Source organism: Mytilus galloprovincialis, chromosome 5 (assembly GCF_965363235.1).
Source record: "Mytilus galloprovincialis chromosome 5, xbMytGall1.hap1.1, whole genome shotgun sequence".
Classification (NCBI taxonomy): domain Eukaryota; kingdom Metazoa; phylum Mollusca; class Bivalvia; order Mytilida; family Mytilidae; genus Mytilus; species Mytilus galloprovincialis.
Genome location: NC_134842.1, coordinates 38252692 through 38324780, shown reverse-complemented (window position 1 = coordinate 38324780; position 72089 = coordinate 38252692). Strand labels below are relative to the sequence as shown.

The window sequence follows — 72089 nt, the reverse complement described above, 5'->3', positions numbered from 1 at the left end:
TACCCGTCTTTTGCTATCATATGACCCAAATGATCCCTCTGGAAACTGGACAGGAAAAGACATCGCCTCATTGCCTTTCTCTTGCATCATGCTTACAGGTGTACTGCCTTCACCTGGAGCAACACAAAAAATATCATCAAAGTGTTGATCTAGCATCTCTTGTCCTATATCTGCAGGCTGCAGGCATGTGTCTGATGGAAAACCCCTGTCTTTAATATTCTGATCTTCTTCGTCGTGTTGTTCTTTTTCACTCTGTTGCGCTGAGATATCCTGTTCATTCAATATTGCAGGATTATCTTTTTCATCTTCTTCTATTGTTATATCTGCAAAATCCTGAGAAAATTCATCTTGCCATGCATGATTAAATGATGTATCCTTGTAGTATGGGTTGCATTCTTTTAGGCATTCAAGAGCTTTGCGTATTTTATTAGTACTGACAAATCCATACTGACTGTAACCTATGTACGATTGCTTCCTTTTCAGTTTACATCGGACAAGTTGTGTTTCATCATCAGAACGAGGCAGAATATTAACTGTTTTTTGAATATCTGTTGGTATTGACACACATGGGCCGATGATGCCACGCTGGTTTCCTTTTGGTAGCTGCACAAGTTTCATAAATGGTATTCGTATAGATATTAACTGTTTCTCTAATATATTCAAACATTTCAGTGCTTCGGGAATTGTTGAAAGCTGTAGACCATTTGCATCTGCATCTGCTGGAATCTGGCCCGTTAGAAGATGACGATGGCAAGTATAGCATATCCATGATTTGTGATTTATAATTTCACATTTGATTGTACAATCAGTTGTACAAGCAGATTTGAATTGAGATGTTATACACTGATTTGCCAAGGTTGTACTCTTTGTTCCCTTCTTTAAATATTTTCCTTCGTCTAACTCAACAACCTGCTTTCTGAACTTAATTTTGATGCAAACTGAGCAAATGTATCTTGGACAATCTCTTATTTGCTGTCTGAACCATTGTGAAATATTGGTAACACCCTTTGAGCGTCTTTTTTGTACCAATAAAATCTTCTTTTCCCTATACCGTAGGTCACGTCTGTATAAAACAAGCTGCTTTTTCTTGCACCTCTCTCTAACCAGGACATTGTCTCTATATCTGAGAAGGTTTAATGTTTTTACTTTCAGTTGAAATCGACTATTTGACTTGTATTTTTTGTTAATGTACTCCCTATGTGCCTGTTGAAATGCAATGTCTGACTTGTACTTGTTCTTAATGTACTCCCTGTGTTCTTGTTTAAATAATATGTTAGACTTGTACTTGTTTTTGATGTAATCTCTCTGTGTTCGTTTAAATTGAATATCTGCCTTGTATTTGTTCTTAATGTAATCTTTACGTGCTTGTTTGAATTCTAAGTTTGATTTATATTTCTCCTTCATTGAATGTTTCTTTGCTATTTGAAATTCAACATTACTTTTGTACTTTTCCGTACTGTATGCCTTTTTACGCTCCCTGTAACTTTCATTTCTTTTATATAATGACTGCATTTGTATATCACATTTTTTCTGAACATCCTGTCCGAGTTGTTCATTTTTCAGAAGTGCCCTTTGCTCCCTCTTCCGCTCTTTATCTTTAATCCTTTGTGCTCTACTATTTGTTTTATGTTTTTTAGTTTTAGCTGGTAATTTAGTATCTTGTGAGAGAAAGGTTGATGGTAGATTGAAATCACGAATAAAAGAGCACTGATATCGTGTTTCATCCAGAAGACTAGCAACAGCCCTTTTCAACATATTATTACTCTCTAGTTGTTCAACTGAATGCACAATTGATTGAAAAATGGAATTTTCATACGCATACAAAATCATATAACCCGGATTTTCAATCTATCAATTGTATGTAGTTCAAGATTTGTGTAAACATTTATTTACATGTTATTTAGTCCTACACTTCAAGTGTAAAATACTTCATACAGGTTAACGACAAGAACATAAAATAAATACAATAGAAAGGGTTTGCGGGATATATGAACTTCGGTAAAAAGCACTAGTATCGAGATGGATAGGGGCTAACAAAATGTGTTTGGGTACAGGGTACTACTTTCTGTCCCCTTTTTCAGTTGCACAACAGTTGTTTTAATTGTTCATTAATGTGAATAGAGCCGATTACGGTCTCAACTCGAGGCAAGGGATTGAAATAAAAAAAGTAAAGAGTTGCTTATAATTACATAGGAACAATAGAGTTCTTAGTTGTCTAGACGAGGCTGCGTATCTTTACATCCCTCCTGTCAAAACAAGCCCAATTTTGACCAGGTCTTAAAATTAATTGATTGATAGCTGGTTGCTATTCAACATCCCAATATGACGTTATTACTCAAAAGTAGGTAAAAGGAAGTTAAGATTGCAACAGAAAACATCAGAAGGTTGCAGCTTGTGTTTTTCTTCGTTAAGAGGGCTGGGCAATTTATCAACTCGGGGTATCACTCCCCAATTCTGACAAGATGAGACTGAGAATTAATGCATCTGTACTGCCCACACAGACGCCAATCTTAAACCTTTTTGAAAGCGATTGCTTGATCGTTGGTTGCCTATATGTCGTCCCAACGTAACAATACATGTAACAGAAAGGGTCAGCAGAAGGAATTGACAGAGTTAGGGTAAAGAAAACAAAGCCCGCGAATGGAGATAATGTTAAGACTGAGACTGCTAGACAATTGTATACAGGATTCTTCGACATGAAGCTATCCTTGCAATTGGAGGTAACGCTCCCTCATTTTAACCAGACGAGGCTGTGTATTTATACATCCCGACTGTCAAAAACAGACGTCCCATTTTCAAATGGTGTTTGATTTATTTTATTTGTAGTTGTTTGGTATTTAACATTTTTAACACATGCAGTTGACATAGTTGGCAGAATGGATTATGAGGTATAGGAAGTAAACACTGCAACTGGGAACAATGGTAAGTTGGGGAGGGGCAGCAAGTTATTGCAGGGTTTTTTTCCGCACAAAGAGATCCTGGTAATGCCATGACTGGTATGATGGCTTCTCTATTTAAATTAGTCGAGACTGCGTATTTTTAAAGCCCTACTGCAATAACAATAATATATACTATTTGAAGGGATCAATACATTACAGGTACAGGAAGTAAAGACGCAATAGAGGACAATGATATGAAGAAGAGGAACAGACAGTTTTTGCAGGGATCCTTACACATTTAGAGAACTCATAAATGTATCACCTGGAGGTTTATTCACCGATTCTGACCAGATGAGCCTGCGTATTTATGCATCCCTAAGTACTACCAAACAGAAGCCTAACTCTGACCATGTCTTAAAATGTACTTGATTGACAGGGTCAGTAGAAGTGATGCAAACAAATAAGGTTAAAGAAGTTATGACTGCAAAAGAAAACAGTTATTATTGCAAAAGAAAACATGGTTATGACCGCAAAAGAAAACAACAGAAAGAAGGGGTTCTTCTACATGTAAATAGCTTGCCAGTTTATCAACTGGATGAATGACTCCCCAATTGTGTCCAGATGAGTATGTATGCTTCAATAATTCTAAACATACAATAAACACAGACCGGGTTCTGAAATCGATTGATTGATTGTTGATGGCCTTTATATCGTTCCAACGTGACATACATACACAAAAAAGGGTATGACGAAGGAATTTTTAGAGATAAAGTGCAAGCAACTAAGACTGCTATAGGGAATAATGGTAAGTATGAGAGGGCCAGAAAATTGTATACAAGCTACTTCGACGTGAAGCTATCCTAGCAATGTGATAACTGCTGGAGTGAGGGCTCCCCAACTTCAATCAGACGAGGCTGCGTATTTATACATCCCGCCTAAAAAACAGACGTGCTACTTTGAACAGGTCTTTAAATTGATTGATTTATAGTTGCTTGGTATTTAACATTTAAGATTTACAATACATGCAGTTGACAGGGTCAGCAGAATTAAGGAATCCATCCACATCAGGTACAAGAAGTAAATACTGCAACAGGGAATAATGGTAAGTTGGGGAGGAGCAGCAAGTTATTGCAGGGGTTTTCTGAAATATCAAGAGCTCCAGGCAATTAACTGGTGTCATGGCTTCACTATTTTAATCATGGGAGGATGTGTTTTAATACATTCCTACTGCTATAACAGTCGCCCTGTTTTGACTGCCATACAGACGCCAATCTTAAACCTTTTTGAAAGCGATTGCTTGATCGTTGGTTGTCTATATGTCGTCCCAACGTAGCAATACATGCAATAGAAAGGGTCAGCAGAAGGAATTGACAGAGTAAGGGTAAAGAGAACAAAGACCGCGAATGGACATAATGTTAAGACTGAGACGGCTGGAACAATTGTATACAGGCTTCTTCGACATAAAGCTATCCTTGGAATTGGGACGGCTAGACAATTGTATACAGGCTTCTTCGAAACAAAGCTATCCTTGCAATTGGGACGGCTAGACAATTGTATACAGGCTTCTTCGACATAAAGCTATCCTTGCAATTGGAGGTAGCGCTTCCCCATTTGAAGCTGTCGAGGCTGCGTATTTATACATCCCGACTGTCAAAAGCAGACGTGCCATTTTCAAATGGCCTTTAATTTAATTTATTTTAAGTTGCTTGGTATTTAACATTTTTATTTACAACACATGCAGTTGACATAGTTGGAAGAATGGATTCATTCATATGAGGTATAGGAAGTAAAGACGCTATAGGGAACAATGGTAAGTTCGAGAAGGGCAGCAAATTATAGCCATGCTTTCTCTGTCACGAAATAGAAGTTCCTTCATTATATAAGTTCCAAAAAGAAAAAGATATTCTGGAATTTTATTTCCACAGGAATAAATATTACAGTATATGTTCCTAACGGAATAAATAATATAGAATATGTGTTCCAACAGGAATAGATATTATGACAATGTTTATAACAAAGTTTCCATTGGAACTTCTGTTAGGTGGAACAAATATACCTTGACATCTCCACGTGATGAAATCGTTATTGTAGTTCTGTTGAAAACCGGAGTAAGCCCCCCCCCCCACACCATTTTAACCATGCGAGGCTGCGTATGTATACATCATTACTGTCAAACAGAGGACTATTTTAGTTCAAGTTTTCTAGGAACAAAAGTGTTCCTATTTTGACAACACCAGGCTGCGTATTTGGAAATCCCTACTGTCAAATTTCAAATCAGCACATGCCAATTACCAATGTTGGTCCATTCTATTCCAGGAACTGCCGTGGACAAATTTTACCAGTTTGCTGTTTGCATGGTAACGGCAGCCATTTTGAAATTTTCGAATGTCAAACTTCAAATCAGCACATGCCAATTACCAATGTTGGTCCATTCTATTCCGAGAACTGCCGTCGACAGATTTTACCAAGTTTGCTGTTTCCATGGAAACGGCAGCCATTTTGAAATTTCCGAATGTCAAATTTCAAATCAGCACATGCCAATTACCAATGTTGGTCCATACTATTCCGAGAACTGGCGGGGACAAATATTAACAAGTTTGCTGTTTCCATGGTAACGGCAGCCATTTTGAAATTTTCGAAAGTCAAACTTCACATCAGCACATGCCAATTACCAATGTTGGTCCATTCTATTCAGAGAACTGCCGTGGACAAATTTTACCAAGTTTGCTGTTTCCATGGTAACGGCAGCCATTTTGAAAATTCCGAAGTCAAACTGTAAATCAGCACATGCCAGCTACCATTCCTGTGAAGTTTCTTCCACTTTGGAACACTTTGATTTTTTAGTTCAAGTTTTCTAGGAACAAAAGTGTTCCTATTTTGACAACACCAGGCTGCGTATTTGGAAATCCCTACTGTCAAATTTCAAATCAGCACATGCCAATTACCAATGTTGGTCCATTCTATTCCAGGAACTGCCGTGGACAAATTTTACCAGTTTGCTGTTTGCATGGTAACGGCAGCCATTTTGAAATTTTCGAATGTCAAACTTCAAATCAGCACATGCCAATTACCAATGTTGGTCCATTCTATTCCGAGAACTGCCGTCGACAGATTTTACCAAGTTTGCTGTTTCCATGGAAACGGCAGCCATTTTGAAATTTCCGAATGTCAAATTTCAAATCAGCACATGCCAATTACCAATGTTGGTCCATACTATTCCGAGAACTGGCGGGGACAAATATTAACAAGTTTGCTGTTTCCATGGTAACGGCAGCCATTTTGAAATTTTCGAAAGTCAAACTTCACATCAGCACATGCCAATTACCAATGTTGGTCCATTCTATTCAGAGAACTGCCGTGGACAAATTTTACCAAGTTTGCTGTTTCCATGGTAACGGCAGCCATTTTGAAAATTCCGAAGTCAAACTGTAAATCAGCACATGCCAGCTACCATTCCTGTGAAGTTTCTTCCACTTTGGAACACTTTGATTTTTTTCGCATTTTTGCTGTTTCCATGGTAACGGTGGCCATCTTGGCCGTTCCAAAGTCAGAGGGACAACTTTGCATGATGGTCAACATGATACCATAGTTTCATCAACTTTGGTCCATTGTATTTCGAGAACTGCTCCGGACAAAAATAGTGGAAGAAAAAAAAGAATAACAATGTCACCCCAAACAAGCAATAACGGATGGCACCCTTCCCAAATTGCCAGGCGAGCGGCAGCCATTTAGAAAATTCCAAAGTCAAAGAGAGAATCTACAGATACAAATTATTATTTTTGTAAAGTTTTATTAAGTTTGGAGCATTTTGAAATTTGGGACATTTTTGTTGTTTCCTTGGTAACGGCGGCCATTTTGATAATTCCAACTTCAAAAAACATTTTTGCTCATGCAAGATATCATTTCTGTAAAGTTTCATCCAGTTTGCAGCATTTTTATTTTTTTGGAAATTTTTGACATTTATGCTGCAACCATGGTTACAGTAGATAATTCCAAAATTCTAAAAGCAGACATCTCATTGTCACATGTCATGTTATATAGCAATACAGTTTTATTTACTTTGCTGCACTATTCTCTGAGAAAATGCTGATTTTACGCATTTTTCCATAGGGTCAATGCGAAACTTGGCCCTAGTTTCCATGACAACGGCGGCCATTTTGAACTATCCAAATATTGTTTTGACATCTTGGCATACTGGGTCACATTTTCATAAAGTTTCATCCAGCTGGATGTTATAATGAAAGAGTTAGAATTTTTGATATTTGAGCTGTTTCCATGGTAACGGCGGCCATTTTGAAAATTCCGAAGTCAAACTGTAAATCAGCACATGCCAGTTACCATTCCTGTGAAGTTTCTTCAACTTTGGAACATTTTGATTTTTTTCGCATTTTTGCTGTTTCCATGGTAACGGTGGCCATCTTGACCATTCCAAAGTCAGAGGGACAACTTCGCATGGTGGTCAACATTATACCATAGTTCCATCGATTTCGGTCCATTCTATTCTGAGAACTGCTCCGGACAAAAATAGTGGAAGAAAAATAATAATAAAAAAAAGAAACGTAGAATAACAATATGTCACCCCAACTCCGTTGAGGGTGCCATAACTAGAATTGCCATTGCAAGCAATAGCGGATGTCACCCTGGTCCACCAATTGCCACTAAGCGGCAGCCATTTCGAAATGTTAACATTAAATTAACTAATTTACTTTACAATGCATCAGTTTGCAAATTTTTAGAAAGTTTAAAGCATTTTTAAAATTTTGTTGTTTTTACTTTTTCTATGGCAACGGCGGCCATTTTGAAAATTTCAAAGTCATACTTCTGCTTCATATTGTACTCCCCATAATATTTTACAATCATATAACATTTAATAGCTGTACAACACTAATGTTCTGGAATGTTCCATCACATTTTCTCATTTTGATGTTTTTGCCTTGTTTCCATGGTAACGGCAGCCATTTTGGAAATTCCAAAGTTGAATGCAACATCTAGATTTGCCAGGCAACATTTCTGTAAAAGTTTTATATATTTTTAAAGAATTTCCAAATTTTTGATATTTTTGATCAGTTCCTATGGCAACATGGTAGTTCCAATGAATCTCAAAATCATCCACATCATGTATATAGAGGACAGCTACATTGTATAAAAATATGATGATTAAATGTTTTGTTATAGTTAAATTATTCACCAAAAACTAAAACTTCATTTTTTCACTCTTTTTCTGTTTCCATGGTAACAGTAGACATCCTGGAAGTGCCAACCTCGACTGCACTTCTGACAATGGTCATTAACATTCTGGTATAGTTCCATTACAATTGGTCCATACGATTCCAAGAAATAGTATGGACAAAATGTGTGGAATAATAATAATAAGAATAAAAAAAAGAATCGTACAATAACAATATGTCACCCGACCTCCGTCAGGGTGACATAAAAAAAGAATCGTACAATAACAATATGTCACCCGACCTCCGTCAGGGTGACATAACTAGATTTGCCATTGCAAGCAATAGCGGATGGCACCCTTCCCCCATTGCCAGGCGAGCGGCAGCCATTTTGAAAATTCCAAAATCATAGAGTGCATCTACTCATGCCAATTGTCAATTTTGTAAAGTTTCATTAAGTTTGGAGAACTTTGAAATTTTTGAAATTTTTGCTGTTCCCATGGTAACGGCGGCCATTTTGAATATTCCAAAGTCAAACCCCCGCTGCAATTTTTTCCCTCCATAATCATATATACCATCATATACCATTTGATGTCTCTAGAATACATTTAACATTGATGTTCTGGAATGTTCTGTGAAAATTCAAAGTTTTGACCTTTTTGCATTGTTTCCATGGTACCTACAGATATTTTGGAAATTCCAACGCCAAATTCCACATCTTCCAATGTTGCTCATCGTTACTGTGAAGTTTTATGAAGTTTTGAGCATTTTGATATTTTTGTAATTTTTGGTATAGTTTCCATGGCAACATAGTAGTTCCAATGAGTGCCAAAATCATCTTACACCTGTATATGGCCGGCACCTACATTGTATCAAAATATAATGCTTCTGAGATTAAGCATATCAAAACAGTTCACCAAAACAAAAAACAGGATTTTTTTCACATTTGTTTCGTTTCCATGGCAACGGCAGCCATCTTGATGGTGCCATACCCCACTGCACTATAGAATGTGGTGGTCTACATTATGGTATAGTTCCATCAATATTGTTCAAGCCAATTCCGAGAAATAGAATGGACAAAAAAGTGTGGAAGAATAAAAATAATAACTAGATTTGCCATTGCAAGCAATAGCGGATGGCACCCTTCCCCTGTTGCCAGGCGAGCGGTAGCCATGGTAACGGCGGCCATTTTGGAAATTCCAAACCCAAAAGTCAAGTCTATATTAGCTGAGCAACATTTGTTATAAGTTTCAATAAATTTGAAGCATTTTGAAGTTTTTTGTATTTTTGCTGTTTCCATGGTAACGGCAGCCATTTTGGAAATTCCAAACTCAAAAGTCAAGTCTACATTAGCTGAGCAACATGTGTTGTAAGTTTCAGAAAATTTGAAGCATTTTGAAGTTTTTTGTATTTTTACTGTTTCCATGGTAACCGCGGCCATTTTGAATATTCCAAAGTCAAACCCCCGCTGCAATTTTTTCCCTCCTTAATCATATACAATCATATACCATTTAATGTCTCTACAATAAATTAAACATTTATGTTCTAGAATTTTCTGTGAAAATTCAAAGTTTTGACCTTTTTGCATTGTTTCCATGGTAACAACAGCGATTTTGGAAATTCCAACGCCAAATTCCACATCTACCAATGTTGCTCATCGTTACTGTGAAGTTTCATTAAGTTTGGAACATTTTGAGATTTTTGAATTTTTTGGAGTAGTTTCCATGGCAACATAGTAGTTCCAATGAGTGCCAAAATCATCAAACACCTGTATATAGTGGGCACCTATATTGTATTAAAAAATAATGGTTCTGAGTTAAAGCATAACCAAACAGTTCACCGAAACTAAAAACTGGATTTTTTCACATTTGTTCTGTTTCCATGGTAACAGCGGCCATTTTTTACCATTCCAATGTCTCTTGCACAACTCAACATGGCGGTTCATATTATGGTACAGTTCCATCAACATTGGTTTGACCAATTCTGAGAAATAGTATGGACAAAATGTGTGGAAGAATAAAAATAATAATAATAAAAAGAAAAAAAAGAAACGTAGAATAACAATATGTCACCCCAACTCCGTTGAGGGTGCCATAATAATAATAATAAGACTAGATTTGTAATTGCTAGCAATAACGGATGGCACCCTTCCCCCATTGCCAGGTGAGCGGCAGCCAGTTTGAAAATTCCAAAGTCAAATAGTGCATCTACAGATGTCAAGTAACATTTTTGCAAAGTTTCATTAAGTTTGAAGCATTTTGAAATTTTGGATATTTTTGCTGTTTCCATGGTAACGGCGGCCATTTTGAATATTCCAAAGTCAAACCCCTGCTGCAATTTTTTCCGTTCATAATCATATACAATTTAATGTCTCTAGAATTAATTTAACATTGATGTTCTGGAATGTTCTGTGAAAATCCAAAGTTTTGACCTTTTTGCATTGTTTCCAAGGTAACAACAGATATTTTGGAAATTCCAAAGCCAAATTCCACATCTTCCAATGTTGCTCATCGTTACTGTGAAGTTTCCTGAAGTTTGGAGCATTTTGAGAATTTTGAAATTTTTGGTGTAGTTTCCATGGCAACATAGTAGTTCCAATGATCACCAAAATCATCCAACACCTGTATATAGTGGGCACCTACATTGTATTAAAATATAATGATTCTGAGATAAAGCATATCCAAACAGTTCACCAAAACAAAAAACTGGATTTTTTCACATTTGTTCTGTTTCCATGGAAACGGTAGCCATCTTGAACCATTCCATGCTTCCTGCAACTCTGCAACTGGGGGTCCTTACTATAGTAGAGTTCCATCAACATTGGTCCATTGGATTTCGAGAAATCACCTGGACAAAATTTGTTGCAAGAAAAAAAATAATAATAACTAGATTTGCCATTGCAAGCAATAGCGGATGGCACCCTTCCCCCATTGCCAGGTGAGCGGCAGCCATTCTGAAAATTCCAAAGTCAAAGATTGCATCTACAGATGTGTATTAACATTGTTGTAACGTTTCATTAATTTTGGAGCATTTTGAAATTTTTGAAATTTTTGCTATTTCCATGGTAACGGATACCATTTCTAAAATTCCAAAGACAGGTGCCACTTTGGGACATGCCATGTTACATATCTATAAAGTTGCATTGGGATTGATGCTATATTCTTCAAGAAAATGCATCTTTAATGTATTTTCCCATAGGGCCAATGTTAAACTTTCGCCCTGTTTCCATGACAATGGCGGCCATTTTGGAATTTTCTTATATTGTCACAACATCTAGGCATACCAAGGAACATTACCACTAAGTTTCATCCAGGTAGGTCTTATAATGAAAGATTTAAAATTTGCATTTTTTTTCACATTTGATCAGTTTCCATGGCAACGGTGGCCATTTTTTACCATTCCAATGTCTCTTGCACAACTTAACATGGCGGTTCATATTATGGTATAGTTCCATCAACATTGGTCTGACCAATTCTGAGAAATAGTATGGACAAAATGTGTGGAAGAATAAAAATAATAATAATAATAATAACTAGATTTGCCATTGCAAGCAATAGCGGATGGCACCCTTTCCCCATTGCCAGGCCAGCGGCAGCCATTTAGAAAATTTTTGCTGTTTCCATGGCAACGACGGCCATTTTGAAAATTCGAAAGTCAAAAATTAAGTCTACATAAGCTAGGCAAAATTTGTTATAAGTTTCATTAAATTTAAAACATTTTAAAGTTTTTCATAATTTTGCTGTTCCCATGGTAACGGCGGCCATTTTGAATATTCCAAAGTCAAACCCCCGCTGCAATTTTTTCCCTCCATAATCATATAGACCATTTAATGTCTCTAGAGTAAATTTAACACTGATGTTCTGGAATGTTCTGTGAAAATTTAAAGTTTTGACCTTTTTGCATTGTTTCCATGGTAACTACAGATATTTTGGAAATTCCAACGCCAAATGCCACATCTTTCAATGTTGCTCATCGTTACTGTGAAGTTTCATGAAGTTTGGAGCATTTTGATATTTTTGAAATTTTTGGTGTAGTTTCCATGGCAACATAGTAGGTCCAATGAGTGCCAAAATCATCCAACACCTGTATATAGTGGGCACCTACATTGTATTAAAATATGATGATTCTGAGTGTAAGCATATTCAAACAGTTCACCAAAACAAAAAACAGAAATTTTTCACATTTGTTTCGTTTCCATGGCAACGGCAGCTATGTTGATGATGCCATACCCCACTGCACTATATAATGTGGTGGTCAACATTATGTTATAGTTCCATCATTATTGTTCAAGCCAATTCTGAGAAATAGTATGGACAAAAAAGTGTGGAAGAATAAATATAATAATAATAAGACAAAAAGAAACGAACAATAACAATATGTCACCCCAACTCCGTTGAGGGTGCCATAAAAAGAAAAAAAAGAAACGAACAATAACAAGATGTCACCCCAACTCCGTTGAGGGTGCCATAATAATAATAGTGAAAAAGAAACAGAGGAATAGCAATATGTCACCCGACATTGTCGATCGGGTGACATAATAAGAAAAAAAAGAAACGTAGAATAACAATATGTCACCCCAACTCCGTTGAGGGTGCCATAAAAAAAAGAAACGAACAATAACAATATGTCACCCCAACTCCGTTGAGGGTGCCATAATAAGAAAAAAAGAAACGTAGAATAACAATATGTCACCCCAACTCCGTTGAGGGTGCCATAACTAGATTTGCCATTGCAAGCAATAGCGGATGGCACCCTTCCCCCATTGCCAGGCCAGCGGCAGCCATTTACAAAATTTTTGCTGTTTCCATGGCAACGGCGGCCATTTTGAAAATTCCAAACTCAAAAGTCAAGTCAACATAAGCTAGGCAACATTTATTATAAGTTTCATTAAATTTAAAGCATTTTCAAGTTTTTCATATTTTTGCTGTTCCCATGGTAACGGTGGCCATTTTGAATATTCCAAAGTCAAACCGCCGCTGCAATTTTTTCCCTCCATTATCATGTACCATTTAATGTCTTTAGAATAAATTTAACATTGATGTTCTGGAATGTTCTATGAAAATTCAAAGTTTTGACCTTTTTGCATTGTTTCCATGGTAACAACAGATATTTTGGAAATTCCAACGCCAAATTCAACATCTTCCAATGTTGCTCATCGTTACTGTGAAGTTTCATTAAGTTTTGAGCATTTTGATATTTTGGAAATTTTTGATGTAGTTTCCATGGCAACATAGCAGTTCCAATGAGTGTCAAAATCATCCAATACCTGTATATAGTGGGCACCTACATTGTATTAAAAAATAATGATTCTGAGTTAAAGCATAACCAAACAGTTCACCAAAACAAAAAACTGGATTTTTTCACATTTGTTCAGTTTCCATGGTAACGGCGGCCATTTTTTACCATTCCAATGTCTCTTGCACAACTCAACATGGCGGTTCATATTATGGTACAGTTCCATCAACATTGGTCTGACCAATTCTGAGAAATAGCATGGACAAAATGTGTGGAAGAATAAAAATAATAATAACTAGATTTGTAATTGCTAGCAATAACGAATGGCACCCTTCCCCCATTGCCAGGTGAGCGGCAGCCATTTTGAAAATTCCAAAGTCAAAGATAACATATACACATGCCAATTAACATTTTTGTAAAGTTTCGTCAATTTTGGAGCATTTTGAAATTTTTGAAATTTTTGCTGTTTCCATGGTTACGGCGGCCATTTTGAAAATTCAAACTTCAAAAGTCAACTCTGCTGATGCCATTGACCATTCCTGTAAAGTTTTATCCAGTTTGCAGCATTTTTATTTTTTTTGAAATTTTTGACCTTTTAGCATTGTTTCCATGGTAACAACAGATATTTTGGAAATTCCAACTCCAAATGCCACATCTTCCAATGTTGCTCATCGTTACTGTGAAGTTTCCTGAGGTTTGGAGCATTTTGAGAATTTTGAAATTTTTGGAGTGGTTTCCATGGCAACATAGTAGTTCCAATGAGTGCCAAAATTATCCAACACCTGTATATAGTGGGCACCTACATTGTATCAAAATATGATGATTCTGAGATAAAGCATATCCAAACAGTTCACTAAAACCAAAAACTGGATTTTTTAACATTTGTTCTGTTTCCATGGTAACGGTAGCCATCTTGAACCATTCCATGTTTCCTGCAACTTTGCACATGGGGGTCCTTAATATAGAAAAGTACCATCAACTTTGGTCCTATAGATTTTGAGAAATCGCCTGGACAAAATGTGTGGAAGAAAAATAATAAAAATAACTAGAATTGCCATTGCAAGCAATAGCGGATGTCACCCTGGTCCACCAATTGCCACTAAGCGGCAGCCATTTCGAAATTTTAACATTAAATTAACTAATTTACTTTACAATGCATCCGTTTGAAATTTTTTAGAAAGTTTAAAACATTTTTAAAATTTTGATGTTTTTACTGTTTCTATGGCAACGGCGGCCATTTTGAAAATTCCAAAGTCATACTTCTGCTTCATATTGTACTCCCCATAATATTTTACAATCATATAAAATTTAATAGCTGTACAACACTAATGTTCTGGAATGTTCCATCACATTTTCTCATTTTTGATGTTTTTGCCTTGTTTCCATGGTAACGGCAGCCATTTTGGAAATTCCAAAGTTGAATGCCATATCTAGATTTGTCAGGCAACATTTCTGTAAAAGTTTATATTTTTAAAGAATTTTCAAATTTTTGATATTTTTGATCAGTTTCTATGGGAACATCGTAGTTCCAATGGATCTTAAAAACATCCACAGCGTGTATATAGAGGACAGCTACATTGTATAAAAATATGATGATTAAATGTTTTGTCATAGTCAAATTATTCACCAAAAACTAAAACTTCATTTTTTCACTCTTTTTCTGTTTCCATGGTAACAGCAGACATCCTGGAAGTGCCAATCTCGACTGCACTTCGGACAATGGTTATTAACATTCTGGTATAGTTCCATTACAATTGGTCCATACGTTTTCAAGAAATAGTCTGGACAAAAAAGTGTGGAATAATAATAATAAAAAAAAGAATCGTACAATAACAATATGTCACCCGACCTCCGTCAGGGTGACATAATAATAATAAGAAAAAAAAGAAACGTAGAATAACAATACGTCACCCCAACTCCGTTGAGGGTGCCATAATAACTAGATTTGCCATTGCAAGCAATAGCGGATGGCACCCTTCTCAAATTGCCAGGCGAGCAGCAGAAAACTAGAAGATTCCAAAGTCAAAGAGTGCATCTTCACATTCAAATTATCATTTTTGTAAAATTTAATGAAGTTTGGAGCATTTTGAAATTTTGGACATTTTTAATGTTTCCATGGTTACGGCGGCCATTTTTAAAATTCCAACTTCAAAAGTCAGCTCTGCTTATGCCAGTGACCATTTTTGTTAAGTTTCATCCAGTTTGCAGGATTTTTATTCATTTTTTAATGTTTTGATCTTTTCGCATTGTTTCCATGGTAACTACAGACATTTTGGAAATTCCAACTCCAAACGGCACATCTTCCAATGTTGCTCATCGTTACTGTGAAGTTTCATGAAGCTTGGAGCATTTTGAGTTTTTTGAAATTTTTGGTGTAGTTTCCATGGCAACATAGTAGTTCCAATGAATGCCAAAATCATCCAACACCTGTACATAGTGGGCACCTACATTGTATTAAAATATACTGATTCTGAGTTAAAGCATAACGTATTAATTCACCAAAACCAAAATCTAGATTTTTTCATAATTGTGCAGTTTCCATGGAAACGGCGGCCATATTTTACCATTCCATAGCAAGGTGCACAACTTCACATGGGGGTCTTCATTATAGTAGAGTTCCATCAACATTGGTCCATTGGATTCCAAGAACTCGCGCGGACAAAATTTTGTTGCAAGAAAAAAAAATAAAAATAATAATAAGAAAAAAAAGAAACGTAGAATAACAATACGTCACCCCAACTCCGTTGAGGGTGCCATAAAGGGTGCCATAATAAAAAGAAAAAAAAGAAACGTAGAATAACAATATGTCACCCCAACTCCGTTGAGGGTGCCATAACTAGATTTGTAATTGCTAGCAATAACGGATGGCACCCTTCCCCCACTGCCAGGTGAGCGGCAGCCAGCTTGAAAATTCCAAAGTCAAATAGTGCATCTACAGATGTCTAGTAACATTTTTGCAAAGTTTGAAGCATTTTGAAATTTTGGATATTTTTGCTGTTTCCATGGTAACGGCGGCCATTTTGAATATTCCAAAGTCAAACCCCTGCTGCAATTTTTTCCGTTCATAATCATATACAATTTAATGTCTCTAGAATTAATTTAACATTGATGTTCTGGAATGTTCTGTGAAAATCCAAAGTTTTGACCTTTTTGCATTGTTTCCAAGGTAACAACAGATATTTTGGAAATTCCAAAGCCAAATTCCACATCTTCCAATGTTGCTCATCGTTACTGTGAAGTTTCCTGAAGTTTGGAGCATTTTGAGAATTTTGAAATTTTTGGTGTAGTTTCCATGGCAACATAGTAGTTCCAATGATCACCAAAATCATCCAACACCTGTATATAGTGGGCACCTACATTGTATTAAAATATAATGATTCTGAGATAAAGCATATCCAAACAGTTCACCAAAACAAAAAACTGGATTTTTTCACATTTGTTCTGTTTCCATGGAAACGGTAGCCATCTTGAACCATTCCATGCTTCCTGCAACTCTGCAACTGGGGGTCCTTACTATAGTAGAGTTCCATCAACATTGGTCCATTGGATTTCGAGAAATCACCTGGACAAAATTTGTTGCAAGAAAAAAAATAATAATAACTAGATTTGCCATTGCAAGCAATAGCGGATGGCACCCTTTCCCCATTGCCTGGCCAGCGGCAGCCATTTAGAAATTTTTTGCTGTTTCCATGGCAACGGCGGCCATTTTGAAAATTCGAAACTCAAAAGTTAAGTCTATATTAGCTAGGCAACATTTGTTATAAGTTTCATTAAATTTAAAGCATTTTAAAGTTTTTCATAATGTTGCTGTTCCCATGGTAACGGCGGCCATTTTGAATATTCCAAAGTCAAACCCCCGCTGCAATTTTTGCCCTCCATAATCATATACCATTTAATGTCTCTAGAATAAATTTAACATTGATGTTCTGGAATGTTCTGTGAAAATTCAAAGTTTTGACCTTTTTGCATTGTTTCCATGGTAACAACAGATATCTTGGAAATTCCAACGCCAAATTCCACATCTTCTGATGTTGCTCATCGTTACTGTGAAGTTTCATTAAGTTTTGAGCATTTTGATATTTTGGAAATTTTTGGTGTAGTTTCCATGGCAACATAGTAGGTCCAATGTGTGCAAAAAATCATCAAACACCTGTATATAGTGGGCACCTACATTGTATTAAAATATGATGATTCTGAGTGTAAGCATATTCAAACAGTTCACCAAAACAAAAAACAGAAATTTTTCACATTTGTTTCGTTTCCATGGCAACGGCAGCCATCTTGATGATGCCATTCCTCACTGCACTATAGAATGTGGTGGTCAACATTATGGTATAGTTCCATCAATATTGTTCAAGCCAATTCTGAGAAATAGTATGGACAAAAAAGTGTGGAAGAATAAATATAAAAATAATAAGACAAAAAGAAACGAACAATAACAATATGTCACCCCAACTCCGTTGAGGGTGCCATAATAACTAGAATTGCCATTGCAAGCAATAGCGGATGTCACCCTTCCCCCAATGGCCACTAAGCGGCAGCCATTTCAAAATTGTTTAACAGTGAATGCACATATATATATGCATTGCAGTACATCTTTCTGTAAATTTTCAGTACATCGAGAGCATTTTAGAAAATTTCACATTTTTGCTGTTTCCATGGCAACGGCAGCCATTTTGAAAATTCCAAAGTCAAAAGTCTCATCTATACATGCCAGTTAACAATAATATTAAGTTTCATAAAGTTTGGAGCATTTTGAAAATATTTGACATTTCTGCAGTTTCCATGGCAACGGTGGCCATTTTGGAAATTCCAACTTCAAAAGTCTCATTCAGACTTGTCAGTGTACAATCCTATTAAGTTTCATCAATTTTGGAGCATTTTGAAATTTTTGAAATTTTTGACATTTGGGATGGTTCCTATGGCAACAGAGACCGTTCCCAAAATTGAATGGCATATACCACATTGGTACATGGGAGGGACCATACCATCAAAGTTTCAATCAATTTGACCTACCATTTTAAGAAAGTAAATGCCACTTAAAGGTTTTTGGACCATTTTGACCTGTTTTGCATTGTTTCCATGGTAACGGCAGACATTTTCGAAATTGCAACACCAAATTCCACCTCTACCAATGTTGCTCATCATAACTGTGAAGTTTTATAAAATTTGGAGCATTTCCATATTTTTGAAATTTTTGGTGTAGTATCCATGGCAACATAGCAGTTCCAATGATTGCCAAAATCATCCAAAACCAGTATATGCCCGGCACCTACATTGTATCAAAATATAATGATTCTAAGTTAAAGCATTTCCAAATAATTCATCAAAACCAAAAACTGGAATTTTCCATTATTTTTCGGTTTCCATGGTGATGGCAGCCATTTTTTAGTTCCAAAGTTGCACTGCAACTGGAAAGTCAGGGTTCCTTGTTATAGTGCACCATCATTCAGATTGGTTCCTTTGGCTCTGAGAAAACTGCCGGACAAAATTAGGTGGAAGAATAATAATAATAATAATAATAGTGAAAAAGAAACAGAGGAATAGCAATATGTCACCCGACATTGTCGATCGGGTGACATAATAAGAAAAAAAAGAAACGTAGAATAACAATATGTCACCCCAACTCCGTTGAGGGTGCCATAAAAAAAAGAAACGAACAATAACAATATGTCACCCCAACTCCGTTGAGGGTGCCATAATAAGAAAAAAAGAAACGTAGAATAACAATATGTCACCCCAACTCCGTTGAGGGTGCCATAACTAGATTTGCCATTGCAAGCAATAGCGGATGGCACCCTTCCCCCATTGCCAGGCCAGCGGCAGCCATTTACAAAATTTTTGCTGTTTCCATGGCAACGGCGGCCATTTTGAAAATTCCAAACTCAAAAGTCAAGTCAACATAAGCTAGGCAACATTTATTATAAGTTTCATTAAATTTAAAGCATTTTCAAGTTTTTCATATTTTTGCTGTTCCCATGGTAACGGTGGCCATTTTGAATATTCCAAAGTCAAACCGCCGCTGCAATTTTTTCCCTCCATTATCATGTACCATTTAATGTCTTTAGAATAAATTTAACATTGATGTTCTGGAATGTTCTATGAAAATTCAAAGTTTTGACCTTTTTGCATTGTTTCCATGGTAACAACAGATATTTTGGAAATTCCAACGCCAAATTCAACATCTTCCAATGTTGCTCATCGTTACTGTGAAGTTTCATTAAGTTTTGAGCATTTTGATATTTTGGAAATTTTTGATGTAGTTTCCATGGCAACATAGCAGTTCCAATGAGTGTCAAAATCATCCAATACCTGTATATAGTGGGCACCTACATTGTATTAAAAAATAATGATTCTGAGTTAAAGCATAACCAAACAGTTCACCAAAACAAAAAACTGGATTTTTTCACATTTGTTCAGTTTCCATGGTAACGGCGGCCATTTTTTACCATTCCAATGTCTCTTGCACAACTCAACATGGCGGTTCATATTATGGTACAGTTCCATCAACATTGGTCTGACCAATTCTGAGAAATAGCATGGACAAAATGTGTGGAAGAATAAAAATAATAATAATAACTAGATTTGCCATTGCAAGCAATAGCGGATGGCACCCTTCTCAAATTGCCAGGCGAGCAGCAGAAAACTAGAAGATTCCAAAGTCAAAGAGTGCATCTTCACATTCAAATTATCATTTTTGTAAAATTTAATGAAGTTTGGAGCATTTTGAAATTTTGGACATTTTTAATGTTTCCATGGTTACGGCGGCCATTTTTAAAATTCCAACTTCAAAAGTCAGCTCTGCTTATGCCAGTGACCATTTTTGTTAAGTTTCTTCCAGTTTGCAGGATTTTTATTCATTTTTTAATGTTTTGATCTTTTCGCATTGTTTCCATGGTAACTACAGACATTTTGGAAATTCCAACTCCAAACGGCACATCTTCCAATGTTGCTCATCGTTACTGTGAAGTTTCATGAAGCTTGGAGCATTTTGAGATTTTTGAAATTTTTGGTGTAGTTTCCATGGCAACATAGTAGTTCCAATGAATGCCAAAATCATCCAACACCTGTACATAGTGGGCACCTACATTGTATTAAAATATACTGATTCTGAGTTAAAGCATAACGTATTAATTCACCAAAACCAAAATCTAGATTTTTTCATAATTGTGCAGTTTCCATGGAAACGGCGGCCATATTTTACCATTCCATAGCAAGGTGCACAACTTCACATGGGGGTCTTCATTATAGTAGAGTTCCATCAACATTGGTCCATTGGATTCCAAGAACTCGCGCGGACAAAATTTTGTTGCAAGAAAAAAAAATAAAAATAATAATAAGAAAAAAAAGAAACGTAGAATAACAATACGTCACCCCAACTCCGTTGAGGGTGCCATAAAGGGTGCCATAATAAAAAGAAAAAAAAGAAACGTAGAATAACAATATGTCACCCCAACTCCGTTGAGGGTGCCATAACTAGATTTGTAATTGCTAGCAATAACGGATGGCACCCTTCCCCCATTGCCAGGTGAGCGGCAGCCAGCTTGAAAATTCCAAAGTCAAATAGTGCATCTACAGATGTCTAGTAACATTTTTGCAAAGTTTGAAGCATTTTGAAATTTTGGATATTTTTGCTGTTTCCATGGTAACGGCGGCCATTTTTAATATTCCAAAGTCAAACCCCCGCTGCAATTTTTTCCCTCCACAATCATATACCATTTAATGTCTCTAGAATAAATTTAACATTGATGTTCTGGAATGTTCTGTGAAAATTCAAAGTTTTGACCTTTTTGCATTGTTTCCAAGGTAACAACAGATATTTTGAAAATTCCAACGCCAAATTCCACATCTTCCAATGTTGCTCATCGTTACTGTGAAGTTTCATTAAGTTTTGAGCATTTTGATATTTTTGAAATTTATGGTGTAGTTTCCATGGCAACATAGTAGTTCCAATGAGTGTCAAAATCATCCAACACCTGTATATAGTGGGCACCTACATTGTATTAAAATATAATGTTTCTGAGTTAAAGCATATCCAAACAGTTCACCAAAACAAAAAACTGGATTTTTCCACATTTGTTCCGTTTCCATGGTAACGGCAGCCATCTTAAACCATTCCATGCTTCGTGCACAACTTGACATGGGGGTCCTCACTATAGTAGAGTTCCATCAACATTGGTCCATTGGATTTCGAGAAATCACCTGGACAAAAAGTGTTGCAAGAAAAATAATAATAACTAGATTTGCGATTGCAAGCAATAGCGGATGGCACCCTTCCCCTATTGCCAGGTGAGCGGTAGCCATGGCAACGGCGGCCATTTTGGAAATTTCAAACTCAAAAGTCAAGTCTACATAAGCTGAGCAACATTTGTTATAAGTTTCAATAAATTTGAAGCATTTTGACATAAAAAGAAACGTAGAATAACAATACGTCACCCCAACTCCGTTGAGGGTGCCATAATAATACGGAAAAAGAAACAGAGGAAAAGCAATATGTCACCCGACATTGTCGATCGGGTGACATAACTAGATTTGCCATTGCAAGCAATAGCGGATGGCACCCTTCCCCCATTGCCAGGCGAGCGGCAGCCATTTTGAAAATTCCAATGTCAAAGAATGAATCTACACATGTAAATTATCATTTTTGTAAAGTTTAATTAAGTTTGGAGTATTTTGAAATTTTGGACATTTTTGCAGTTTCCATGGTTACGGCGGCCATTTTGAAATTTCCAACTTCAAAAGTCAAGTCTGCTTATGCCAGTGACCATTTCTGTTAAGTTTCATCCAGTTTGCAGAATTTTTATTTATTTTTTAATTTTTTGACCTTTTTACATTGTTTCCATGGTAACTACAGACATTTTGGAAATTCCAACTCCAAATGCCACATCTTCCAATGTTGCTCATCGTTACTGTGAAGTTTCATGAAGTTTGGAGCATTTTGAGATTTTTGAAATTTTTGGTGTAGTTTCCATGGCAACATAGTATTTCCAATGAGTGCCAAAATCATCCAACACCTGTATATAGTGGGCACCTACATTGTATTAAAATATAATGATTCTGAGTTAAAGCATAACGTATTAATTCACCAAAACCGAAATCTAGATTTTTTCATAATTGTGCAGTTTCCATAGAAACGGCGGCCATATTTTACCATTCCATAGCAAGGTGCACAACTTCAGATGGGGGTCTTCATTATAGTAAAGTTCCATCAACATTGGTCCGTTGGATTCCAAGAACTCGCGCGGACAAAATTTTGTTGCAAGAAAAAAAATAAAAACTAGATTTGCCATTGCAAGCAATAGCGGAGGATGTCACCCCGTTCTTGACATTGTCACAGTAGCAGCAACCAGTTTGAGTGTATCAAAGTCACATGGCACGTCTAGTATACATGCCTTTGACCCCCCCTTTTTTTCTTCTCGTAGACCAAGAGTGATGTTTATTTATAGTTGGGGAACTCTTTAAAATCTTAAATTAGACACACGCTTGAGGAAGAAAGGTGCTGTCACGTGATAGTGAAGTATATTATCGTGGAGTTAGTACATTACTATTCTTTTTAGAGGGGACCTTGGACAGAGAACATGCGTATATATTGACGGAGCGGCATACTAACTGTTCATTTTATTCTTCAATATCTCGCGTATCACACGATACAAGTATTGTATCTTGTACAATTTAATTACACGCTTATCGATTGATTTCAGCTAATGTGTATATTTTTGCAGGTGTTCGATTAACGGATGTGTACTTTAATGCAAGTGCAGAAATGTCAATTATGTGTACTCTTCATGTTTCTCTCTCTCTCTCTCTCTCTCAGTGGCGATTTTCTCTTCAGAGCACGATTTTTGTATAGAATAGAAAGAAGCACGTTAAATTATATATTCGTTTTCTTCTAGCATATTCTAGAAGATGTTTTGCACATGGTCTTCATCACAGAATTTTGTCTCAAATTTTCGATTTTTTTTTTGTTTTTTTTTTAAAGGCTGTTTCCATGGCAACGGCGGCCATTTTGAAAATTTCGAAGACAGATGACAATACAATAGCATTTAAACGGGAATGAGCTTAAAATTTGTACGAAAATGTTACTTTGACGTTTTTTTCCATATGGGTCCAATGTGCACTTTTAGCGTTATCTCCATGGTAACAGCAGCTATCTTAAAAATTCCAACGGCAATGAATTCTACAGTTTATACTGCTGTTTTCTACTTACGGTTTTTTTTTGCCGTATCTGTAGCGGTTTATTTTCGTTTTTTTTCACGTTTGGACCGTTTCCATGACAACGGTAGCCATTTTAAAGTTCTTAAGATGGATGTCACGCCTTCTAACGATGAGTTATTAGTTCTGAAAGTTTCATTAAATTTGGACCATTTTTCGGTTTTTTACATTTTTGCCGTTTCCATGGAAACGGCGGCCATCTTGAACCATTCCATGCTTACTGCAACTTTGCACATGGGGATTGTCATTATGGTGCAGTTTTATAAATATATGTCAAGGCATCTCCGAGAAATCGGCTGGACAAAAAGTGTGGAAGAAAAAATTCGTAGAATAACAATATATCCCCCCCTTTTTCAAAGGGGTGACATAACTAGATTTGTAATTGCTAGCAATAACGGATGGCACCCTTCCCCTATTGCCAGGTGAGCGGCAGCCATTTTGAAAATTCCAAAGTCAAAGAGTGTATCTACAAATGTTTATCAACATTGTTGTAAAATTTCATAAAGTTTGGAGCAATTTGAAACTTTTGAAATTTTTGCTGTTTCCATGGTAACGGTTACCAATTCCAAAATTCCAAAGACAGGTGCCACTTTGAAACATGCCATGTTACATATCCATGTAGTTTCATTGAGTTTGACCTTTCTTGTTAACGGAGTAGATGCTACTTTAAGGTTTTCCCATAGGGTTTAATGCTAAAATGTATTTAGTTTCCATGGCAATATAGTAGTTCCAAAGCTTCTCAAAATCCCCTAAAACTTGTATATAGTGGACACTAATAATATATAAAAATTAGATGATTCCATGTTCATGCATATTCAAATTATTCACCAAAAACAAAAATTTTATTTTTCACATTTGTTCTGTTTCCATGGTAACGGTGGCCATCTTGAAAATCCCATACCCCGATTGCAAATCTGCACATGCTGGTTAACATTATGGTATAGTTCCATAACATTTGGTTCATCCAATTCCAAGATATAAGCTGGACAAAAAAAGTGGAAGAAAAACTAGATTTGTAATTGCTAGCAATAACGGATGGCACCCTCGTTCCCCCATTGCCAGGCGATTGGCAGCCATTTTGGAAATTCCAAAGTCAAAGAGTGCATCTACACCTGCAAGTTATCATTTTTGCGAAATTTCATTAAGTTTGAAGCATTTTGAAATTTTGGACAATTTTGCTGTTTCCATGGTTACGGCGGCCATTTTGGAAATTCCAACTTCAAAATGCAACTCTGCACATGGCAGTTACTATTCCTATAAAGTTTCATCCAGTTTGCAGCACTTAATTTTTTTTTGAAATTTTGAACATTTGTGCTGCAACCATGGTTACAGTAGATAATTCCAAAATTCTAAAAGCAGACATCTCATTGTCACATGTCATGTTATATACCAATACAGTTTCATTTACTTTGGTGCACTACTCTCTGAGAAAATGCTGATTTTATGCATTTTTCCATAGGGTCAATGCAAAACTTGGCCCCAGTTTCCATGACAACGGCGGCCATTTTGAATATTCCAAAGTCAAACCCCCGCTACAATTTTTGCCCTCCATAATCATATATCATTTAATGTCTCTAGGATAAATTTAACATTGATGTCCTGGAATGTTCTGTGAAAATTCAAAGTTTTGACCTTTTTGCATTGTTTCCATGGTAACAACAGATATTTTGGAAATTCCAACGCCAAATTCCACATCTTCCAATGTTGCTCATCGTTACTGTGAAGTTTCATGAAGTTTGGAGCATTTTGATATTTTTGAAATTTTTGGTGTAGTTTCCATGGCAACATAGTAGTTCCAATGAGTGCGAAAATCATCCAACACCTGTATATGGCCGGCACCTACATTGTATCAAAATATAATGTTTCTGAGTGAAAGCATATCCAAACAGTTCACCAAAAGAAAAAACTGGATTTTTTCACATTTGTTCTGTTTCCATGGAAACGGTAGCCATCTTGAACCATTCCATGCTTACTGCAACTCTGCATTTGGGGGTCATTACTATAGTAGAGTTCCATCAACATTGGTTCATTTGATTTCGAGAAATCACCTGGACAAAATTTGTTGCAAGAAGAAAAATAAGAAAAACTAGATTTGTAATTGCTAGCAATAACGGAGGGCACCCTCGTCCCACCCCCCCATTGCCAGGCAAGCGGCAGCCATTTTGGAAATTCCAAAGTCAAAGAGTGCATCTACACCTGCAAGTTATCATTTTTGCAAAATTTCATTAAGTTTGGAGCATTTTGAAATTTTGGACAATTTTGCTGTTTCCTTGGTTACAGCGGCCATTTTGGAAATTCCAACTTCAAAATGCAACTCTGCACATGCCAGTTACTATTCCTATTAGGTTTCATCCAGTTTGCAGCACTTTATTTTTTTTGGAAATTTTGAACCTTTGTGCTGCAACCATGGTTACAGTAGATAATTCCAAAATTCTAAAAGCGTACATCTCATTGCCACATGTCATGTTATATATCAATACAGTTTCATTTACTTTGGTGCACTACTCTCTGAGAAAATGCTGATTTTATGCATTTTTCCATAGGGTCAATGCAAAACTTGGCCCCAGTTTCCATGGTAACGGCGGCCATTTTGAATATTCCAAAGTGAAACCCCCGCTGCAATTTTTTCCCTCCATAATCATATATACCATCATATACCATTTAATGTCTCTAGAATAAATTTAACATTGATGTTCTGGAATGTTCTGTGAAAATTGAAAGTTTTCACCTTTTTGCATTGTTTCCATGGAAACAACAGATATTTTGGAAATTCCAACGCCAAATTCCACATCTTCCAATGTTGCTCATCGTTACTGTGAAGTTTCATTAAGTTTTGAGCATTTTGATATTTTTGAAATTTTTGGTGCAGTTTCCATGGCAACATAGTAGTTCCAATGAGGGCCAAAATCATCCAAAACCTGTATATAGTGGGCACCTACATTCTATTAAAATATAATGATTCTGAGTTAAAGCATATCCAAACAGTTCACAAAAACCAAAAACTAGATTTTTTCACATTTGTTCTGTTTCCATGGAAACGGTAGCCATCTTGAACCATTCCATGCTTACTGCAACTCTGCACGTGGGGGTCCTTATTATAGTAGAGTTCCATCGACATTGGTCCATTGGATTTCAAGAAATCCCCTGGACAAAATTTGTTGCAAGAAGAAAAATAAGAAAAAAAAGAAACGTAGAAAAACAATATGTCACCCCAACTCCGTTGAGGGTGCCATAAAAAGAAACGTAGAATAACAATATGTCACCCCAACTCCGTTGAGGGTGCCATAATAATAAGAAAAAAAGAAACGTAGAATAACAATATGTCACCCAAACTTCGTTTAGGGTGCCATAATAATAATAATAATAATAGGGAAAAAGAAACAGAGGAAAAGCAATATGTCACCCGACATTGTCGATCAGGTGACATAGCTAGAATTGCGATTGCAAGCAATAGCGGATGGCACCCTTCCTCCATTGCCAGGCGAGCGGCAGCCATTTAGAAAACTCCAAAGTCAAAAAATGAATATACACATGCAAATTATCATTTTTGTAAAGTTTCGTAAAGTTTGGAGCATTTTGATTTTTTTAACAATTTTGTTGTTTCCATGGATACGGCGGCCATTTTAAAAATTCCAACTTCAAAAGTCAACTCTGCTTATGCCAGTGACCGTTTCTGTAAAGTTTCATCCAGTTTGCAGCACTTTATTTTTTTTTTTGAAAGTTTTGACCTTTTTGCATTGTTTCCATGGTAACAACAGATATTTTGGAAATTCCAACGCCAAATTCCACATCTTCCAATGTTGCTCATCGTTACTGTGAAGTTTCATTAAGTTTGGAGCATTTTGAGATTTTTGAAATTTTTGGTGTAGTTTCCATTGCAACATTGTAGTTCCAATGAGTGTCAAAATCATTCAACACCTGTATATAGTGGGCACCTACATTGTATTAAAATATAATGATTCTGAGTTAAAGCATAACGTATTAATTCACCAAAACCGAAATCTAGATTTTTTCATAATTGTGCAGTTTCCATAGAAACGGCGGCCATATTTTACCATTCCATAGCAAGGTGCACAACTTCAGATGGGGGTCTTCATTATAGTAAAGTTCCATCAACATTGGTCCGTTGGATTCCAAGAACTCGCGCGGAAAAAATTTTGTTGCAAGAAAAAAAATAAAAACTAGATTTGCCATTGCAAGCAATAGCGGAGGATGTCACCCCGTTCTTGACATTGTCACAGTAGCAGCAACCAGTTTGAGTGTATCAAAGTCACATGGCACGTCTAGTATACATGCCTTTGACCCCCCCCCTTTTTTTCTTCTCGTAGACCAAGAGTGATGTTTATTTATAGTTGGGGAACTCTTTAAAATCTTAAATTAGACACACGCTTGAGGAAGAAAGGTGCTGTCACGTGATAGTGAAGTATATTATCGTGGAGTTAGTACATTACTATTCTTTTTAGAGGGGACCTTGGACAGAGAACATGCGTATATATTGACGGAGCGGCATACTAACTGTTCATTTTATTCTTCAATATCTCGCGTATCACACGATACAAGTATTGTATCTTGTACAATTTAATTACACGCTTATCGATTGATTTCAGCTAATGTGTATATTTTTGCAGGTGTTCGATTAACGGATGTGTACTTTAATGCAAGTGCAGAAATGTCAATTATGTGTACTCTTCATGTTTCTCTCTCTCTCTCTCTCTCTCTCTCAGTGGCGATTTTCTCTTCAGAGCACGATTTTTGTATAGAATAGAAAGAAGCACGTTAAATTATATATTCGTTTTCTTCTAGCATATTCTAGAAGATGTTTTGCACATGGTCTTCATCACAGAATTTTGTCTCAAATTTTCGATTTTTTTTTTGTTTTTTTTTTAAAGGCTGTTTCCATGGCAACGGCGGCCATTTTGAAAATTTCGAAGACAGATGACAATACAATAGCATTTAAACGGGAATGAGCTTAAAATTTGTACGAAAATGTTACTTTGACGTTTTTTTCCATATGGGTCCAATGTGCACTTTTAGCGTTATCTCCATGGTAACAGCAGCTATCTTAAAAATTCCAACGGCAATGAATTCTACAGTTTATACTGCTGTTTTCTACTTACGGTTTTTTTTTTGCCGTATCTGTAGCGGTTTATTTTCGTTTTTTTTCACGTTTGGACCGTTTCCATGACAACGGTAGCCATTTTAAAGTTCTTAAGATGGATGTCACGCCTTCTAACGATGAGTTATTAGTTCTGAAAGTTTCATTAAATTTGGACCATTTTTCGGTTTTTTACATTTTTGCCGTTTCCATGGAAACGGCGGCCATCTTGAACCATTCCATGCTTACTGCAACTTTGCACATGGGGATTGTCATTATGGTGCAGTTTTATAAATATATGTCAAGGCATCTCCGAGAAATCGGCTGGACAAAAAGTGTGGAAGAAAAAATTCGTAGAATAACAATATATCCCCCCCCTTTTTCAAAGGGGTGACATAACTAGATTTGTAATTGCTAGCAATAACGGATGGCACCCTTCCCCTATTGCCAGGTGAGCGGCAGCCATTTTGAAAATTCCAAAGTCAAAGAGTGTATCTACAAATGTTTATCAACATTGTTGTAAAATTTCATAAAGTTTGGAGCAATTTGAAACTTTTGAAATTTTTGCTGTTTCCATGGTAACGGTTACCAATTCCAAAATTCCAAAGACAGGTGCCACTTTGAAACATGCCATGTTACATATCCATGTAGTTTCATTGAGTTTGACCTTTCTTGTTAACGGAGTAGATGCTACTTTAAGGTTTTCCCATAGGGTTTAATGCTAAAATGTATTTAGTTTCCATGGCAATATAGTAGTTCCAAAGCTTCTCAAAATCCCCTAAAACTTGTATATAGTGGACACTAATAATATATAAAAATTAGATGATTCCATGTTCATGCATACTCAAATTATTCACCAAAAACAAAAATTTTATTTTTCACATTTGTTCTGTTTCCATGGTAACGGTGGCCATCTTGAAAATCCCATACCCCGATTGCAAATCTGCACATGCTGGTTAACATTATGGTATAGTTCCATAACATTTGGTTCATCCAATTCCAAGATATAAGCTGGACAAAAAAAGTGGAAGAAAAACTAGATTTGTAATTGCTAGCAATAACGGATGGCACCCTCGTTCCCCCATTGCCAGGCGATTGGCAGCCATTTTGGAAATTCCAAAGTCAAAGAGTGCATCTACACCTGCAAGTTATCATTTTTGCGAAATTTCATTAAGTTTGAAGCATTTTGAAATTTTGGACAATTTTGCTGTTTCCATGGTTACGGCGGCCATTTTGGAAATTCCAACTTCAAAATGCAACTCTGCACATGGCAGTTACTATTCCTATAAAGTTTCATCCAGTTTGCAGCACTTAATTTTTTTTTGAAATTTTGAACATTTGTGCTGCAACCATGGTTACAGTAGATAATTCCAAAATTCTAAAAGCAGACATCTCATTGTCACATGTCATGTTATATACCAATACAGTTTCATTTACTTTGGTGCACTACTCTCTGAGAAAATGCTGATTTTATACATTTTTCCATAGGGTCAATGCAAAACTTGGCCCCAGTTTCCATGACAACGGCGGCCATTTTGAATATTCCAAAGTCAAACCCCCGCTACAATTTTTGCCCTCCATAATCATATATCATTTAATGTCTCTAGGATAAATTTAACATTGATGTCCTGGAATGTTCTGTGAAAATTCAAAGTTTTGACCTTTTTGCATTGTTTCCATGGTAACAACAGATATTTTGGAAATTCCAACGCCAAATTCCACATCTTCCAATGTTGCTCATCGTTACTGTGAAGTTTCATGAAGTTTGGAGCATTTTGATATTTTTGAAATTTTTGGTGTAGTTTCCATGGCAACATAGTAGTTCCAATGAGTGCGAAAATCATCCAACACCTGTATATGGCCGGCACCTACATTGTATCAAAATATAATGTTTCTGAGTGAAAGCATATCCAAACAGTTCACCAAAAGAAAAAACTGGATTTTTTCACATTTGTTCTGTTTCCATGGAAACGGTAGCCATCTTGAACCATTCCATGCTTACTGCAACTCTGCATTTGGGGGTCATTACTATAGTAGAGTTCCATCAACATTGGTTCATTTGATTTCGAGAAATCACCTGGACAAAATTTGTTGCAAGAAGAAAAATAAGAAAAACTAGATTTGTAATTGCTAGCAATAACGGATGGCACCCTCGTCCCCCCCCCATTGCCAGGCAAGCGGCAGCCATTTTGGAAATTCCAAAGTCAAAGAGTGCATCTACACCTGCAAGTTATCATTTTTGCAAAATTTCATTAAGTTTGGAGCATTTTGAAATTTTGGACAATTTTGCTGTTTCCTTGGTTACAGCGGCCATTTTGGAAATTCCAACTTCAAAATGCAACTCTGCACATGCCAGTTACTATTCCTATTAGGTTTCATCCAGTTTGCAGCACTTTATTTTTTTTGGAAATTTTGAACCTTTGTGCTGCAACCATGGTTACAGTAGATAATTCCAAAATTCTAAAAGCGTACATCTCATTGCCACATGTCATGTTATATATCAATACAGTTTCATTTACTTTGGTGCACTACTCTCTGAGAAAATGCTGATTTTATGCATTTTTCCATAGGGTCAATGCAAAACTTGGCCCCAGTTTCCATGGTAACGGCGGCCATTTTGAATATTCCAAAGTGAAACCCCCGCTGCAATTTTTTCCCTCCATAATCATATATACCATCATATACCATTTAATGTCTCTAGAATAAATTTAACATTGATGTTCTGGAATGTTCTGTGAAAATTGAAAGTTTTCACCTTTTTGCATTGTTTCCATGGAAACAACAGATATTTTGGAAATTCCAACGCCAAATTCCACATCTTCCAATGTTGCTCATCGTTACTGTGAAGTTTCATTAAGTTTTGAGCATTTTGATATTTTTGAAATTTTTGGTGCAGTTTCCATGGCAACATAGTAGTTCCAATGAGGGCCAAAATCATCCAAAACCTGTATATAGTGGGCACCTACATTCTATTAAAATATAATGATTCTGAGTTAAAGCATATCCAAACAGTTCACAAAAACCAAAAACTAGATTTTTTCACATTTGTTCTGTTTCCATGGAAACGGTAGCCATCTTGAACCATTCCATGCTTACTGCAACTCTGCACGTGGGGGTCCTTATTATAGTAGAGTTCCATCGACATTGGTCCATTGGATTTCAAGAAATCCCCTGGACAAAATTTGTTGCAAGAAGAAAAATAAGAAAAAAAAGAAACGTAGAATAACAATATGTCACCCCAACTCCGTTGAGGGTGCCATAAAAAGAAACGTAGAATAACAATATGTCACCCCAACTCCGTTGAGGGTGCCATAATAATAAGAAAAAAAGAAACGTAGAATAACAATATGTCACCCAAACTTCGTTTAGGGTGCCATAATAATAATAATAATAGGGAAAAAGAAACAGAGGAAAAGCAATATGTCACCCGACATTGTCGATCGGGTGACATAGCTAGAATTGCGATTGCAAGCAATAGCGGATGGCACCCTTCCTCCATTGCCAGGCGAGCGGCAGCCATTTAGAAAACTCCAAAGTCAAAAAATGAATATACACATGCAAATTATCATTTTTGTAAAGTTTCGTAAAGTTTGGAGCATTTTGATTTTTTTAACAATTTTGTTGTTTCCATGGATACGGCGGCCATTTTAAAAATTCCAACTTCAAAAGTCAACTCTGCTTATGCCAGTGACCGTTTCTGTAAAGTTTCATCCAGTTTGCAGCACTTTATTTTTTTTTTTGAAAGTTTTGACCTTTTTGCATTGTTTCCATGGTAACAACAGATATTTTGGAAATTCCAACGCCAAATTCCACATCTTCCAATGTTGCTCATCGTTACTGTGAAGTTTCATTAAGTTTGGAGCATTTTGAGATTTTTGAAATTTTTGGTGTAGTTTCCATTGCAACATTGTAGTTTCAATGAGTGTCAAAATCATTCAACACCTGTATATAGTGGGCACCTACATTGTATTAAAATATAACGTTTCTGAGTTCAAGCATATCCAAACAGTTCACCAAAACAAAAAACTGGATTTTTTCACATTTGTTTCGTTTCCATGGCAACGGCAGCCATCTTGATGATGCCATACCCCACTGCACTATATAATGTGGTGGTCAACATTATGGTATAGTTCCATCAATATTGTTCAAGCCAATTCTGAGAAATAGTATGGACAAAAAAGTGTGGAAGAATAAATATAACTAGAATTGCTATTGCAAGCAATAGCGGATGTCACCTTTCCCCCTATTGCCACTAAGCGGCAGCCATTTCAAAATTGTTTAACAGTGAATGCACATATATGTATGGCAATACATTTTTCTGTAAATTTTCAGTACATTAAGAGCATTTTAGAAAATTTCACATTTTTGCTGTTTCCATGGCAACTGCAGTCATTTTGAAAATTTCAAAGTAAAAAGTCTCGTCTTTACTTGCTAGTTAACAATAATATCAAGTTTCATAAAGTTCAAAGCATTTTATAAATGTTTGACTTTTTGCAGTTTCCATGGCAACAGTGGCCATTTTGGAAATTCCATCGTCGAAAGTCTCATCCAGAATTGTTAGTCTACAATTATATTAAGTTTCATCAATTTTGGAGCATTTTGAAATTTTGAAATTTTTGACATTTGTGATGGTTCCTATGGCAACAGAGACCATTCCCAAAATTTAATTGCATATACCACATTGGTACATGGGAGGGACCATACCATCAAAGTTTCAATCAATTTGACCTACCATTTTAAGAAAGTAAATGCCACTTTTAGGTGTTTTTTGACCATTTTGACCTGTTTTGCATTGTTTCCATGGTAACGGCAGACATTTTCGAAATTCCAACGCCAAATTCCACATCTACCAATGTTGCTCATCGTTACTGTGAAGTTTTATAAAATTTGGAGCATTTCCATATTTTTGAAATTTTTGGTGTAGTATCCATGGCAACATAGCTGTTCCAATGATTGCCAAAATCATCCCAAAAGCAGTATATAGTGGGCACCTACATTGTATTAAAATATAATGATTCTAAGTTAAAGCATCTCCGAATAATTCACCAAAACCAAAAAGTGGATTTTTTCACATTTGCTCCGTTTCCATGGTAACGGCAGCCATTTTTTGGTTCCAAAGTTGCACTGCAACTCGAAAATCAGGGTTCCTTGTTATAGTGAACCATCATTCAGATTGGTTCCTTTGGCTCCGAGAAAGCGGGCGGACAAAATTAGGTGGAAGAAAAATAATAATAATAGGGAAAAAGAAACAGAGGAAAAGCAATATGTCACCCGACATTGTCGATCGGGTGACATAATAATAATAAGAAGAAAAAAAGAATCGAACAATAGCAATATGTCACCCCAACTCCGTTGAGGGTGCCATAATAAGAAACGGGACAAAAACAATAAGTCGCAAAAAACTCCGTTTTGGTGACTTAATTATCAATAATTGGTATTTCAGATGTATTCGTTATTTTGATATAAACTAAGTCTATTTCATGGAACATGTTTAAATAGAAACACAAGCCTGGAAAAAAACTACAAGTACTTTTTTTCGGTATGGACAAACCATTCCGATATAAGAATGATTTACAGTTGGTCTTTTTTTTTTTAAATTTTTGGACTTGGTTAAAATATTATCAATTAATAATATTCCAATGTCACCTTTTCAAGATATCCAAAGAAACTGCGCAGGTAGAAGATATTTAAAAATTGACATAATTATGATATTTCAAAGGAAGCAAACATTGGTCTCAAATGCATGCGAATTTTTCTTTCTTCTAAAAACACGTCCTTCAGACGTTACAAATGTGCTGTGAACTAGATTATCCCATCTTTGGTGATTTTGGTATAACGTAAGTTCTTGTTTGAATCGGGATGGCTTTTAATAATTTAAAAAGGAAAAATAACATTTATTAGCAGATAAAAACATAGCTTTCAATAAGTTTTCATGTACAAAAACGTCCAAGACACCGAAAAGTAGATTAATTCATAGACTTCAGTGACTTGATACCAAACGATAGGAAGTTTAAAAGTATTTTGCAGTTCAAAAAGTATTTTGCAGTTCACAAACTGTTTTGCAGTTCAAAAACTATTTTGCAGTTCAAAAACTTTTTTGCAGTTCAAAAACTTTTTTGTAGTTCAAAATCAATTTTGCAGTTCAAAAACTATATTGCAGTAAAAAAAAAGTATTTAGCAATTCAAAAAGTATTTTGTAGTTCAAAAACTATTTTGCAGTAAAACAAATATTTAGCAGTTCAAAAAGTATTTTGCAGTGCAAAATCAAGAATTAAGCTATCAATAAAACGCAACGTTTTAAACTTATTTGCGAGAAAGAAAAGAAGTCGCTATTCCTTGAAAAAATTTGTCTAATAATAAAAGCAATAATATTCTTAACGAAAAATCCTTGTAAAACTAAGATTTGTTTTGTTATAATGAATATATACTAACCATAATGTGGAAAGTTTCAAAATAAAAGAAAAAATCCGCGTGCATTGCATATGGTTTTCATATAATCGTCAAAACATCAAAAAATGTTTGTAAAGCTTGAAAAGCCTGAAATTTACAATTCATTGCTGCTAAAATATATATAAATCAACCAATAAAACAGGTTTACACACATGTGTCTACAAGCAATAAACACATAAAATGAAGAAAAAACATATGATTAGACAAATGGTATAACAGAAATAATCTCAAAATAGAAAAAAAAATGAACTACGCACCTTCAGCCCTAGATCTCCCATACCCTACCCCAATGATATAATACAAATATATACCCATAAAAAGCTAATAAATAAACTATTGTATTATATCTAAGTCATTGAAATTTACCACACGTAGGTTTTAAATACTTAAAAACATATTTAAACCAAACAAAATACATATCTTTATGCGAAATATACATGAACATATACAAAAATTTAAAACTATGTCTGATCCAATTTTTTCTTTTTTTCTCATCTTCTCTGTAAGCAGCTATTACACAAATTCATATTCTACAGGAAAAAAGTAATTGCAACTATTTTCAATTATTTGTATTATCAGAAGCATTATTGGTATTAAGGTGGTACCTAACACTACAGGGAGGTAACTCTGTAAAGTCAGCTAAACGTTTTAATTACGTTGTGTTGTAAAAAGGATATTAAGCTTCTCAATGATCAAAATCGGTGTTTTTTAAATTGCTATATAACCAGTGTATTTTTTCTGACAAAACGGTTGGTTCCAAAATTATTTTTTTTTTATATTTTTATTAAAGTCTCAAAGTAAATACTTTGACAAAATTTTATGAAAAATAAACGAGCCAAATTAATTTTAGTGAAAGTGTTGGGTACCACCATAATACTTTAACAATAAAGCAATTTTATTTCATTTCTGTAAAACATAGTAAAGAGTGCTGATCTGTGTTTTAAATACCACACTGTACACATAATTGCTTGAAAGAGGATATGATGATTACAAACAAAGTAAAAGATACTGAACAAATGAACCATGGAATGCCCATAAAAAACAACGAAAGACAAACAAGTCCACAAAACTATACGCATACAACTGAAGATTGAACAAAATCAAATAAAAAACGAGGTAGGACCTGAGAATTCCATGAATGATGGGTATTCCCTGCTAACCAATAGGTAATTTTGCATTTTTCATGGAATATAACATCATTAAATGCATTTTGTGATGTCATTTGTAAGGAAGAGAAGACGTGATTTCGGCAACAACAAATTGTTTATATGTGTGGCAATCTGTGACAAAAATCTTTCAAAATGATCGACCAAATCAAGATGACCTTTCAGCTTTCGAACAAAAATAATCATTATCAATTTCCATATTGATAAATCTTCGTTTATCTTTGATTTGAAACGTATGAGCATTGACAATACTATTTGATTGCAAGGAACATTCAGAACCTTTTATACGCTAAATCCTTCCAGAAAAATTCTGAAAACGTTGGTTCGAATTCTCAATTGTCTTTTCATATGAAATCAGCTTATTCGTGAAATCAGTTAAAATTGTTTTTACATTCCTGATTGGCCGTTATACAAATATGCCATAAAAGCAGAATTAAGATAATTAATATCAATAAGGGTATTTAAAACCACTAGCTTCATAACTAGACAATGAACTTATGAATTTTGGATCTCGTATATGTTGTAGAAATCGGTTTTAAAAACAGTAGATCTCAAGTTACAAATTAAAGCATTCTTAAAATAATTGATTACGTGATAAACTGTCTATTTTTAAAATATTTATCACCACACCCGTCTACTCAATGGTTGAGTTCGGATACCTCCTGGATCTTAGTCTATATAAACTGTAGCTTAAGGATGTACTAAGGTGAGGGTTTGTGAAAAAACTAGAATTTTAAATTGATACTATAAGTCAGAAGAGCAATAGCAAAGGAACAAAATGAGTTAAAATGTTGATAGGTCTTGGAGGTTCTTTTTGAGATATTTGATTTGTAAAATATGGCGGGATAAAGCTGACTCGGACTTCTTCATTATATTTGCATTAGTATTATAAGGGTCTCAAATCAACAGAAAACAAAATCTGCTTAAATTTTGGCAAATGACCCTTAGTGAGCTAATAAGTCTATTAAATATAAATGGGTATTATGGGGCAAAATATTTTTACATTGTATTGTATGGAGAAAACCCAAGGAGTCCGAACATTTGACACTGATTCCAAAACCTCACCTTAGTACATCCTTTAGACAATTGGGATTTTCTGCAACGGCCGAACGGATGTAACACAACATATTATGTTAGGTTGCAAGAAATAGCTTATACCTTCGGTTCATTTTAATATATAGTTAAGGATTACAATATCTCACTTTTGAAAATAAGTTGATTCAGTCTGTTTTTCTATGTCCTGGAATTCATCCTGTATCTGTAGCAAAACATTGAAGCTTATCATCAGTTATTTAACACAGAAACACACATATTTTTTAATTGTGCTCTTACATGTATTTCAAATCTTCGACCTTATTACGTGGGTGTTGTTTTACACAAAATGCAGTACAATGCGTTAATCATTTCAAAGAATTGTAATTTTTTTTTATAAATGAATATCATGATAACATTTGGATATCTTTTTGTAGAAACGACATCGCTTATGTCAGTGTGATATCATGACCATGTTAACATTTTACATACGCGGCATATATACATTGGTGAAAAAAAAATAAGCAAACTTCACATAAATGGTATAATCTCTGTTTCGTTGTAAATGACATTTTGTTGCAACAAACATACGATATTGTAAGGGAGTTGATTATACCTCATTCTAAAAATGAGGTTATCTGGGAAGTATTTTGTGCATTTGCCAAATTTTGTAATTTTGTGTTTAGAATGGTACTTCTTTTTCAATCGAAACAATTTCTAATTGTTTCCTATGTTTCTTTTATTAAAATATTTATATATAAGGTCTTAAGAAGCTCATTGATACTGACCATCAATTATGGTTCAGCATAGTTAAAATTTCAAACGAATGCTTTAAAAAAAGACAATTTAAATCAAACTTATCGATAAAATCATATAAAACCCGAAATTAAAAGACAAAATAAAAAACAATATAATTTGAGAACCCTCTTATCTGTAACGCAACAACAAAGATTGTCTCTAAGAATCTCACAAAAAAACTCATCAACGATACAAGGCGTATAAAGGAGAACACCAACCGTCTACACAATTGTCATTAGTGACGCTATTATCAAAGCAGTTGGTAGGCAAGATCAAATATGGATGATACATGTGGGACTGGATCTGCTTACTTTCCAAGCACCTGGGACCACTGCAACTTTTGTGTAGGTTCATGTTGCCGCGTCTTTTGTTTTGTATGATGTTTGTTTGTATTTTCTCTTTTAGTTATGACCGTATATTTTTTTTCGACTGATGAGCATGAATGTTCTGTTTGAATATAACATTATTTAGTCGTCGAAAAATACGATTCTCATATAAGTGTCCATCTACACGACTTTGTCAAGAAGATTGAACGGAAGTTTATCATAATTCATTTACATGATTAGCACATGACTATGTTAAATTCTATTTATTATGAACGACAAATTTACAAACCTTAGATTTTATCTCTTTCACATTTTCCAGGATTATCTTCAACATCTTGACATGAAAATATATTAACATTTTTATATCCATTAATAGGAAAAAAGCCGGTTCATTAAATTATGTTTTTTTCTTTAAGGTTCAACTTTTTGTCGACTCTATTAAAATGTTTAATTTTAACCGAATTGTTGAAGCTTCCTGATTTTGTAGTTGTGTTATGATGTTGTTTAATTTGCATTTATGATTGACATTTTGTGTAAAATATTGGTTTTCGAAATATGTTAAAATACAATAGAAATTTCAATTTAGATGACTTAAACAATTCTACTTGATACCAAGATTCTAAAATTAACGTTAAATTATAATTTGATTTCTTCTTTAATTTTATTTTACTATACATAATTTATACAAACTGTTACCTCGTCATTTCTGTTAAGATGCTCTTCAAATGTTTTGTTTGTATCGTCAATCTGTTTCTGAAGTTTCTATGTTGGAGACAGAAAAAGTATATTAATGTCTGTTTACAAAACTACTTATTAGTTTGTTGCTCAGTCTGTAGTTTTCTTTGTTGTGTTTTGTGAAATGTTGTTAATCATTTCGCCGTCTTTCTTTTATTTGCCATCGCATAGTCAGTTTGTTCTCGATTTATTAGTTTGAGTATACACTTTGAACCTTAAATGATGTGACCAATACCAATGTTCCCACGATTGTGCGATTACAACTTAGATATTAACCCCACTACGTTAGTTATAAATTTGAATTCGTCCAGCCCCATTGCCTCTTCTAAAATATCTTTTTCACAATATAATTTTTGATTTGATACCGACATCTGATGTTGCCACTGTGGGTTCCATCTTCATAAAGCTAGTAATTTCGATTACCATTCTTACAAATTAATAGATATTTTGGTGATTATGTAACGTCGGGTGGCAATATCATAATTGATTATTCACACTCATCACGAACTAGGTTGCATCTGCTAATATATATATAATAAATATATCTCAGTGCCATGAAAATCACGTGCTATTATCCATTTATCGTACACTACTCTGCTGTTGATTTATATGTATACTTTATCATGTTTGACCTCTTGTACACGTTTGTGTCTGAGGAAATAAAATATTTTGTCTTTGTCCTTTCTAATGCAAATTGAGAGTCTTGTTTTAATTTTTTTATTTTTAGTCCAAAAATGATGTATCATCTGACTTTCCAAACTAGATTCACACTCGAAACGAACTGAGGCAATATTTTTAGTTTTGTCTCGACTCTTTTTTTTTAGTCCAACATATGATGTATCATCTGATTTTCTATAGTAACGACAGAACCAGATAAATAATATTCCAGACTATGTTTGTGTTACTGCTAACATTCATGCTATATAGATAGACATATACAAATAAAGATTGGTAGTTTTTGAAGTGATCTCAATAGTATCTTTGTATCTGAAATACTTGGCCACTGCAAAATTTATTTTTCATCATTTATTTCAAATTTAGTTTCTTAGATGTAATGTTTTACTTGTTTTTGTTAACTTTGGTAAGTTCAAATAGAATTATTTTTGGTTGGCAATGATTTGTTCCATTAACTTCACTTTATGTAGTTTTGTATTAACCTACTTTAATTTTAATATCATCTATTAGATATGAAATACTGACCGTTATTTTATCTTCTTCTGTGATCTCAATTTTCCTATTATGAGTAAACGAAAACCAAGATTAATAGTCTGGCAGTCATTCAAATAGTTACCTTATTGAGGAGACGCCATACAGATAATGAACGAACGTCTGATTGATGTGACAACATTCAAATATTATATGAATTCTTTCTTCTGATGTTTAAAACATGTGTTTAGTAATAACATTATGCAATGCTTAATTTGCGCTGGTTTTACTGGGCCATTGTTCAACAAAACGAGTAAGATCACGAAGAGTCATAATTGGTTGTAAGTTACTATTGTAGTTAAGTAATTGTAGTAATATATAAAACTATTTATTTGCGTTATTTAGGAATATCTGACAAATACAGAATCAATAAGCTTTATTGTACTAAAATACTTATTGCGTCATTGTGTCGTCATTTTTACCTGCATATGGAATATACATTTCCTAACTCATTCGGTATTCAAGAGCTTGCAGATGCTACTCATGGTTATTCAACGTCTCAAATAACTCGCGATGTTCTTGAAGTATATACTGAAGGTCTTGAAGTTATTTATCAGTTTAAACACATGTTATAGTGTTCTATTTAATTGTATTTGTTTATCTGTAACGTAATCATTACCTTGATTACTGATTATAAAAGAAATTCGATATTATTGCCAATGAAGCACCTCTGCACAAAAGACAAAATCTTTTATTATGCATATGTGTCTTGTTTTTACAGTGTCTACCTGCCATTTGTTTTTGTTAACATTTAAAAATAAGAAGATGTTGTTTTATTGCCCACGAGAGAATTCTACACTATAGACAGCATGACAAAAATGACAAAGAAATTTATTTGTCTATTTACCAATAATTACATTATTATACAACCATCTAAGTATAGAGTTGGTGCACGTAAATATTCCCTTTTGAAATGATCATAACTGTCTAAGAAGTAGTTCAGGAAAAGTACTGAAGGACAAAATAGCGGAAGGAATGAAGATGATCAATAGAAAATAACTCTACGTTCCGTAACTATTTTTACATATTCTACACAAATTGTGAACTGATGACCGTAAAACCTTTTTTGTCGAATTTAGGCGTTTTTTCCCTTATTATTTTACACTTTATTTCGGGTACATTTTATAACAAACAGAGTGTTATTGTTTCTGCAGATAACCAGAAAAATTGTTTTAAAACTAAGTTCAGTTACCCTTTTGACTTTATAGCTCCATTTCTCTCCGCTTCCTTTGTTGATTTTAATCTCAGATCAAAGTTTGCGTTGTACAAAAATACTGGGGAAAAAGGAAAAAAAACGACTTTATTTTAATTGTTGACAGTACTCCCATATTCTGTTTTGATGGTTCTAAGCTTCCCAGAATGATCTGACGTTAACAACATATAATAATAAAAACGTTTTAGGAAAACGTAAATAAATCACTAGTGAACAGAACATTATTTTATTATGTATTTAATTTTATAGAGATTATAGGTTGAAGTTATGTATTTTGAAGACAAATGACTTTTTATGATTACATTAACAGCAGAAGACATGATCTTCTTCTTTAAAAAATTGTACTGTATGAAATTTTTATTTATTTATGTGCTATCTGCTCTCTTTTAAATTTTTTCTTACCTCGAACAAACATTGGATTGTCATTCCTTTTTTCCATTTGAAGGTCATAAGAATTTGAATTGATATGATTCTTCCCGTTTTGAATTTTATTCAAACGTCGCTCTTTGATTTTGAAGCAGCAATACTTGGCACACCAAATAAAGAAGTGAACAAGACAAAAGGGTAATGCAAGAAGCTGCAAATGTATCGGAAAAATTGTCTGTACGCTATATTCTTCAAGGAAATCTGTCTGAAGCTGAGACCAGTGGAACTTACATTCATCGTTCACTTTTTGATATGTATCACTGGAAAATATGTGTTTTGTATGAATATACACATTTTATGACAATCTTCCCATTTATTCAATTCACCAAAAAAAAGTAACATTGCTGAATGTAATCAAATGACTGTCATATAAGTTGAAATAATAAGTATATAAAGTAAACTTATCATAAATACAAGATATAAAAAAAGAAGATGTGGTATGATTGCCAATGATACAACTATCCACAAAAGACAAAAATGACACAGACATTAACAACTAGCTCACCGTAAGGCCTTCAACAATGAGCAAAGCCCATACCGCATAGTCAGCTATAATAGGCCCCGATAGGACAATGTAAAACAATTCAAACGAGAAATATAACGGCCTTATTTATGTAAAAAAATGAACGAAAGACTGAATTTTTTATATGCGTCTATTGCGTCTATAGACTCATCAGTGACACAAAATAATATGTGCATTTTAATTCAGTAAGAAACACAGTAAAACATTTATTGCTGATTTTTCTTTAAGTCAATATTTATAAACAACAAGTTTCCCTAATTTATAACAAACCTCTTTTTACTCTTACCTATAGATTGCTATGAGTAGATTTAACAATAAAATTACTGCAATCAGTTCATACAGTGCTTTCAAATATGGTGAAATATGTAATCCCAAAGACGTGGGACATCTGCGTAGTGCACCAGTTGTGTAAATAGTTTTATTGTAGGTACAATCAGTTACTGAAATGATTTAATATAGTTATAGTTATAAGCAAGGATGAAATGTCAAGGTAGTTACATTGCATTTTTATGTTTTATCTGATAAAATTTGATAATTATTTTTTGTCAAAATGTATATACATGTAAGTATATCGTAATTATTCTGTATTGTTGTTATATTGCAAATATTTTAAAATATTCACAAAATTCGATAGTTCTGTAGGCGTAAAGAATAATCAAAATGAAGGTTTTGTCACTTTTCTGTAAAGGTAAAAGCATTCCGTTATCAATTAAAATCATCTACAACTGTTGAAAAGAAAGAATCAATGTACAGTATTTTGGAATTGTATGGTTGGATGTGATAACATAACAAATAATAAAAAACTATGTACTATTTCCAGTTTATCCCATATATTTGTTTTTCATTTTTCAAAATATATCTCTTGATCTAAAGTTAAGCTAACATACTTAAAACGCGGTATTACAAGGTTTATATAGTGAAGGTCGTCAAAGGACTTTGAATACTGATTAAAGCTAAAAAGCTTAAATGGTTAAATTTATCAATATGACAAATTTGAATAGACTTTTTCATTAAACCCACGTGTATCTTCTTCTAAATTTATTTCTCCAAAAAGCATCCAATACCCATGCTGCATTACTTTTTCTATTTCTGACCAACTAAGTTCAGAGTTCGGGTAGAGCAAGGAATGGAAGGACACATTGTAGCTCACCAATATAACTGTCAGGATAATCAAAAAGACAAACGTGTCCTTGAACTAAAAAGGGAAAGAAAGGTAATCAATGAAATCTCATATTTGCACAAGTACTGAAACAGTTTTGTATGATGATATATGCTTCTTTTTTCTGTTTTTTTTTTGTACTACTGTTGTTGTTTTTCTTTGTGCCTCTTTGAACTTAAGATTTTGGTATAATAACGGCATTACAACTTAGACTGAGTTGAGTGCCTTTGGTAGTTTGTGCAAGTAAGGTTACGAACATGTAAAACCCTCTTACCAATCAATTGCTATAAATCAGTATACTTTTGGTTTTAATATTTTTAAAATTAATAATGTTGATATTCGGTTGTTATGTGTATTACAACACTTTTCGATAAACGTTTCGATAACAGCGTTAAACGACATCTCCCCATCTTTCGAATTTGCAAATTTTTATTGTTATTTTTTTTTCTGACATTTACATTTTAAGCTACACTCTTTGGGATTTAGAACAAGATTTTCTCAGCAATTTTCTTTGTTCACAATATTTTTTTTCTATCAGAATGTTGAAATATTCTTACCATTTTCTGAATTATGACAAGTTTTGGCCCAAGAAATTCCGATATACTAAACATATTTAATATACGAATGCTGAGGAGAATAAACGTAACGACCAACAATATTTTGGCCGGATCTTCCTGTATTGCATTGCCTCCAAATTTTAAGCCCATTCCACATGTATATGCTAACATCAAAGCCCAATCTAGGCGATTCCACCAACTTTTGGTATATCTTTTAAATCTATGTCTTAAAACTGAAACAATTGCCTGTAAGGAAAAAATCGTTTAGACAAAATGAAATCCTAAATCTATGATGCAATGGATTCAATTATGTACCGACGAAATCATGAATGATACAAATACCAAGGTTAGACCTCAGGTTGATATATTATGACATTCATTTAGTTTAAAGAAATTGACATTACTGCATATCTTCGACTTCCGTTATTATCATCCTCAAAATATCTAGAATCGCCAAGTACAATTATGACCTTCCATAAAGGAAAAGAAAAGTTGCCTTGTATTTAACAATCCAAATAGTACATTTTGTCAGGAACAAATACTCATTATATTTCTAAGATTTTCGTGAGATATAATAATGCAATGACCTTCAATTCTAATCAAATAACAGCTCTTTAAAGAACACCCCTGAATAAAAAATGTTACAATCCAGGTAATACCTTACTGCGCATGCCCATAGGTAACATCGTATACCTCGGGCGACGATAGATTGACTTTCAATTTAGCTCTCTTTGAGTAAAGACGTTTTTTTCCAAATTATTTAAAGGTTAGTGGGTTTATTATTTTAGTTAGCATGGCTAACGCCCAACTCAATGACATTCCGTTAGGGATGGCTACACCGTCTCGAGAGAGCGGTGCACTTGATTCGGAAGACCATAGGGTCATTGATGAAAATGTAAGTTTTACCGCAGTGGCGGTAGAAACTGATAAGGTAGTCGAGTCTTTGGGCTCTTCTCACAAGGCGAGGAGAAATATCTCTTCTCGTCGTCAAGATGATGAAATGTCGTTAGTCGACGGGACAGAAGAAGATGTCAGACAGAGCTGGTCTGACCTAGATACCAAAAACCCTAAACGGAAACGGGACGACTCCGTACCTAGCAGAAAAGGTAAGATTAAACACAGGAAAGTTGTTAATCATTCTAGCAGTTCCTCTGAAAATACTAGTAGCAGTGAATCATCTTCTAGTAACTCTGAATCAGAGAGTTCAGAAGACAATGAAGCGTTTGACCCAGAACCTTCTTTGTCTAAAGATAAAAAAGAAAAAGTACCATCTCATGTAACCAAATATATAGAGAAGTATACTCTAAAGGGTATAAGTAAAAAGACGAGACAAGATATGTCTTTGAATTGGCCTATTCCTTCGTCTAAAGGATTAAAGGCTCTTGAAACAGATAGATTTTTTAAGAAAAATTATTTTCAAGGTCGAAAATGGAGTGCTAGATTAGAGAGAAGTAAAATTAACACACAGCTACGCATTCTAGATGTTATGGGTCATCTGTCCCGTTTATGGTCTGAAGCACATAGGATTAAGAAAGATAATCAAGGTATGGACCCTTCTGATGTAATTCAGTTAACACAGAGGGCTATTGTGCTAGCAGGTAATGCTCACTATGTTTATAACACTGACAGGAGAAAAGCAATGTTAGTTAAAACAATGCCAGATAGTCTAGATTTTTTAAATGAGAAGAAAGGCAAGAAAGCTTTGGCAAAATCTAAGGGTCAACTTTTTGGTAATAAGTTTCTAAAGTCTTTGGCTAAAGAAAACAAGGATAACAAAGAACTTAGAGAAATGTTGTTGTTTTCTAACAAGAAAAAACATGCTGGTAAACCTCATTTTAATAGAAAAAATGATCAGTTTTTTCAGCAGGGGCCCACAAACAACCTGCAGTCTGTGGGCGGCAGACAAGCTCTCCATCCACAAGTTTCAGGGAAGAGACCTTGGCAGGGAAACCAGTCACAGAACAGACAGGGGAACAGTTATGGTCAGCGCCAGAATCAGCGCCAGAACCAGACCCAGAACCAAATCCAGACTCAACCTCAGAACAACCAAGTGTTCAAGAAACCTGCAAACCGATAGAACGGGTAGGTCAAGAAAAAACTTTCAGTCATATACAAAACTATTTCCAATTACCAATGAATTGCATAATCAATCAAAATTCTATTCCTGTAGGGGGAAGAGTAAGTCTTTTCCTACAGAATTGGAACTCAATTACAAAAGATCCTTGGGGTTTCCAGTGTGTAAAAGGAATAAAATTAGATTTCTTAGCAACACCTTTCCAAAATCAAATACCAAATCAAGCCTTTTTCAATCAAGAGAATCAGGATTTGATAAACAAAGAAATAACAGGACTTTTGAACAAGAAGGCCATAACAAAGTCTTTCCTAACAAAGGATTCGTTCATAAGCAACATTTTTCTGGTACCAAAGAAGGGAGGGGGTCAAAGACCTGTTAAAAATCTAAAAGGCCTAAATGTTTTTTTACGTTACGAACATTTCAAAATGGAGGGAATTCATTTGTTAAAAGATCTTCTTTTGAAGAACGATTGGATGGTAAAAATAGACCTAACCGATGCATATTTGACATTGCAAATAGCAAAAGAACACAGAAAATACCTCAGATTTTTTTGGCAGGGAAAAATAATGGAATTCAGGTCCCTCCCGTTTGGGATTGCAGTAGCCCCAAGAATATTCACAAAACTGATGAAGGTTCCCATGACTTTATTGAGACGTTTAGGTGTACGTCTGATAGTTTACCTAGACGATATTCTAATAATGAATCAGTCAAATCAGAAAATTTTGTCAATATTAAGGGGCTTAGGTTTTCTGATCAATACAAACAAGTCAGTAATGGAACCTTCACAAACAATGGAGTTTCTGGGTTATACAGTAAACTCAAAGTTGTTGACTTTGTCTCTCCCGAAAGAGAAGGTAGAGAAAATAAAGAACAGTTCAAAATTAATGCTAGAACACAAGAAAGTGTCAGCAAGAGATTTAGCTCAGTTGATAGGTCAGTTAACAGCAACCAATCAAGCTGTCCTTCCAGGTCCTCTGCATTATCGCAGTTTGCAAATATTGAAAACAAAAGCCCTGCATTTGGGGGGCCATTACGATCACCAAATCCAGTTAAACGAGGAAGTTCAGAACGAGTTGCATTGGTGGGTAACCAAGCTGGGGTCTTGGAACGGGAAAGCGTTACTAAGACCAGAACCCCATTTAACCATTCAGTCGGATGCAAGTCTGTCGGGATGGGGAGCAACATGTCAACAGATAAGTATAGGTGGGCTTTGGATAGACGAGGAAAAATCCCTCCATATAAATCAACTCGAACTAAAAGCAGCAATGTTCGCAGTACAATCTTATGCCAAAAATCTACAAAACAAGCATATTCTTATACAAATGGACAACACAACAGCAATTGTATATGTAAACAAAATGGGGGGAACGGTGTCAAAAAGACTAAATTCTCTAACAAATCAGTTTTGGGATTGGTGTCTTCAAAGGCAATTAACAATCACTGCGGACTATATCCCAGGAAAAAGCAATGTTATAGCAGACTGGGAAAGCAGGCATTATGCGGATTTCAGCAATTGGCGGTTAAGTCCGATACTTTTCAAAAGTCTCATGAAACGCATAGGTCCTTGCAATGTAGATCTGTTTGCAGACAGGTCAAATACTCACCTGAATCAATATTTCAGCTGGAAGCCAGATCCCCAAGCGAAAGCGGTAGATGCCCTTCTCCAATCCTGGAGAGAGATAAAGGGTTATGCTTTTCCCCCGTTCTGTCTAATAAGTACGTGTCTAGCGAAAGTTCGGGAGGAAAACAGTCAGATAATTCTGATAACTCCAGTTTGGCAATCCCAGGCTTGGTACCCTCTGTTACTTCAAATGTCAGTAGATTATCCAGTGTTACTTCCCATGAGTCACAACACTGTATTATCTCCCATGAAAGAGCCACACCCACTGATTCTGAACAAAACATTAAAACTAGCAGGGTGGACGGTCTCCGGAGATCATTTAACTCAATTGGAATTTCAGAGGAAACTAAAGAATTACTCCTTGGGTCTTGGAAATCGGGAACAAGATCTTCTTACGACAGTGCCTGGAATAAGTGGTCTAGCTGGTGTAGCTCACGGGAAATTGATCCCTTTTCAGCACCTTTGGCCGCTATCTTAGATTTTTTGACTTGGATGTATAAAGAGGGGTATCAATACAGAACTTTAAATGTTCACCGTTCGGCCATATCTTCAGTCCTGCCATATATCGATGGTGTCCCAATTGGTCAATTACCTATAGTAAAACAATTAATGAAAGGTGTTCTACAAAATAACCCACCTTTACCAAAATACCAATTTTCATGGGATTTGGATATTGTTCTTAAATATTTATCCGCTTTACCAATAAACAAAAAACTTGATTTTTCAGTTTTAGGTAAAAAATTATCAATTTTATTGGCTTTGGCAGCGCCAAAAAGGGTATCTGAAATTGCAAGTTTAGACAGAAGATTCATGTTTAGAAACAAAAGTAGTATAATTTTTCATTTACCGGGTCTGTCTAAAACACAAAAAGATTGCAATAACAGATCAGTGAAATACTGCAAATTTTCAAAGAAAAAATTATGTGTTATTTCTTGTATACATGAATATGAATTGAGAACGGAACATTTAAGGCCTGTTAGTAAACATGAACCTGATCCTTTATTAAGGTCAACTAAGAAACCTTTTAAAGGTCTATCTTCGCAGACAGTTGGAAATTGGATTAAATGAGTTATGAAGGAGGCAGGAATCGACATCTCATTGTTTCAAGCACATTCTTGTCGCATGGTCTCAACTAGCAAGGCAGCGATGAGTGGCATCAGTATGGATGATATTATGTCCATGGCAGATTGGTCCAACACTAGAACGTTTAATAAATTTTATTTTAGGACTAATGAAAAAGCGGGTTTTGCAGATAAAGTTTTAGAAATGGTAAGCTTGCTTTAAACGTGCATTATTATATCTCACGAAAATCTTAGAAATATAATTTCAGATTTTATGAGGGCGCAAAGCGCCCGAAATGAAATATTGATTATATGAAAAGATTAGAGTGAGATATAATAATGCATTTCCCACCCATCCCACCCAAATGCATTATTATACAGAAATTAAATACATTGCAAATAGATGTGGTATGATAACAATAAGACGACTCTTGATCTTAGTATTTCTAAACAGTAATCAATAAAATATGAAATATTACACAGAATGTTTATTCTCGAATGCTAACTTGAAATATACATCTATATCATTAAATTTTTCAGAAAGGATAGAGTTGGATGGACTTGAATATGACTGGTATTCCAAACAATAATTGCAGTTTTGTAGCAGTGTGGCGGAATATGATATAGAACATTCGTATGCAGTTTTTTCGTGGACTATAAAGAAATTACTGACTTTAACGTGTATACTCTGTGAAATATTTTGATGTACATTTGATAATACAAATGATTATTTTCTGTAGTTATTTTTTTAAGTAACCGCCTTATATCTATTCATTCAAAACAGTTCAGTATTCAGATGTTTGGTCAGATGTTGGATTTTGTTTTTTGCTTAGTGAACTGATAATTAGTATTTTGGGTGTCATTTGTTTATTCATTATCCAGATGCATAAAAATATGTCTATGGTGAACTATATCCATTGTTTACTGAATCGGTTACTTTCGTATCAGATCTTTTGAACCAGAAGATGATATTTTATTGGTTCAGATATTGGTTTTGTTGTTTTATATCAAACATAATTGTTTGAGGTTTAAGGTTTGGCTTCATTGAAAGTCAATCTATTGTCGCCCGAGGTATACGATGTTACCTATGGGCATGCGTATTAAGGTATTACCTGGATTGTAACATTTTTTATTCAGGGGTGTACTTTAAAGAGCTGTTATTTGATTAGAATTGAAGGTCAATGCATTATTATATCTCACTCTAATCTTTTCATATAATCAATATTTTATTTCGGGCGCTTTGCGCCCTCATAAAATCTGAAATTACTCTACTTTATCATTTTCGCCATTTGTATTTTAATTTTATGGTTCTACGATTTTCAGCAGAATTGAACATCTGTATAAAAACAATAACGAAAGTTTGAGAACAAATACATACCTATCTTCGTTCCCGTGTTTTTTTTACTTATAGTTAATGTGTTCCCTCGATTTTAGTTTGAACGGAGGTATACTACTGTTGTCAAATACAATACATGTATCTTTATTCTAATGTCATTACTGTCTTAAGTCGAGGACTGGTAACACGTTAAATAAAAAAATTCGGTAAAAGAAATGATTTATTAACTTAATTCATTTAAAAAGTTATGTGTCATTTTAATTTTTAAAACCAATTTAATCCGCTTAAAGATAAGGCCTGATTCGTACGTTCAATTCTATTATTTTTCCCGAATGCCTTCTTCTTACAAAGATACACATGCTGACTAAAAAAGGTCAAGTGTGATCAAAATTCACCATAAGAAGTTCATATTCTATAAATATACCTTGATTCTTTTATCTTCATCTCGAAAATTTATATCTAGATAAAGTTTAGGTGGTGGTATTTCTTTTTCATGAAGTTTATATGAAGTTTATATGAAGTTTATATGAAGTTGATATCGGATATGTTCCTTACGTCGTAACTACAATCCCCTTCCCTTTCATGAATGTGACCTACCGAATTAGACTATTTACCTGATTTGTAATCACATAAGCAACACGACGGGTGCCACATGTGGCGCAGGATCTGCTTACCCTTCCGGAGCACCTGAGATCCCCCCTAGTTTTTGGTGGGGTTCGTGTTGTTTATTCTTTAGTTTTCTATGTTGTGTCATGTGTACTATTGTTTTTCTGTTTGTCTTTTTCATTTTTAGCCATGGCGTTGTCAGTTTGTTTTAGATTTATGAGTTTGACTGTCCCTTTGGTATCTTTCGTCCCTCTTTTATATTTAGTTGTATCAATGCAATACCCATGTACTGAATGCAAACTATAATCATAATAATAGACAATAAACATATGCCTTGTCAATCATTTATTGAAATACAAAGAGCCTGATTTTAACCTTTTTCAAAAGACTATTCAATGGTAATTACCAAATGTGACAAACGATCCCCACAAATAAAAAAAAGAAATATAAACAAGCCTTGTATTTGTGATACCTGTTTTGTTTCATTGATACAAAAACTAATCATCCATCCAATTATTAAAAAGTCTGTGTATGAAAGATCTTCGTTTAATTTGAAGAGCAGCATGTAAGAGTATGTCAACAGCAATGCCAAGTATCCAAGCTAAAATGTGTACAGAACATCGTTAACAATTTATAGTGAACAAACACATGTTTACATTTATAGTTTTGAAGTACAATATAATTTTTATCTTTCCTGATTGAATCAAACATTTTTATATTCATATTTAAAATATTAACATAAAACACATATTACTTCACTTTTCAGAAAATGTCATTACTTAGAGTTAAGTACTTTTGTTATTTTAATTCTTTGTTCATTGGTGTGATTAAACTAATTCAACATATAAAAAGTGATTATCAATTATTAATATGCCTAACATATTCTGCATAATAATACTGCTGTCAATATCGCATCTGTTTTCTTGCATGGACAATATTTGTTTTTACATTTTCATCATATCCATTGAGTTATTCATAAGAAATTGCTTCCAAGTGTTAGTCACACTCTCACTTCCACTCCACTGTAGCTATTAGATGTCTAAATGATATTGAATATATAACCCGGACTTGTTTTTTTCGCAATCGATTTATGAATTTCGAACAGCGGTATACTAATGTTGCTTTTATTTAATGAGCATAAATTAATCTTACCATCTGTATTAAGGCTTTCATAAAAGGAAGATCGTATTTCTGGTAGACCCTATAACAAGCAAACGGTTATATGTAATCTATTTCTAGTCTTAAATATGCAGCTTTAGATTTCAAGACTTTAAAATTTTTTAAGGCGCGACGAAAAAGTATTAAGTCACAACATCGAAACAATGTAACAGTTAAATGTTGAAAATAGACACCTGCATTTGACACCATATATATGTAGTACATAGATATTATATGTCGAAATGTTTTATTTAACTAAATGATATATTTGTGTAATACAATCAACATACTCTGAGACACCGAAGTTAAAAATTTTACAAATCCAAATTCTGATTGAAACGTGAAACACCTGTGATCAACGTAAAATACTTTAAGTATTATTCAGTATTTATCCTTGACCTATTATTTCAAAATCTAAATTATAGTAAAGTTACATACCACATAAGAGGACGTGCGTTTATGTTGACCATCAACACCGGCATCACAAATAAGTGTATCAAGGTTAGCAGGATATAAAGCCCAACCTATTAAGATGCAATTAATTATTTTTTTAGGATAGAAAACATCTGTACTGGTTTTGTGAGAACATTATACGATTGGCCGCATGTTTTTATATTGCGATAATGCTTCTTAATTTAAGTGAGTACTATGATAGTATTACGTGAGTATTTCTTTATTGGCATTATTATTGGTCCAATACAACTGGCCGAGGACCAATAACAAGGCCAATACAGAAATACACGTAATAGTATCTTTATTAATATCCTACAGTGTTACACTATTTTTTTTAAATTTCATTTCACAATTAACATTTTTAAAATGAAGTGGAACTATCGAAATCTCAGGTTCCTTTTATAAGATGCAATATATAATGATCTTGTGCCGTTTCCAGGTGTCTTCAGCTTCAGCAAAGGTGCTGCCATTGTATGTGTTATGCAGAAACAAATTGAATATATTAAAAAAAAATAATGTAGGAGTTGAAAATGATACACTATCCATAAGCCAACTGACTAAAGAACGAAGATTTGCACAATACCATAATGCATATGCCCAGTTCGGGTTTGAAAATAAATTACAGTTTACAAAATATGAGAAGCGAACGTAAACAATAAATCGATTTGTACCATCGTAAAATTATGAGGTCGACAAGAAATGAACTTTGTGATAATCTACTCGTTCCCAAAACCTAAAACAATTTCATCGTCTGCTTTCAAAATGCTTTTTAAATGAATGTGACAGTCTTTAGCCTAAAATATATGCCATACTGAACGTTTCAGCATGTTTATGGTGAGAAAAATTTTCTTTCAAACAACTGTTTACTTTCAGTTTGTGTTTATCGTGACTTTCGATCTTTAAAGACGTTGCAATATCCTGCATTGGCTGGATCAGAACTCGGCCAATACAGAAAAAAATCTATATTGGCCAAGTTTTTCTGTATTGGCCGAGTTGACACCTTTATATTGCATAGGCAGATTTTATAATATTAAGTCCAATAACAGTGTAGTTAATAAATAATTGATTATATATTGGGTACTTCTTAGCTTAACGTTTATTTTCGTGTGACGTAATGTTGTATGTCTTTTTCAATTTGTGGTCTTTATTGCCCCCTTCCCTGTTGTATTGTGCGGCATTAACATAAGTTTCAAATAAAGATATATGTAACCTAATGTTTATTTGCATTTAAGAAAAGACATCTTCTCAAAATACTCTATGGGATTTTTTCTGTGGTAACTAACAATTTTAGAGTGATTCTCAATTAAATACTAAATAAATTATGTTGACTTTGCACACTATGATTTCTTTTACTCGTGTTTTAAAAATAGTTTATACTACGCCGTTATTTGAGAGTAACGTACTTCTAATACAAATCCTAACTGTTGATTATATTCTATTTTGTTGTCTACATTTGTTGAAAAAAAATCTCGCATGCTCATATTAGCATTATATTGCTATAAGAAAGATAGAATGGAAAGGAGGGATGTGTTAAAGAGACAAAAACCCTACTAAACAACAAAAAAACAGTTGAAGGCCACCAATGGGGTCATATATATGCTTTATTAAGTATATTCCCACGTTTCACTTAACAATAAATTGGAATTTGTATGAATGGATATATCGAGGAACAAGTGTGTTTACTAGCCTTTTTATCTGAGACCTGATCTTCAGATAAATGTTTTTTTCTGTTTCATGGTATTTTCAAAATTCGGACATTTTTTATGTTTACTGAAATTTGATATTTTTGTAGGTGTATGTTTGATTTTTAAACGCTCATGATATCAAGATTTGATATACATGTGTTTTGTAAATTGTCGATGACTATGTTGACTTTAAATGTGTTTTCTTATAAATATTTATTCCAGTGCTCCGTATATTCTTTATTCATACTTTTCAAATACCTGACGAAATAAAGATTTCTCCTTGCCGTACCACATTTTATGAAGGATATCGGTGATGGTTTCGTTTTCAAGAAATGTCTTGTTTTCAGTCTTAATTGCATCTTCCAAATACCCATGGTTCAGCAAAAGACGTCCCGCATGATTAACAGTTTCACCAATTTCATCATCTGCTACATCATTTTTTGAGGTAGCTTCATTAATAAATCTTGTAATCAAGTTTGCACGCTCTGTGAAATATCTAATTAAAATGAAAAGAAAACATTGAAATATTTTTAATCCACCAAATGTATTCCAAGTTTATCCACTTTTCCACCATGTTTCTAAATTAAATTGTTTCTAAATGTTTTTCACATCAAATCAAGGGTTAGAGTAATAAAAATTCTGCCCCATTTTTTTAAAAGTGAAAATTTCAAAAAAGAAAAATAAGCGAAAATCAATGATGGTACTACACCTGAAACGCTGTCTGACGGAAAGAACTTTAGCACTCGAGATCATACCCATTTTTTTGTTTGGTTCGTGTTTCTTAGTCTTTAGTTTTTGATATTGTGTCTTCTGTACTATTATTTAGATATAGGAAGATGTGGAGTTCTTGAGAGCCTATAGTTCTTTTTTTTAAACTAGATACCTCAATGATCGTTGTGGCCAAGTTTGGTTAAATTTGGCCAAGTAGTTTCAGAGAAGAAGTTTTCTTGTAACAGTTAACGACGACGGACGACGACGGACGACGACGACAGACGATGGACGCCAAGTGAAGAGAAAAGCTTTTCGGGCCAGGTGAGTTAAAAAGGGGTCACCGGACTTGGTTTTCCTGTTTTGTTTTAAAAGGTATATTCACAACTCTGAGTTATGTATGTTTGTTTTGTTCACGCATCGTTGTCATTAAAAGGGAATTTGATGCGGCTGTCATAGAAGTGAGAGGAGGAACTAGCATTAAAACCACCATTTCAATACACCGTTTTCTATATAAGTAAATGCTTGCACTAAGTCAGGATTTTGATTTTGCCATTTGATTAGGGACTTTCTGTTTTGAATTTTCCTTGGAGTTCAGTATTCTTGTGAATTAACTTTTTTTCTCCCCTACTATCTGAGTTATCTCCATGATATGTGGCATAATAACAAAAAATATAATGAAAGAAAAAACTGTAGACGTGAATATAATAAAACATTTTCTATATTAACGTCTAACATATGAATTACAAATTACTCTAAAAATAGACACATTTCATTTAAGATCTAGAGTAAAGGTTCAAAGCTACTTCAAAATCCAAGATGAAAGAAGACACCCTAGCCACCATTATCATAATGGATCATCATTTACATTTATATAGGTGTTTTAAATCTGACGTGCGTTCACCTTTGTATATAATGAGTCGAAGTCTTGATAACTTCTTAACATAATATCATCAAAGCCAACTTGAAAACACACACGCCGGTACCCCTCTGCTTTGAGAACTACGCCAAAATTAAGAGAGTTACGAGTGGAAAAAAATACTGCAAGACGAACCAGATTTTTTCAAAAGAAATCAAAATTTGTTAAGGTTAAAAGTAGACAGTTTTTTAATATTCTAGGTATTATTTTTTTAAATGTTATAGCGACCTACCCTAATCGTATATATTTAAAATGTGTGTTTGAAAATTATAATTTATTAACTGTTTGCCATTGTAATAAAACAAATTATCAATCTGATAAACAGGTTCGCCATCTATTAAACATTCAGTATGGTAGCTTCTCTAGTATTTTTCTTACAGTTTTAATCTCTGTGATGTCTCTCTCTGTATCTGTTCATTCCTCTTATCGTCACTAGCATCTTGTAAAATTTGGCATCCAACTAAAATATGGCGAATGCAAATCTGCAACAAGATATGATCATCAAAATATCATTACTGAATTTATAAAAAAATTGCATATTTTGCACATTTTAAAAACAAACAGAAGCCTTGATTGACGTCAGAAATATATGATCTATGTCTACCCCAATCAACTTAGGTTTCATTTTGTCATATATCATTTTGCATTATTACATACCATTTTCTTAAGACATAACCAATTTTAGTTGATAAGGTTTCATATGGAATGTTCTCTTTTTGACGATTTTATAAAAAACAGAGTTATACATTTTGTACATTTGCATTTAACGTTTCATGGGCGACATTTTATTTTGGTTAATTGTTGCTCTTATTCAATTTCTTAACTTACTTGTTACATTTTAATGTATGCAATAAATCCTACTTATCGTTAGCTTTAAATGAAACCGGTTTCATCTGGTACCTTGTTAAAAACATGTTTAGAAGGAAATTGAGTTGACCAGTCTTTCATATCATGACATTACTACCTATGTCTGAGGGCAATTATGCATGAGTGAAGTTTCATATTTTCTAGCTCACAATTTATAATGAGAATGTACCATGTGTTTCATGTCCGTCTGAAGGAAAAACTTACCAAGTAAAATAATTACGAAAACAGAAATCGCGAAAATAAATAGGAACCAATCAGCTAAAAACAACAGATATTGACAAAACGATGTTATTGTTGCGTTAAGTTATGACAATGAAAGTTTGATCACTGTAGCAGATTTATTGTTTTATATAAATCCATTGTTTTGTTATTCAACCCAACTCTGTCAGGCAAAGTTAATTTTAAATTGATAAAAGTATTTTTTTAATGTCTGTTTTTGAAAAAGTTAAATAAACAAAATACTGAACCCCGAGGAAAATTCAAAACGGAAAGTTCCTAATCAAATGGCAAAATCAAAAACTCAAACACATCAAACGAATGGAGAACAACAGTCCTATTCCTGATTTGGCATATGCATTTTTCCTAAGTTGAAAGTTGCGGGTTAAACCTGGTTTTATAGCCAGCTAATGTAGCTCATCAACTCGTTATGTAATAGTAAAAGTTCAATGATAAGTTAATATTGATATTAAAAGACCTCCGAACAAAAAGAGGTGTTCAGATCCCCGAGCCCGAAGGGGCGAGGGGATTTGAACAGCCCTTTTTGTTCGGAGGTCTTTTAATGTCAATATTAACTTAATCATTGAACTTTTACTGACTATTAAACCGTCAAAAATATAAAAAAAAAAGTACATAAAAAGCACTTGCAGAAACCTAATTCCCCTGAACTGGACTAGTCTAAATATATTAAACTTAAATGATAGTTAAACACCGCGCTGAAGTACGTCCATTATTCATAGTTCATTATTCATTATTCAATAATGAATAATGAAATAGTTCACTATTCACTATTCAATATTGAAAAATGAATAATGAAATGGTTTATGTTTCATTATTCAAATTGAAGCGGTAAATAGTGAAAAAAATATAAAAAAAATTGACTGTGACACTATAGCTATATTTTGATTCGAAATGACCATAAGACGGTTTACGGAGGACCTAAAAGCCACAATATGCATAAAAATGAGGAAATATAAAAAAAGAAGATGTGGTATGATTGCCAATGAGACAAATATCCAGAAAGACCACAATGACACAAACATTAACAACTATAGCTCACCGTACAGCTTTCAACAATGAGCAAAGCACATACCGCATAGTCAGCTATTAAAGGTTCCGCAACGAATACTAGAAGACCTAAATACCAAAATACGCGTGAAAAAAAAAGAAATAGCCAATTTTAAATAATGAAATGGATATTTTGAATAATGGAATGGAGTGCGGCGACCCTTTAGCCCCTAAATATAGATAAATCTTATATCTCATTCGAAAGCTGATTACAAGAGCAACTAAATGTATATAGTCAATATGTTCCGCAACGAATATAAGAAGACCTAAATGCCAAAATACGCGTGAAAATTAAGAGATAGCCAATTTTGAATAATGAAATGGATATTTTAAATAATGGAATGAACTGCGGCGACCCTTTACCCCCTAATTATAGATAATCCTTATACCTCATTCGAAAGCTGATTACAAGAGGAACAAAATGTATATAGTCAATATGTTCCGCAACGAATATTAAAAGACCTAAACGCCAAAATACGCATGAAAATTAAGAAATAGCCAATTTTGAATAATGATATGGATATTTTGAATAATGGAATAGACTGCGGCGACCCTTTAGCCCCTAATTATAGATAAACCTTATACCTCATTCGAAAGCTGATTACAAGAAGAACAACATGCTTATAGTCAATATGTTCCGCAACGAATATTAGAAGACCTAAATACCAAAATACGTGTGAAAATTAAGAAATAGCCAATTTTGAATAATGAAATGGATATTTTGAATAATGGAATGGACTGTGGCGACCCTTTAGCCCCTAACTATAGATAAACCTGATACCTCATTCGAAAGCTGATTACAAGAGGAACAAAATGTATATAGTCAATATGTTCCACAATGAATATTAGAAGACCTAATTGCCAAATTACGCGTGAAAATTAAGAAAAAGTCAATTTTGAATAATGAAATGGATATTTTGAATAATGGAATGGACTGCGGCGACCCTTTAACCCCTAATTATAGATAAACCTTATACCTCATTCGAAAGCTGATTACAAGAGGAACAACATGTATATAGTCAATATGTTCCGCAACGAATATTAGAAGACCTAAATGCCGAAATACGCGTGAAAATTAAGAGATAGCCAATTTTGAATAATGAAATGGATATTTTGAATAATGGAATGGACTGCGGCGACCCTTTAGGCCCTATTATAGATAAACCGTATACCTCATTCGAAAGCTGATTACAAGACAAACAAAATGGATATAGTCAATATGTTCCGCAACGAATATAAGAAGACCTAAATTCCGAAATACGCGTGAAATTAAGAAATAGCCAATTTTGAATAATGAAATGGATATTTTGAATAATGGAATGGACTGCGGCGACCCTTTACCCCCTAATTATAGATAAATCTTCTACCTCATTCGAAAGCTGATTACAAGACGAACAAAATGTATATAGTCAATATGTTCCGCAACGAATATTAGAAGACCTAATTGCCAAAATACGCGTGAAAATTAAGAAAAAGTCAATTTTGAATAATGAAATGGATATTTTGAACCCCTTTACCCCCTATTATAGATAAACCTTATACCCTATTCGAAAGCTGATTACAAGACGAACAAAATGTATATAGTCAATATGTTCCGCAACGAATATTAGAAGACCTAAATGCCGAAATACGCGTGAAAATTAAGAGATAGCCAATTTTGAATAATGAAATGGATATTTTGAATAATGGAATGATCTGCGGCGACCCTTTAACCCCTAATTATAGATAAATCTTATACCTATTCGAAAGCTGATTACAAGAGGAACAAAATGTATATAGTCAATATGTTCCGCACAGAATTTTAGAAGACATAATTGCCAAAATACGCGTGAAAATTAAGAAAAAGTCAATTTTGAATAATAAAATGGATATTTTGAATAATGGAATGGACTGCGGCGACCCTTTAGCCCCTTTGATAGATAAACCTTATACCTCATTCGAAAGCTGATTACAAGACGAACAAATTGTATGTAGTCCATATGTTCCGCAACGAATATTAGAAGACCTAAATGCCGAAATACGCGTGAAAATTAAGAGATAGCCAATTTTGAATACTGAAATGGATATTTTGAATAATGGAATGAACTGCAGCGACCCTTTAGCCCCTAATTATAGATAAATCTTATACCTCATTCCAAAGCTGATTACAAGAGGAACAAAATGTATACATTCAATATGTTCCGCAACGAATATTAGAAGACCTAATTGCCAAAATACGCGTGAAAGTTAAGAAAAAGTCAATTTTGAATAATGAAATGGATATTTTGAATAATGGAATGGACTGCGGCGACCCTATAGCCCCTATTATAGATAAACCGTATACCTTATTCGAAAGCTGATTACAAGAGGAACAACATGTATATAGTCAATATGTTCCGCAACGAATATAAGAAGACCTAAATGACGAAATACGCGTGAAAATTAAGAGATAGCCAATTTTGAATAATGAAATGGATATTTTGAATAATGGTATAGACTGCGGCGACCCTTTAGCCCCTATTATAGATAAACCTTATACCTCATTCGAAAGCTGATTACAAGACGAACAAAATGTATATAGTCAATATGTTCCGCAACGAATATAAGAAGACCTAAACGCCAAAATACGCGTGAAAATAAAAAAATAGCCAATTTTGAATAATGAAATGGATATTTTGAATAATGGTATGGACAGCGGCGACCCTTTAGCCCCTAATTATAGATAAACCTGATACCTCATTCGAAAGCTGATTACAAGAGGAACAAAATGTATATAGTCAATAAGTTCCGCAACGAATATTAGAAGACCTAATTGCCAAAATACGCGTGAAAATTAAGAAAAAGTCAATTTTGAATAATGAAATGGATATTTTGAATAATGGAATGGACTGCGGCGACCCTTTAGCCGCTATTATAGATAAACCGTATACCTCATTCGAAAGCTGATTACAAGACGAACAAAATGTATATAGTCAATATGTTCCGCATTGAATATAAGAAGACCTAAATTCCGAAAAACGCGTGAAAATTAAGAAATAGCCAATTTTGAATAATGAAATGGATATTTTGAATAATGGAATGGACTGCGGCGACCCTTTACCCCCTAATTATAGATAAATTTTATACCTCATTCGAAAGCTGATTACAAGAGGAACAAAAGGTATATAGTCAATATGTTCCGCAACGAATATTAGAAGACCTAATTGCCAAAATACGCGTGAAAATTAAGAAAAAGTCAACTTTGAATAATGAAATGGATATTTTGAATAATGGAATGGACTGCTGCGACCCTTTAGCCCCTAATTATAGATAAACCTTATTTCTCATTCGAAAGCTGATTACCAGAGCAACAAAATGTATATAGTCAATATGTTCCGCAACGAATATTAGAAGACCTAAGTGCCAAAATACGCGTGAAAATTAAGAAATAGCCAATTTTGAATACTGAAATGGATATTTTGAATAATGGAATGGACTGCGGCGACCCTTTAGCCCCTAATTATAGATAAATCTTATACCTCATTCGAAAGCTGATTACAAGAGGAACAAAATGTATATAGTCAATATGTTCCGCAACGAATAATAGAAGACCTAATTGCCAAAATACGCGTGAAAATTAAGAAAAAGTCAACTTTGAATAATGAAATGGATATTTTGAATAATGGAATGGACTGCAGTGACCCTTTATCCCCTCATTATTGATAAATCTTATACCTCATTCCAAAGCTGATTACAAGAGGAACAAAATGTATACATTCAATATGTTCCGCAACGAATATTAGAAGACCTAATTGCCAAAATACGCGTGAAAATTAAGGAAAAGTCAATTTTGAATAATGAAATGGATATTTTGAATAATGGAATGGACTGCGGCGACCCTTTAGCCCCTATTATAGATAAACCTTATACCCTATTCGAAAGCTTATTACAAGACGAACAAAATGTATATAGTCAATATGTTCCGCAACGAATATTAGAAGACCTAATTGCCAAAATACGCGTGAAAATTAAGAAAAAGTCAATTTTGAATAATGCAATGGATATTTTGAATAATGGAATGGACTGCGGCGACCCTTTAGCCCCTATTATAGATAAACCTTATACCTCATTCGAAAGCTGATTACAAGACGAACAAAATGTATATAGTCAATATGTTCCGCAACGAATATTAGAAGACCTAATTGCCAAAATACGCGTGAAAATTAAGAAAAAGTCAATTTTGAATAATGAAATGGATATTTTGAATAATGGAATGGACTGCGGCGACCCTTTAGCCCCTATTATAGGTAAACATTATACCTCATTCGAAAGCTGATTACAAGACGAACAAAATGTATATAGTCAATATGTTCCGCAACGAATATTAGAAGACCTAAATGCCGACATACGCGTGCAAATTAAGAGATAGCCAATTTTGAATAATGACATGGATATTTTGAATAATGGTATGGACTGCGGCGACCCTTTAGCCCCTTTTATAGATAAACCTTATACCTCATTCGAAAGCTGATTACAAGACGAACAAAATGTATATAGTCAATATGTCCCGCAACGAACATAAGAAGACCTAAACGCCAAAATACGCGTGAAAATTAAAAAATAGCAAATTTTGAATAATGAAATGGATATTTTGAATAATGGAATGGACTGCGGCGACCCTTTAGCCCCTAATTATAGATAAACCTGATACCTCATTCGAAAGCTGATTACAAGAGGAACAAAATGTTTATAGTCAATATGTTCCGCAACGAATATTAGAAGACCTAATTGCCAAAATACGCGTGAAAATTAAGAAAAAGTCAATTTTGAATAATGAAATGGATATTTTGAATAATGGAATGGACTGCGGCGACCCTTTAGCCCTATTATAGATAAACCTTATATCTCATTCGAAAGCTGATTACAAGAGGAACAACATGTATATAGTCAATATGTTCCGCAACGAATATTAGAAGATCTAAATGCCGAAATACGCGTGAAAATTAAGAGATAGCCAATTTTGAATAATGAAATGGATATTTTGAATAATGGAATGGACTGCGGCGACCCTTTAGCCCCTATTATAGATAAACCGTATACCTCATTCGAAAGCTGATTACAAGAGGAACAACATGTATATAGTCAATATGTTCCGCAACGAATATAAGAAGACCTAAATTCCGAAATACGCGTGAAAATTAAGAAATAGCCAATTTTGAATAATGAAATTGATATTTTGAATAATGGAATGGACTGCGGCGACCCTTCAGCTCCTAATTACAAATATATATTATACCTCGATCGAAAGCTTATTAATAGAGGAACAAAATGTATATAGTCAATATGTACCGCCATATTAGAGGAGTAACGAATGACTTAAATATCGAAATACGCGTCAACAATGAGAAACAACCAATTTTGAATAATGAAATGGAAATTTTGAATAATGGAATGGACTGGCAGGACCCTTCAGCTCCTAATTACAAATATATATTATACCTCGATCGAAAGCTTATTAATAGAGGAACAAAATGTATATAGTCAATATGTTCCGCCATATTAGAGGAGTAACGAATGACTTAAATATCGTCAACATTGAGAAACAGCAAATTTTGAATAATGAAATGGAAATTTTGAATAATAAAATGGACTGGCAGGACCCTTCAGCCCCTAATTATAGATATATATTATACCTCAATCCAAAGCCTATAAAAAAGGAACAAACGGTATATAGTCAATATGTTCCGTAACGCATATTAGAGGAGAAATGAAGGACTTAAATATCGAAATACGCATAATAATAATAATAATAATAATATCTTTATTTAGAGAGAGTAACTCATTTGGATTACACCAATTTTCAATGAGGCTCTCTTAATACAATAATAATTACATAACAAATAAACAATGCATCAATAATAATGGTAAATAAAGATTATGTACAATTTAAAATACAATAAACAATTATGATATGGCATTACAGTAAAAATATGATGGTAATGTTAAAAGTACATAGATTTGTATTTATGTTTAAATTCGGATACTGTATGAGCATTGAGAAATAGCCAAATTTGAATAATGAAATGGAAATTTTGAATAATGGAATGGACTGGCAGGACCCTTCAGGCCCTAATTACAGATATATATTATACCTCGATCAAAAGCTATTTATAGAGGAACAAAATGTATATAGTCAAAATGTTCCGCAACGCATATTAGAGGAGTAACGAAGGACTTAAATATCGAACTACGCGTGAACATCGAGAAATAGCCAATTTTGAATAATGAAATGGATATTTTGAATAATGGAATGGACTGCTATGACCCTTCAGCCCCTAATAACAGATATATATTATACCTCAATCGAAAGCTTATCAAAAGAGGAACAAAATGTATATAGTCAATATGTTCTGCAACGGATTTTACAGGAGTAACAAAGGACTTAAATCTCGAAATACGCGTGAACATTGAGAAATAACTTATTTTGAATAATGGAATGGACTGCTGCAACCCTTCAGTCCCTAATCAAGGCAAAATTTATACACTACATTAAAGCTTATTGATGGAGGAATAAACTGAGCATAAACGATATGTGCCGCAATGACCATTAGAGTGTTTACGGAGGATCAAATGCCAAAATACGCGTGAAAATTAAGAAATAGCCAATTTTGAATAATGAAATAGATATTTTGAATAATGGAATGCATGGAATGCTGTGACCCTTACCCCCTAATTATAGATAAACCTTACACATTAGAAAGCTTATTACAAGAGGAACAAAATGTATATAGTCAACATGTTCCTCAACACATATTAGAGGAGTAACGAAGGACTTAAATATTAAAATACACTTGAACATTAAGAAATAGCTTATTTTGAATAATGGAGTGGACTGCTGCAACCATTCAGTCCCTAATCAAGACATTCTTTGTGGAAGAAAGAAACACACACACACACACACACACACACACACACAAACAAGAGTGCACACGCTGAAATGTCTCGCCTTCTTTACTAATCATTGATATTATTTTGATAGTCTTAAATATAAAGCTTTATTACAATTGTCATATAAACTCAACATAAACCAAGAAAATGAAACATTGATCAATTAATCATGAAAATAAGGTCAAGGTCAGATGAACCATGCCAGGCAGACATGTACATCTAACAATTCTTCTATACAACAAATATAGTTGACCTATTGCTTATAAATTAAGAAAAGCTGACCAAAACACAAACACATAGCACTTAGCAATGAACCGTGAATATGAGGTCAAGGTCAAATAAAACATGCGCGACTGACATAATTTTATTATAGATAAGTATGTAGATAATTTTCATACACCAAATATAGTTGACCTAATGCATATAGTATTAGAAAATAGACCAAAACTCAAAAACTTAACTTTGACCACTGAACCATGAAAATGAGGTCAGGGTCAGATGACACATGTCAGTTAGACATGTACACCTTACAACCATTCCATACACTAAATATAGTAGACCTAGGCCTATTGCATATAGTATTAGAAAAATAGACCAAAACTCAAAAACTAACTTTGACCACTGAACCATGAAAATTAGGTCAAGGTCAGATGACACCTGTCAGCTAGACATGTACACCTAATAATCATTCCATACACCAAATATAGTAAACATATTGCATATAGTATGAGAAAAATAGACCAAAATTCAAAAACTTAACTTTGACCACTGAACCATGAAAATGAGGTCACGGTCAGATGACACCTGTCAGCTAGATATGTACACCTTACAATCATTCCATACACCAAATATAGTAGACCTATTGCATATAGTATAAGAAAAACAGACCAAAACACAAAAAACTTAACTATAACCACTGTACCATGAAAATGAGGTCAAGGTCAGATTACACCTGCCAGTTTGACATGTACACCTTACAGTCCTTCCATACACGAAATATACTATACCTATTGCTTATAGTATCTGAGATATAGACTTGAACACCAAAACTTAACCTTGTTCACTGATCCATGAAATAAGATCAAGGTCAAGTGAACATGAGGACCTTACAAGGTATGCACATACCAAATATAGTTATCTTATTACTAATAATAAGAGAGAATTTAACATTACAAAAAATCTTAACTTTTTTCAAGTAGTCACTGAACCATGAAAATGAGGTCAATGACATTGGACATATGGCTGACGGAAAGTTCGTAACATTAGGCATCTATATATAAAGTTTGAAGCATCCAGGTTTTCTACCTTCTAAAATATTTAGCTTTTAAAAAGTAATCTAACACCGCCGCCGCCGCCGCCGCCGCCGCCGCCGGATCACTATCCCTATGTCGAGCTTTCTGCAACAAAAGTTGCAGGCGCGACAATAAAAATTCACAAATAGAAAAAACACAATGGATTTTACGATTACAAATATGTCTGATCAGAGATAGAATACGGCGCAAGAGGTATAAATTCTGAAAAAAAAGTGGACGCTGCTAAGGCCAATCGAGAACAGCGCTGCAATGATGAGGAAATTCTCAAATGGCAAGGAGTAGGGCCGGACTCAACATGGATTGTCAATGACATTAAAGATGTTGACACGAAGTAAAAGTCTGCAAAATTATAACCTTGTGCTCGAAAGGGGAAACTATTCCCACATGGGAATGTGAGAGATTAAACAAGCAGCTTTCTACCGTCTTGGCAAAGAGAGAGACCGATGGAGCTGTGCAATTTTTGAGCTATGGGATTAAAAAATCCAGACACACCGGGTACGTTTCACGACTTTCTTATTTTTCATAAGGATGTAGGATCGAGAGTGTAAGGATATGTTTTGTAGGCCCCAAAACTGTGTCTGAAAACCAGTGAACTGGGGATGGTGATTTTGGGGTGACCTAAATTGATTTTTTTATTGTTAGGATAACTAGAACACACCCGCGAAATCGCGGGCATTCAGAGTGTAATTTAAGTATGTAAAGTGTTGTTTGAAGAATTTTGTGAAATATTGAATGACTGGAGAATTTCAGCAAAAATATCATAAATCATAGGTTATTGGGGACAGGAAAATGTTTTTTTTAATCCCTCCTCCTTTATTTCCAAAATTCCCAATTTGTGGTTTTCTATCAATTTCAATATGAATATACATTTAGTATGTTATGAACATTTAAGTAAGGAGCCTGTAATTCAGTGGTTGTCGTTTGTTTATGTGTTACATATTTGTTTTTCGTTCATTTTTTGTACATAAATAAGGCCGCTAGTTTTCTCGTTTGAATTGTTTTACATTGTCATTTCGGTGCCTTTTAAAGCTGAGTATGCGATATGGTATTTGCTCGTTGTTGAAGGCCGCTAGTTTTCTCGTTTGAATTGTTTTACATTGTCATTTCGGTGCCTTTTAAAGCTGAGTATGCGGTATGGTATTTGCTCGTTGTTGAAGGCCGTACGATGACCTATAGTTGTTAATTTCTGTGTCATTTTGTTCTCTTGTGGAGAGTTGTTAACATGGCAATCATACCAGATCTTCTTTTTTTTTGTAATCAATGAACTTTGTAAAAGATTTAATGACTGGAGAATTTCAGAAAAGGTATCAAAAGTGCACATGAATAATTTTAGCGCTTATCTGTATCTATCATATAAATAAAGTGTATTTACTTTCAATTCTAAGTTTTCTAATCGATCCATATGGTGGTCATTGATATAGTATACAGACCCTCTCTATTTAATAAACTCTGTGACCACCGTGGATAGTAAACTTCAAAATGATAGCAGATAGAATTCTGAAAATACACTTTATTCGTAGTATATGTAGTATATGTTCAAAGTATACAGAAAAACGCAAACCGGAAGTATAGTCTGACTTAAAATTTTGTCCAATGACGGGACAATATCCGGATGCCCTTTTTCTCGTTTTTCTCCCAAAATAACTCAATCTGAATAATCATATGAATGGATGACAAATGCGACTATGCACTGTACCTATAGGACACAGAGGCGTGTTGGTTAATTTATTGTGGAAAGAAGAGAAGCGACATCCAAAATGAGGTCTTCTCGTTTAATAGTATAGAAGACATGAATCCAATAGTGAACATGGAGTTAGTAGTTGAAAACGTCAAAGCCCTGAGAGGTATAGCCAAAATGAACCCCCTTCGAGGATATTCCCGGTTGAGGAAAGATCAGTTGGTTGAGAAGTGATAGAAACAAAGACAAATCTTAAATTTCATCGTCGTCCCAAACCCCACACGAGGAAGGAGATTATCACCCAGACAAAACAACTTGGGTTGAAAGGGGTTAGATCGACTGCTAAAGAAGGTGCAGGAAAAGATTTGGGAAGATAGGAAAGCCATTGGGGATAACATTGAGGTACATTCGCCGAAGAAAGCCTTTAAAGATGTATTTACTACCTGGAATATGACCCCATCATGGCATGGATGTGCAGACCTCCCTTGAGGTCTCTCGGGTGTCGCGTGGGGAACTTATAGAATATGGGCATTGTAAGGGGCAAACCAATGTGATCATGCACTGTACCTTTGAAAAGATTAATCCAACAGGTAAGACGGATGATGAGACCGAGAGATACTTTCACTCTGGAAACTAGATTTTCACCGCGGCCACGGACTTGGTTGAAACCCTTGAGGAGATAGATGAAAAGATCGTAGAAAAGATTGCCCGGTGGACCTCTGACAAAACTAGGGAAATGGTGAATACTTCCTCGGTCCAGTGGGGTGTGTATCCCTTCTCGAATGTACCTTTCTTTTTGGTGATTCGGAAAATCGCGGTGGTTTAATGGAAGGTATGCTGCCGTAAAGGTTCCAATACAACTTGTTTTCATGCTCCTTATGACTTGCGGCAACAGGGGCCATCTTGATAGCAGTGCTTGGTGGTATTGCACTGGCGATCAAGATCGTCCAGGACATCGATATAGGTGCGTGTGGAGTTGGCTGAAAAGTTTTTGAACATTTTCTCTTTCATGGTGCGGTTTCAACGTTTGACAATACTCGACTTATCTTCGTTCCCGGTGGAGTAGAGATCGATACCATGCTTTTGAAGCAGCTGATTTACATGTGTGTTGCCTTTGTCTGTACATAGCTTCTTGGGCACACCGCTTGGAAGGCATCCCGCACCATCACCGGGGTACCCCCTTCCTGTTCTTGAGTGGTATCAGCCAGTCATATTTCGAGAAGACATCGATAATGCTCAGGATAAATTTATTTCCCTTGATGTCCCTAGAGAAGTCACTCATATCAACGAGGTCGGACACCCAGGTCTCATCCACACCACCCATCGCTACACAGCGTTTATGAAACTAACGTCGAACTGGTTTGTGCAACTCCTTAGCTAGCTCATCGGTCCAGCGAACAGTTTTTTAACACCCAGACCGAATCGAACTTTGGTACCGATGATTGGTCCGACGATACTGCAGTCCAAGCGTTCGTGTGTGGTACAGTTGGGAATGGTGTTAAGCGAGGCTAGCATAGCTTCGTCACAGATGGTGTTGCTTGCGGTTGCATCCTTGTGCTTGGCATAACAAAGATCGTGGTGATATTTGGTCAACTTGAATAATGGGTTTTGACCAAGCTTTTGGGTGCCATCGGGAAGTAGTCGCTTTCTAAGTCTAGTCCCTCGCCCGGTGAAGTTGTGTCTGGGTACATGCATTTCCATGGGTAATTGGTTGATTAGTTTGTTCATGAACCCTGTACCGGTTGTAGCAACGAACTGAGACTTCTTGGCATCGCACACTTTGCAGTTGCCAACCTTTCTCCGTCGCCCGTTGCTGGTCATTACCTCGCTTGTGTTAACTGTGTACGTCTTTCTATGACTTTCACGCAGAAAATCATCTCTATGTTATTTTAATAAATGAACGTTGAAGAAATTTCCTACAGTGCCGACGCCCCCACGAGGAGTAATCACTACCTCCTACTTCAGCGATCGATAAGACGGTTGATCATTGGGAAATCGGACTGTGGTAAGACAACGCTGCTGAACAACCTATTCCAGCGTGATGGATGGCTCCGACTACAATCGATTGTACGTCTACGAAGATATCGAGACCTCCTACAGTGCAAGGGCAAGTCACCCTACTCGTTGATCAATGTGGTCAACACCTTTTCACCACCACGACACCGAAGTGGTATCGAGACTTTTTTTCGATCAAGGGAGCGATGTACCAAACCCCCGAGAACTTGATCCCAGCCGTAACAACCTCATGGTGAACATCATGGTGTTCGACGACTTGATGCTGAGAAAACAGAACACGTGTGAAGACAACGTCGATTGTTTCTATCTGTGCCAGAACTACTTCACACTGCCCCGCCAGTCGATCCGGGAGAATGCCAACTTCCCCTGCCTCTTTCAGCAGAATGCTAAGAATATCGACCACATCCGACGCAATCACTGCAACGATCTCACCAAGGAACAGTACAGTTTGACGCTCTGTCTAAGCATTGCTGGTCCAAGCCCTATGGATTTGTAACCATCGATTTTACAAGCACCAAGGCAAATGGAAAATATGCAAATTAAATGAGTTCTTTGAGATATAAGATAATATAAATAGATAATATCTGGACAAAGAGGAACCCCAGCCCTGCAAGTTCGAATGGCCCTGCAAATGCAATTTTGAGTGGGGTCCATGTTGAAAATGCAGTTGCGTGACCCTTCGACCGATCTAAAGCGGTGGAGGTGATTTCAATGCATAGAACTCCACCATTATGGTAAGGTGTAGCGATTTTCTCAATCCCAATGCCCTGCCAAGACGCTTTGAGGCCACCAGTGCACATACCCATGACACTTGAATCTTTCGAAGACAAGGGATCCGTATCAGCTGTGTAATACTTTCATGCGCAACTCATTGATTAGGGACGTTCACACCAACGCTTAGGGGCGTTCAACAGCATTCGATCCTATTAGATAAATGACATTTACCAAGTTTATCGACCCTATGCAGCGTGAGGCACTTGTCAGGGAGTTGCAAGACACCAAACGGAAGATTCAAGCCAGTAATATGCAGCATCGCCTCTACAAGATTGAACTTAGCCGGGACCTTTACAAGGTGTTCAAGCCTGTGGTTGAGTCTTAGCGAGAGGCAGCTTCATAGATTACCAAAAAGATCGCAGACCTTCCTGCAACAGTGCCAGTACTCCCTCCTCCACCGCCCAAGTTTGCCGACCCACTACTAATTGCACCACCTACAGAAACCGTCCTTGGAGCTCAAGCACAGCAGCTTTGCAGCTCAGTATGACTACTTCCGCCGACCACACCTTTTGATTGCGATCTGAAAACGATGGTATCTTCATCAGAAGCTGACCAGTTACTTTTGACGGCGATAATTTGTTCATGGATAGTGTAAAGTACAAAGGAACCCTTGGCCTCTGGGAAGTTATGGTGAAAAAGAAACCAGAATCGTTCGAGCACGACGACCCTGACGACAATGCAGAGATCCTGAAAAGTTCCGGTGATATGTATAAAGGCAATTCCATCTTTTCAAGAACCCCGAAGACGTTAATAATTACAAGTGGAAGGGAATCGTGTCCCACATCTACCAGAAGTATAAGTTTGGCAGTGAGCTGCAAACCGTGTTTTTTTCCAACTTCAAGCAGCTTCTCGATCGCTTGGAACTGTGTGCTGAGCAGGAAATAATGGTGTGCGCAACGGAATTGTGTCGATTATCCATGCTATGAAAAAGGGTAGATATATCAGCATCGAAGAATGTATGGCGCTTCATCATAGTATCCTATAATAAATGTTGCAAATCAAGAAAGGTTACGCCTAAAAGTAGGCATACAGTGGTAGAGGACTGTTTGACACAATTGCCAGTTTGGCTGGACGCATGTTTACTTCCTCTGCCACCAAAACCATAGGAAGTAAGGCCGTGAGTGCAAACACCAATGCAGCCTTGAGAGGTGTTGAAAAAGGGGCCCCAAAGCCGTCGACCATGTGGTTGATAAAGTGACCCGCCCCCGAAAACGCAGAATGTCCACTCAACAGTCCAATGGTCAATCAGCAAACCGCAGCAAACCCAGCTGAACAACCTGATGTCCGGTTCTGGCATTGCTACCAGCCACGACTTTGTGCAGCGCTATAAATAAATACGTAATGTCCAACATCCTTATAATCACCGAAGGGTTGATCTACGACGAAAGTCTCCAAAAATATAAGGTTCACGAATACGAACCTCAAGCTGGTGCCAACCTGAATAATTCAGGTG

The 72089-nt window shown here is 35.0% G+C and overlaps 3 long non-coding RNA genes across 3 annotated transcripts; 1 reads left to right on the top strand and 2 right to left on the bottom strand.

Moving 5' to 3' along the window:
- Nucleotides 1-39054: 39054 nt before the first annotated feature.
- On the bottom strand, nt 39055-41575 carry LOC143075770 (uncharacterized). The gene is made up of 3 exons (XR_012978412.1): nt 41492-41575; nt 40294-40327; nt 39055-39120 (listed from the first exon to the last, which is right to left on the bottom strand). It is a non-coding gene; the product is annotated as an uncharacterized LOC143075770 (long non-coding RNA).
- Nucleotides 41576-42753: 1178 nt separating this feature from the next.
- On the bottom strand, nt 42754-54661 carry LOC143075769 (uncharacterized). Its single transcript, XR_012978411.1, has 7 exons — nt 54430-54661; nt 52472-52557; nt 52028-52076; nt 51348-51476; nt 44178-44423; nt 43482-43656; nt 42754-42901 (listed from the first exon to the last, which is right to left on the bottom strand). It is a non-coding gene; the product is annotated as an uncharacterized LOC143075769 (long non-coding RNA).
- On the top strand, nt 45678-49668 carry LOC143074482 (uncharacterized). The gene is made up of 2 exons (XR_012977884.1): nt 45678-46259; nt 49474-49668. It is a non-coding gene; the product is annotated as an uncharacterized LOC143074482 (long non-coding RNA).
- Nucleotides 54662-72089: the final 17428 nt, after the last annotated feature.